At 42.2% G+C, this 71,917-nt stretch overlaps 2 protein-coding genes and 1 pseudogene across 8 annotated transcripts; 1 reads left to right on the plus strand and 2 right to left on the minus strand.

Moving 5' to 3' along the window:
* Window positions 1-2,907: 2,907 nt before the first annotated feature.
* On the minus strand, window positions 2,908-42,145 carry Plag1 (PLAG1 zinc finger). Of its 6 annotated transcripts, XM_051159759.1 has the most exons (6): window positions 41,957-42,145; window positions 15,723-15,827; window positions 11,634-11,725; window positions 8,259-8,357; window positions 5,008-5,366; window positions 2,908-4,517 (listed from the first exon to the last, which is right to left on the minus strand). In XM_051159759.1, exons 5-6 carry the CDS (start codon window positions 5,247-5,249, stop codon window positions 3,260-3,262), a joined length of 1,500 nt encoding a protein of 499 aa, XP_051015716.1. In that variant the 5' UTR covers window positions 5,250-5,366; window positions 8,259-8,357; window positions 11,634-11,725; window positions 15,723-15,827; window positions 41,957-42,145; the 3' UTR covers window positions 2,908-3,259. The 6 variants fall into 6 exon arrangements, with proteins under 6 accessions (XP_051015716.1, XP_051015743.1, XP_051015706.1 ...); XM_051159786.1 differs by lacking the exon at window positions 11,634-11,725 and having other exon boundaries at window positions 5,217-5,366; XM_051159749.1 differs by lacking the exon at window positions 11,634-11,725.
* On the minus strand, window positions 26,853-27,977 carry LOC127206218 (forkhead box protein H1-like; annotated as a pseudogene).
* A 2,884-nt stretch (window positions 42,146-45,029) lies between the features above and the next one.
* Chchd7 (coiled-coil-helix-coiled-coil-helix domain containing 7) lies at window positions 45,030-47,668 on the plus strand. Of its 2 annotated transcripts, XM_051166049.1 has the most exons (3): window positions 45,030-45,169; window positions 46,684-46,782; window positions 47,505-47,668. In XM_051166049.1, the coding sequence occupies exons 1-3, from the start codon at window positions 45,116-45,118 to the stop codon at window positions 47,607-47,609; spliced, it is 258 nt and encodes an 85-aa protein (XP_051022006.1). In that variant the 5' UTR covers window positions 45,030-45,115; the 3' UTR covers window positions 47,610-47,668. The 2 variants fall into 2 exon arrangements, with proteins under 2 accessions (XP_051022006.1, XP_051022012.1); XM_051166055.1 differs by lacking the exon at window positions 47,505-47,668 and having other exon boundaries at window positions 45,030-45,177; window positions 46,642-47,156.
* The last annotated feature ends 24,249 nt before the right edge of the window (window positions 47,669-71,917 follow it).

The raw sequence follows: 71,917 nt of genomic DNA on the forward strand, positions 1-71,917 counted from the left end.
ATCTGCTCTGGCTCATGTTTCAGTCAGTATATGGTTTTAAAAAACCGTCACTGTCCAAATTAACACAATATATCACTATATTCCACAAATAACTAGAAAAATAAAGCACAAGCCACAAATAGGCAAAAAACCCCACACAGCTTGAAAGAAATGCTGACTGAAATTAAAAAAAAGTTGTATACAGAATGGTGCATGATTTGCCAAGACAACTTATGTTTTAGAAAACTGAACTAGGTAATAGGATTTTATACAAAAGCTTAAGCAGTGACCAATAACTACGCAGGTGACACTGTTAAAAAGCAATGGGTTATATTGCTGACAGTGCCTCGGTCCTTCCATGCTCACACTCTTGTGGCTGCTGACACAGTTTGCACACATATGTGGAAGTCACGCTGAATGAGGCTCAGTGTCTTGTCTGAGGTCCAAATGCTACACTATACTATTTTAGTTAATGTTAATCCCTTTCTTTCAGCCAAGCTAAGGCACTATCAGAAATTCCAAGGGCCATGAGTCTGGCCACTGGAGAATGAAGACAGCATTGGCAAGACCCATCTCTAGTCAATCCTACCTCAAATAAAAGCAAGTGACAATATTTTCTAGCTGCAGGGGGTGGGGGGAGAGCTAATTCTGTGTTACATCCTTGTTAAAATATTGTGCAATTAAAATAAAAAAGCTGCCTGATCTTTAATAGAAAATCTATCACAAAGGGTTTAGTGACCACTGCAGTCAAAAAGAAAGAAAGAAAGAAAAAGACAGACAGACAGACAGAAAGAAAGAAATTTGCTGAATTCCCTCTTACTTTGAAGTATTATTCAAGTCTGTGGGGGCAGCAATAAGCAAAGAAGTGTATATGCGAAGAAAATTAAGACTCTACATTTTAACACTGGTACCCTGGAAGATGTATATTAGAGTTTTGTGCAGGGCAAGAATTAGGATAAAAATATATTTATATATATATACATATATGGCGCCATTCCCATTTCAAAATGCTTTATTTAATATATCCTGGTACTCCCTTTTTTCAATTAGCAGTGAAATACAGCCTATGAAGGCCAACGTCTCAGGTCATTAATGTGACTTCTTAAGCAAATTTTAGATAGAATAAACTAGTGCTTTCATATGTGGTGTTTGTGACCTCTACATAAAAATAGGTTTTCTATTTACTTGTGCTCTCTCACCAAATGTCTTTTCCTTTTTAAATGGTGATTAAAGCAATATTGAACACTAATCATTCAACTAGAGCATTAGGGAAGTGATCTGTTTCATAGAAACTAAGGAAGCAGCTGTGAGGCAAAGAAAAAAAGCCCACTTTCAGAGCAGGAATACCCCAGCCACAGCTCAGGAGCCGCTTGAAGAGTTAAACATGTATTTCTTAATAACATATATAATTTTAATGCCTTTGGAACACTTTTTTTAATAAAATGTAATTTTTCATAATAAAATTTAAATACATAAGTATAAAAACTACTGCTCTACGGTTAAAACCAAGAGCTAGAGCCCTCCAAAGAGCAGCTCGGATTCTACGAAGTGCGCTAGGCGTGTGTGTATCCTATAGTGAAAGCCCCATTCACATGACAATTTACAACTCTCCTCAATTTCTACTACTCCCAGGTATTTTAAATAATGTATAATATTCAGCAATCTGTAATTATGCTTAGAATTATGGGTAAACAATGCAATGTGCAGTGATAGCTTCCCCATACAGGGCAAACGAGTGCTCAGAAATTCAAAAATATTTTCTTCTTCTTCTCCTTTTTTTTTTTTTTTTTTTTTTTTTTTTTTAAAGAGATACATACTCTTCTATAAATCTCCCCTTACCCCTGTCCCAAAAAAAGGAGTCCCAAAGTAAGGTGTTAACAAGTGCTTAATAGATAAGTGTCCCAGGCTGATGCCACAAATGTTTAGGAAAATACACAAGGGACCTTTGATGAAATCAATGGTGGCTGCCTAGCAACAGGAAGCCCATCGCTCCCATGCGCATTGAGTACCACGTCCTTGGTGTTTCATAGTCATTTGGTGTTTGCTTTATTTTCCTTTGTTTCCTCTACAAATTCAACTTATTTGTAATTATTCCTTCCATTTCCCAGAGATGCATGAAAGTGGGATTTTACTGTTTTTGGTTGTTTAAAACTGTGGAAACTCCTCAAACAGCTTTTTAAAGTGTTTAATTTTAAGTTCTCCATCCAAGCACATCAGGGAAAGATGGATGTGCATAAGCAAGTGAGCACAGGGGCAAGGCTGCAGTTCTAGAAGTGACTTTGCCCTGAAAGAGTCCAGTTTCCAGCTCGGGCAACAGTGGATTTCTCTAAACAACCTGGCTTGGCTGTATGTTTTACATCCATCTTCCTGTTGAGGGCTCTATCACCCTGACAACTGAGGCAACCCACCCTGGGTCTCACTTATTTACCGTCTGTTGTCCCACAGTGGATCTAAGACTCTGGACTAACTGTGGACCAACACACAGAGTAAGAACGCTGGTATGCCGAAGCCATCCTGGGAATGGAAGGTGAAGGGCGTAACACAGAACACTTCTACACTGACCCTGAAGCCTCTGATGCCACACATTGCTAATGTAGAGACGACTGGAGTGTGGCAAAAACAGTGTAAGGGGCAGTGCTAACACGGAACAATACCCTGCAACCTCTCTAAGTTTCTTTTAGATACAGATACTAAAACTTTTTTTGTCATATGCTTATATTTTAGCCAGACTATAGCAGTCTTAAAAATATATTGATCTGAAATGATGGTATATTTAAGAAAATACTATTATCTCCCCAAACTGGATTCTTAACTCATTTAAAACACACTTGATCATGAATCTATTTAGTGGCTAGTAAAAATGTAGGACACTTCAGTTATTCACACATATATCATAAGATTTACACTGTACTGCATAGCTGCAAAAAAAAGCCCCACATGTCCAATGCCCACTGCTATTAGACAAAAACGAAAATTTTAAGGTCTAATAGTCATTTGAACACAGGACTTGCAAAATTTAGTGATGATAATGGCGCTTCTATATGAAATAAAACTCCAAGACTATAACTGGCAGTGAATCAGGAGAAACAGCAAACATAATTAAACATGAATGGGTTTAAAGTTTATCAAAGAGGCTAGTTCCTATCACTCACTGGCTTCATAAAAACCCGATATTATACAAAGCAGAAGTTTTTGTATTGTCTTAAAGTAGGCACTAAGATAGAAATGGTCACCGCAGGTGGAGCTACACAAACACCTGATAAAACCCTCAACCCAGACCTTACTGAAATGCCTGGTGGAAACGGGGCAGGGTGGTGCTCGTGCTTAGGCTGCTGGGGAAAGCTGCTGACAGTGAGTGCAGAGAACCAAGACCCACAGTGTTCGCAGGATCCTGAAGATCCTGTGTTTGTGTGGGCAGCTGGGAGACAGAAGGATGTGCCTCATCTTGGGAGTAGCTCATCCCCAGGCTTCCCACTGACAGAGGATTGTAAGGAGGACCATTTAATGGTATGAAATTGAACAACTGAGAGAAATCCAATGCTGGTGTGTTGAGGGGGTCACTGATAGAAACAGAGCTCTTTGACAGGGAGAGGTCCCCTGCACCATCGTCTGGGGACCCACTCTGAGGATCTAACCCTAACTTAGATGACGATGCTTGAGAATCCTGGGATGAAGAGGGTGCGCCACCTTGTAATTCCATCAGGTAACTCTCAATTTCCCCCTTTAACGGCTGTTCTTTTTCAGGAATAGAGATTGCATATGAGGTAGAACTGAACGGGCATTTGAAAGCAAGATGGTGGGAGGGGTGAACAGCATCCATGTCTAGGGGGCAGGTCATTCCCAAAGGTAAAGTTGTTATCATTTGGTGAGCAGACCCAGAGCTCTGCATGGACTGAAATGGAGTGTTATAGAGGTTTAATTGCAAAGTGTTTGTGAATGGCTTTGACAAGAGTTCACCGGAAGGTAAGGACATGACCGGCAGGAGCTCATCTTTTATAGGCACAGACATGTTGCAGGTAAATGGGTCCAGGAAATCTACCGGTTCAGTTTTGACCTTCAGAAGCTCCTGATTATGACTCTTCTTCATATGTCGAGTGAGGTGATCCTTTCGTCCAAACCTCTGTGCACAGTACTGACAGAGGAAGTCCTTTCTTCCTGTGTGCACCACCATGTGTCTCCGGACATCCTTCCGGGTGTAGAACCTGCGCTCGCAGTGCTCGCACTGGTGCCTTTTCTCTTTCACACCCCCGGACGACTTGCCTGCATGAGATTTCAGATGCTCCAGCAGCACACCTGTGCTTTCAAAAGTCTGCAAACACACCTTGCAGGTGAGGTCACCACTGGTTGCAGCGTGCAAGGCCAAGTGTCGCTTAAACCCAAGCTTGGTGTTGTAGCTCTTGCCGCACTCCTCACATTTAAAGGTCTCTTTGTTGGGGTCGTGTGTATGGAGGTGATTCTTCAGATGGTCTTTCCGGTGAAACATTTTCTCACAATAATTACACTTGTGGGTTTTCTCAGGAGAGTGAGTAGCCATGTGCCTTTAAACATAGATATATTCTGTGAGTGATTATCTTAGCAAAATGGTATGCATTCACTTTTCAATGGGCAGCTAAACTACTACGCTAACACACACTCTCTTAATAAAGGATCTACTTAACTACCACATACCACAGGACAGTTAACACACTGCAAAACTTGAGCCATCTAAGTTGCCACTTGAGTGTTGACTGGTTTTTAGCTCTCATTACAGAAGTAAACAAGCAAGACTGAACACATTCATGTAATGTCCATATCCTTCTCATGTAGAACTTTCTGGAAACTCTACTCTCATTAAGCATTTTACTTAAAAAAAAAATCCAAAGACACTAACACAAAAGACTATTTCAAGCTAGCCAATGTCTAATCTACTTAACATTTCCTGTCTGCAAATCAGCTGAGAAATGTGTATACAGATACACACACTTACAATGGCTTCAGACAGCCAACACAAGCGAAAGTATAATCTGAAAGACAAATAGAGTGTAGTACCTTTGTAATTTGTACTTAGAAACAAAGGCCTTGGTGCAGTCTTGTTGTGTGCACTTGTAGGGCCTCTCTCCTGTGTGAGAGTAGGAGTGAACCTTTAATTTCTCAACACTGTTAAAGGCCTTGTCACACAGTTGGCAAGGGAAGTTTTTTCTTGGTTTGGTTTCACCACGCTTACGTTTCCCTGAAGGGGCTTTCTGGGTATCTCTTACTTCTGACAAATCACCAGGAATGACAGTGGCCATCGCAGCCTAAACCAGGCCTTCTTGTTGGACACCTGGGAACTGCCCAACTCCACTAAGTGATATAGCTTTAGGTGGCTTCTCAAGTTTCATGTGGTCGTAAAAGAAAGCAAAAAGGGACTGGAAAAAAAAATAAGAAACAACTAGTTTGTAACTAAACTCAATTTAAAAAATTACTTGCTTTGCGATGCTTTTGAATTAAAAGAGAAACCATAAAATGGATTCAGCTGGTCCAATGTAATATCTGTAGGTTTCTTTGTATTTTCCAAAACAGATATACACGCATTGCTCAGAATGAACAGTTCATACATACCCCGAAATTCCACCTGACAAATGCGGTACTTAGGCATAATAGTAGTGAATTCAGGAACTCTCAAAGCATGACTCTAAAGGTGGCACCAGAGACTTGTTCTTAGAAGGGATCAGAAAACACATCTTAAAGCATGTCTATGCACGGCAGTCTGTGCACATGGATCACATGAACAAACAGGCATGTAGAGCACTTGGCAAAGCCCAGAGTCCACAGAGGAAGCTGAAGCCCAGATACTACAGTGCAGTGAGTGCTCACCGGCCCCAGTGAGACCTGACCCTTTAAACCAGCACTACAGCACTAAGTGATGCCTGGTCAGGGGCGCGAATGACTTATGTTCGTAGCAGGTAATCTTGAAATGGTAACGCCTTTGGACAGCACAAGGTGAAAAAATGCAGATCCTTGTCATTTGGGGGAAGTACTGTTAGTTTTTACATCACAGAGAAGATTATTCCTACTGGGGGCGCTGTTAATAAGCCAGAGCCATTAGGCCTCCTCAAGAGCTGCAGAGACCAGCCTGTGACACATCTGAACCCAAGTGTGGCGCACCTGTTCAGATTTCTTTCTCATAGTGCACAACACTTGTGCAAGAATGCATCGTCACAGAGGTGTCTCAGGCTGGGCGAAGGTGTGTCAGGGTTTAATTCACTACCGATGCTGTGAGAAAAAATGAAAGGTGCATACTGTACAATGAAGCATATGTTGTTAAAGCGGAATAAGTAAACTTAAATAGAAACCTCCATAGATAAGGAAGAGTAAACACAATTAACTCTATTTCTCAGAGTAAGAAAATGAACTCCTTGAACACTCTACTATTAATAAATTAAATCAGTGGCTCTCAACCTTCCTAATGCTGTGATCCTTTCATACGGTTCCTCATGTTGTGTTGATCCTCAACCATACAATTATTCATTGCAACTTCATAACTATAATTTTGTTACTGTTATGAACCGCAGTATAAATATCTGCTATATGACCCTGGTGCGGGTTGTGACTCATAGGCTGAAAACCACTGAGTTAAATGTTTCCTCAAGGTTTCTTAAGGTAATTTTGAGGGGCTCTTCCAATAGACCACAGAAGTGATAGCACTCATAACCCCTTTTAAAAGGATCTGATCATTAAATATAGTTAAATGACTTATCAACTAATGAGTCCAGACGCTAGTGGGCAGAGCAGACATATCTGCCATCCTATTGTATATATTTAAAGAAAACAACCAATGTCCTTATCTCACCTGTGTTTTGGTGTTAGATTGACACATGCCTTTACACAATTAGGTCTTTTACACTCACTCTCACAGATTACAGTTAAAAATTTTCATGAGGGGCTGGAGATGGTTCAGCAGTTAAGGGCACTGGTTGCTCTCCCAGAGGTTCTGAGTTCAGTTCCTAGAAACTACAGGGTGGCTTACAACCATATGTAATGGGATCTGATGTCTTCTTCTACTAGGCAAGCATGCAAGCAAATAGAGCACTCATGCGCATAAATTATATAAAGAAATAAATTTTTAAATCCCCCCACCCCCCAGAATTCTAAGTACCTACATTTTGGTAACACTTAAGTGTGTTACACCTTTTTTGTCCTTAGCACGGAGGCTGCCACTAAGTAGAAAGAACAATAGTAAGCCACTATTCTGATTAAAGCAGTGCAGCATTCAGCTAAGCTGAAGATACACAGGTTCTTCTCTTAAGACAGAGGCAGTCCTTTGCACTGTTCTAAGTATCAGGAAGTTTCTCTTGCACTTTACAAATGATATTAATATGATGCAACCAGTTTCACAGCACTGATGCAGCTGTTAGCTCTGACCTCACAGCACTGATGCAGCTGTTAGCTCTGACCTCACAGCACTGATGCAGCTGTTAGCTCTGACCTCACAGCACTGATGCAGCTGTTAGCTCTGACCTCATAGCACTGATGCAGCTGTTAGCTCTAGGTGTGGATTTTCTGAAGCTAAAAGATTTGTTCTTTTCCTGTTATGAGCTCATTCAAAATGAGATGCTTTGCCCCCTCCAAGTTAGAGATAAATGGCCACTCTTCAGACAAGTCATGACAGTAAATTAGTCAAAAGCTTTAATTTAATTTTTAGTGTGATTTCCTCACTTGATGCTTTCACAGACCCATTTAGACTGTGCACAAGTTAATCATTCTCCAACTGCAGAATCAAAAGGGAATGCAAAAAAAAAAAAAAAAAAAAAAAAAAAAAAAAAAAAAAAAAAAGGGGGAATGCAAAGTGTCTAAATAACTAGGTTTGAAAACTGGTCATAATCACCACTGTAACAACACAGTTGTGGTGCTGAGGACCCCAGAGAACGAAAGCAACTTTAATGAAACCACTCCCCATCAAGATATTAAAAGGGCACCACAAAGGAACACACAGTGTTTGACCACATTAACTTGGCGACACTCAATACGAAGCAGCAAATGGATTAACTCTGGATGTACAGACTGAGCAATGAGGGATTGCGCTGATATCAAATATTACACTTTTCTAAGACCAGCTGAAAATTTTCATGGCTGATAATGCTTTCATATTTTAATCCATTATAAAATTCAAATTACTTATCATAGGTACATTTACAATTTTAGGATCAATATAAAGTTGTGAATTTAACATCTTATAAAAATTGTATTCATAATATGTTTATTGACCAAATACTTTAAAGGCACATGCATAGAATGAGTGATTTTTGTTCAATGAATACCTGATTAAGGGTGGAAAAAGCTTCAAATTTTGCTCTTAGCCAGTCCCATTAACTCTTCGTGGAAGAGAGCAGAATCCAGCCCTTCCCATTTTGGCCAATCTATGAAGAAGTACAAAAAAGAATGGACCATAATATAAATGGAACTAGAGTGTAAATGACAGAAAATCAAGCATGGACAAACTGCAATTTCATAGCGCATGCTCACATTCCACTCTGCTGACAAGTCGTGCATTAATTCCCACCAAAAGCTTGTTTTCATTAGTTGTAAGCACACTTTACATGACCAAATTAATGCACAAATAAAAAGAAAAAGAGTATACCTAGAAAAAGAAAAGCCAAATTGTGATGCTGAATGATTCCCCACTTGTTAATTAAAAAAAAAAAAATTAACCAAGAGAAATGGCTATTAAGTTCCTGCCTGTAAACAAAGCTGACACAAATCCATTAAGGTTCATACCAAGGAAGACACATTCAGTTTCCTCGTGATCTGCTCTGCCACCCACACTGCCCACCCTTGTGACTGGGCCTTCTTAGAACCACCCTTTTGCTACTTGCAGAACTGCCAATTTACACCAAAGAATGCTGTATGGAGGGTTGGCATGTAGCAACTACTCTGCTGTTCAGATTCCAGGCACATGTGAGGGAAGTTAAATATAGGTTTGCTACAGGATGCAGGTGTCAGGGAAAAAGCAGTATCTGTTGAGTGGGAAAAATCTTAAGGTATCTTCAGGATGCATGTTAGTAGCAAGGTCTTTAGCAGATTGACAGTACACATAGAGACGGTGTTAGTATTTATGAATGAAAGAAGAGGCAAGAACAACAATGGTATAAAGTAAAAAAACTATAATTGTCACAAAGAATACAAGGAAAACGGTGGTTAGTAATCTGTGATTATTTTAATTAAGTAGTCAGAAGTATTAATTAGGAAAACTTGAGAGAGATGATAAAAATCAAATAATTAAAAATCAGTAATGAAAGGATATCTCAGTGACAGGTTAGGTTAAAAAACTTTTAAAGTTGTACAACAATCTAATATTTCTTGAAATAACACCTTCAAATATTTTCAGAATTTGATAAAATATAAAGATAATATGCAAAGAAAATATTTAATAGAGGACATTCAAGCATCATTACAAAATTACTGAGGGTATATAAGAAACCACTATTATTCTCATTATTTAAAAGAAAATAAAATTTTAGATGAAGATATCTTTAAAAGTTCAAGCAAAAGCCCCATTTTTATAGAGCATAGGACATGCATAAGTGGAAGAACATCAAAATTGCAAAATAGCAAAATTAGCTTGGTAAATACTTACTTGCCCAGGACACACACTGAATATTTGGTGTGGTAATTATGAATATGAAAGGTCATTTTACATACTGTTATCTGAATAATGTAAATACTTTACAAATAGAGTATTTTATCTTTATCTTATCTCTGTAGTCAATGACCCGAGATGGCTGCATAGATCATCATTGCTACTGAGCTGTATGACAGCATCTGTGTGGTGGAGATGGGGCTTGTATCTTATATTGTGACGTAGTCAATGACAAGGGCAGGTTAGCAAACCAGCCTGCATGTGAGTAAATCCTGTCATTACACCCAAGGGATCAGAAGAAGGTTCAGTGATATCTTTTTTTCTATGAGAACTGCCAAATAAAATCTCCAAAGGAAGTAAGAATTAAAAAAAAAAAAAGTTTAAAAGACAAATTGCAACATAAACTTTAAATAACTTAATTAAACATTAAAATAATTGGCAATTTTGAGTAGATGATTTGAGCAGAAGTAAATCTAAGACCAAAGTTTACTAGCAAATAATAAACTTGTGCATTTTTGTTATAAATTGTACTGCTTGCCAAACATGTTCATAAAATTCTATTTACCCCTAATTGTACTGTGGCATTTTACAACAGAAATGCTTTAGTAGTTATGTATCTAAAATAATCCATAAATATAATTGTCTACAAATTACCCCCATTGTATATTTTATAGCCAGGAATAAAATTATAAATAGAGCCATCATATTTAGTTTATCTTAAAATATAACTCCCAAATTATGGTTAATTTTTCTAAATTTTACTCTACTTTGAATTTTTATTAGTTGCCAAATAATTTCAAAGAACCACTCATTATTTCCCAAGACAAAGGAAATCAGGAGTTGATGAGAATTATTTGTATTCTAGAATAAACATAAAAATAAATAATACAGATTTTATATGTAGGTAGTTCCTACTGGAATGTCAATTAAACTTATCTGTGTATTCTCTTTTGTGGCCTAGAGAGGGGCAGGGAGAGAAGTCTTATTACTCCTCTAAAAAGTCTGTAGCCAGGAAAATTTACATTGATGTTTTTCTTTTCTAGTTAAAATAATTTATCAAAGATTGGTTACATTTTTGGAGTGATGGAAATTCCTCTTTACCTTTGTCTAAGGAACTGTAAAAGAAGGCAGAAAATACACAGACCCATTCTATACAGCTCTACAGCGAAACGCTTCAGAACACACCCCAGCTTCTGATGATGCCCAAGCACACACACGTCCTCTACTCCTACTCCAAGGGTGATTCTGTAACCCATAGAAGCAGTAGTTAAGAGGAAGATTATAGACTTGGGCACAAAGGTTCATCTTCTTATGCTTTATTTTATTCTTAGGAAATAGTGGCTCATGAAGGAAAATAACAAGCAAACAAACTGCATGTCAGAGGGTCCACTGAAAGCAATTTCTATGAGATGTCAGCCAAGGGACAGGTCTACACAGAAATAGGTTTTTATTTCAAGTCTTATGGTTCTGAGAGTTGATTTGTTAACAGTTGTGAATTCTGAACAACACTTACCTGAATCAATAATTTTCTTATTTCTAAAAGTCAAACAGGTTTTGCTAAGACCAAATGCTAAGGTCACCAAAGATTGTTCTCCCTTATACTAATCATAACAAACCATTAGCTCACAATTCAGAAAAGTATCAACATGCACGTAAGACATTTCCAATAGTTTAAATCCTAGAAGGAAACTTAGTAGTGATAATGCTTTTTTATGTATGAAACACTATCAGAATCTTGAATACTACAAAGGAGATGAAATAGATTATGTAGCTGAATACAACTTTGAAGATGGCATACCACCATATTTGGAACATTGCTTTAAAATATCATTGATCCTAACTTGGAAATTCTTGTCAGTCAGCTCTCAGTCTATAGAGTCCCGTGCTAAAACAAAAACAAAACCCAAAACCCAAACTATCTTGTAATTAAAAAAAACCCGAAGAAACAATAATGGGGTGAGTATGATCAAAATGCATTCTATACATACATTAGACTGTCAAAAACTGAAAATTAAAAAGAGAAAACAAATGCAAAAATCAAGCAAACAAAAAAGACCTTCAGAGAATGAACAATCAGCTGCAGGCAGCTCAGGGCAGGGTCAGGCCAGTTTTATTCACTGCTGTTTCCCATAAGTGACAGTAAAGTAACTGTTGAATGAACAAGAAAGATTAAAACAGAGTAAGTGCTTACCACGGACACAATGACCTGCAAGCTTGCTCATCATCATAGCAGACAGAGACAACACATACATTTTCCAGTCCAAGATAAATGCTAGCACTTAGAGTAATTTAGCGACGCAAACTGTTCACTTTGCCAGCATGCTCTAACTGAGGGTATTCTTACAGAATTAGCTGGCATGAGCAGACAGCATCGACCCAGCCCCATTCTTAATAAAAATCCTTCCAGTGAAAACATGCCTGGTACCTGGGCTAGCTGGCCTGAAGCACGAAAGAAGGCGATACACCTGGGTGGAGTTAGTGATGGCTACAGAGAACGGAGGAGCAGCAGAAAGCCCACTGCGAAGCAGGAAGCACGGGCAAGGTGTGCAATTAACTCACCTGAATGTCGGGTCCTCAAGAACTCAGTACTGAGACTTGAGCAAGGCCACAGCACTTATTTTCCTACATTAGATGTCAGTTAATTAGTCAGTAAAACTAAGGGTGCCTTTTGAAATTTTTCAACATTTGTTATTTTCTACTTTTTGAATACCTGGTTAAAGTGTAGTTCTAGGATAATCTTTTCCAACTTTACCACAAAATTAGTCCTAATTATATCTAGAAGCATCTTATATTTAATATAGAGCAAAAACTTGGAGAAGTGAAGGCAATGGCCCATCTTTTTGTTTTCTAAGGACAGACAGGGAAACGTCCACAGATTTCAAAGTTGCCATCCCAAAGTTCCCAGGAAGTCTACCACTGGTCCTCCATTCTCCCTCTGGCCACAAATGCTCTAGATGGCCCTTAGAATCCCAGCCACCCAGGAGCATGGACAAGGCAAACAGATGTAATTCTCCCAATTCCCAATCCTTCCCTTGGTTATTTTTCCTACGGTGTAAGAAGGCCAGTGAGGTACAGAGGATTAGGGAGATGTAACTCAGGAGTCAGCACTCATGTCTTATGTGTATGCGAGAACCTCTATGATTGTGCATCTTTATGAAAATGAAAACCAAGACACACAGAGTATACCAGGCATTTCTCTATCTGTGTAGGGAAAGCAGTCCTTGCAAACAGGAAACAAAAGAGGAATTGTGAAAGGGGAAGTGATAATGGTGAGCAGGAGGTGCAGATAACAGACATTAGGACAGTGCAAAGTAAAAGTGTTTAATCAACACTATTAACTGGGATTTTCTGGGCCGCTAAAAATGCACAACGCATTCCCATATGTGCCATGCAGCTGCACTAGAGAGGAGGCAGCCCACGGGTCAGGTTCCCACCTTGTGGCGAACTCACTGTTACGAACATGAACTGTGTGAGTTGCTGGGGAAGCACAAGAGCATCTGACATCAACTACCCTAACACCCTGAAACCCCCAGACATTCAGAGTATGTCTTCCTTCTACAGGGAGCAATTACCTAACATAATTCAAATTGCAGAAACAGAATCCAGGTTTCGTATCTAACACTCAGACACTCACATCACACCTATGGATAAGCTCAGGAAAGGCAGACATGAGATGGAGTGTAAGAAAAGTGCTAAAGAAGCTGGGTGGTGGTGCACACCTTTAATCCCAGCACTCGGGAGGGAGAGGCAGGCGGATCTCTGAGTTCAAGGCTAGCCTGATCTACAAAGTGAGGCCAGGACAACCAGGGCCACAGAGAGAAACCATGTCTTTAAAAAACAAACAAAAAGAAAAGAAAAGAGCTAAAGAAAATCTTAGTTACACAAGTTCATGAGAAAATCAGTTCTCAGCTACCTTAAAGTAGTGAGCACTGTAGCCGTAGGTCATTGCAGTGTGAGGAGGGAGCAATACTGCCCACGCTGCATACTGATGCTCAAGGGCACAGTCCAGTCCTCAGGGAAGGCTCCGCACCTGCCGCCAGTCTGTCCACCTGTGCTACACTGTGTGGCTGTCAAGGATAAGGTCACAGCTAGAAATAAGACCTCTTTCTATCCTCACATCACTGAGATAAATAGGGTTAGTTTTGGGCATCATCACCATCACAAGACCTGATAGCTGTATTCCTTGACCAATCCACTTGAAAACCATCTTTCTGTCACCGAATCCTTTACCTTGGAGACTAATAGTTACCTTTGTATCCCCAGCACCTAGCCAGTGTTCTGCAATGCAGCAGCAATCTAATAAATAAATTTTATTTATTTATTTATTTGACTTTGACAGTGTTTCCCTGTGTAGCCCTGGATGTCCTAGAACTCAGAGAGACCCACCTGCCTCTGTCTCCTGAAAGCTGGGATTAGCTGATAAATATTTGTTAAGAAGAACTAGAGTAGGATTTCAGGGATCACAGCCACGAGGGGAAACATGCTGTGAGCTCTGGAAATTCCAATGAGGTGTAGAGCAAGATCAGAAAGAAAAACAAAACAAAACAAAACAAAACAAAAAACCAGCACAGTTAAATGGTTAGTGCACTTTGGCAGAGGGGCAGGAACTGAGACACCAGTACAGCCATCTGACAGCCACGGTGCTTCTACACCCCAGCAAGCGGCCCTGCCTGGGCAGTACGAAAGCGGGGGACTCGCACATGCTATTCAGACCAGACAGGCCTGGACACTAGCTATGGGCATTCCAGAAACTGTCCTCACATGTTCTGTCCTAGAACCCCATAAGCATGTATGCCCTGTACTGATCACAATTCATTGTTTACAGAAAGAAAAAAAATCATACAAAGCAGAATTCCAAATCCTCTAATGAGAATATGCTTCACATAAGATTAAGATAGGAGGAAGACATGGAAAATACCAGAGAAAAAGATTAATTGATTACACAATATAGGGGAGTCAAAATCAGTCATATTTGTATAAACAGAGTATGGTTCAGAAAAGTTACTTTTTCTGTTTTAGCTACTAAAAATAGCTTCACAGTGATTGGACTCAGTGGGTTAAAATAACAATTCTAAAAGGAGAACCTGAAGAAGGGAGGGAGATATAATTCAAAGTCCTGGGGTGACCTGGAATCAGGGGGTGGTAGGCGAATGTGACACACTGTGCACATGTATAAAAATTCCAAAATATAAACAAAACCCAAAAGCCCCTGTAATTAAACAAGATCCATTAATAACAGTTTAAAAGATAAACTACAAAACTAAAACAACTACTAACAATTCTATTACAAATATTCTAAGTATAGAGATGGCTAAAATATGCTAACTTGATTTTGTTTATTCTCCATAGAATGCTGTACTTATTAAGATTAATTTTTGTCCCTTTAATTGTTACGCTCTCTTCATGTTTCTCATGCTTAGTTCTCAGCTCAAGGCCTAGTTTCCCCAGGGGCCCTGTCTGTCAAAGCTTAGGAGTTTGAGCCCATTGATACCTTTTCCGGGGGCTCCTTATCCTGGCGTATGTGGCCCTGGCCTCTAAACTCCAATCCTGTCCTTGCCGTCCCACTAACAGACTTACCTGGCTCAAATCCACGTATGCTTGGGGTTCCCAAAGATTTCTATATCTCGAGTTCGAGTCTGTGCCATTGAGGTCTAACCACAGGTGGGATATCTAGATGCATTTGTGTGCCCTCTTCTCATCAAGGGTAGGAAGCTGCTCTGCTCACACTGGGCTCTATCCTTGCCCACAGTTAGTAAGATCCTCTTAACACACACCACACACACACACACACACACACACACACACACACACACACACACAGATTCCATGCGATAGTTTACCACCCAGTGATACCCAGAGTAGCAAGAGTTTGTGAGCTCACCCGTGGGCTCTGTCACAGGAGAAACAAACAAGCTTTACAGAAGCTATGCATTCTGAGGCAGGGCAGCTGCTCTTTGTCTATTGACCAAACATTTTACTGAAGTCCTGCAGATCAGTGCACACTGGCAAGCTCCAAGATCCTAAGTGGCATGCTTATTATGTGGCATGCTTTTCAAAGCCTTTACTATTATACCTTACATAATTAAGGACCTAGAATAAGTGGTCACTTTGAAAACCATGCCATATAATGATAAAAGCCACCTACCTGAGGCCCTGTTCCAAACTCTAGTAAGGCCACTTTATTAACAGACCATCACAGAATGAAGCATTCTGGGTGCCCAATACCACCAAAGCAGCACCGAGAGGCAACCTAGGAAGAGAAGAAGAATTAGTTTGAAATTCCAAAAGTCAGGTTCGATCTAGTTAATGGCATATGAGCCAGATAATTTTTCATTCATTATCAATTATCTTTGTACTTTATGGGGGGGGGGAATCGATCTTAAATCCTGTTAGAAACATAATATTTATAATATATTGGAAAGTAAAATGTAAATAAATTAACAAAGGACTTATATATTTCCTTTGAACCATGGTTATCTAGATTACTTGTATTTCATTTAGCTATTATTATAAGATTTCTGGTATTTTTTCAAAGTAATCATTTATTTTTTTTATATATTCTAAATATATTCAGTCTTCTCTATAGCATTTTCAAAAGTTATTTGTCACATCTTTCTTGTTCTGAGCAAACACTGTGCCGTGTGAGTGATCTCAGAAGGAGTGCAAACCACATGATGGCCAAGGGTAGAAGCAGGATAAAGAAACAAGCTCCTTCCTTAGCTTATCTCATGACTTTTATGTGCTTTAAGTGAGTTTCTTGAGGCAGACCCACCTTCAACAATATAGGAAGAAAAGTCAAAATGTATTCTGAAGTATACCATGTGTGCAGTAAGCCTTGGCATTCCATGGTTGCAAATGATGAGAGTAGGACATCCAGGAGCATAATCAAGACAGAGAAGGGAGGCCCCCAGGTCTACATTGAAAATCATCCACTTCCTGTCTGGAAATGAAAGCCAATGCCCAGTTCCTTGTGCTACTCCTCCACACAGTAACAGATGAGTACCTGACACCGACACAGTAAATATGACCAACACCCATTACATACAGGACTGACCTGAATCACCATAAGTACTGACAGATGTGCTCTCTGTTTTGTAGGAGTGTACAAACTAGTGGCTACCTTTTGGACAGTTAATAAACCCTGCCATGAGGCGGTGCTGGTGAGACCAGTGAGCAACAGTCTTATACAGGACAAGTGAAACAGGTAGTCCCAGACTACTATCATTTCTCAAGACTTGCCTTGAAGAATGTTCCCTTAAGAAAGACCCTCCCTTCAAAAAGTATTTTTCAGAGAGTGACACCTTGAGACCCCCAGCCATTGGGTTCTAAGATGACCTCTGATTGTAGTGTACTATTGTTTACACACTTTTTGAGGACTGAAACAGATACAGCACAGCTCCAATGCTGTCGATGTGTCCACGAAGGAATCAGGGACTCTGGAAAACACTGAGAACAACAAATACCTGGGGAGGCAGGAGGAGAGGAGAACATGTTCACTTACGTGAAAGATGTGACCAGAGGAGCAGGCCAAAGACAAGGTGACAACCAGTAAAGGGAACACTTCCCAGAAATAAGACGGCTTCTATGTTAGCATTCCCAAAGCAGTAAGAGTAGGCGGGCCACAGGCAGTGAAGCCCTGCTTGCAGGCACAGTCCAAACAAACGGACACCAACAGCTACCACTAGGAGATAAAACTACAGAGTTTCCCAAGGAAGGGAAGGAAAAGTGGCAAAACTGAAAAATAATGCTACTAAGAGCCACTCCACCACCCACAAACATTGCCAAGCAATAGACATTTGGACAGAAAGACACTCACTTTAGCAATAAAAACTATAGGCAGCAGGGGATGGGGGAGTCATGAGAAGAGGGGCAGATAGGAACTATGAAAGAAGCCTGGCTGCTTGGCGGTAAAGGGCTTCCAGCAAGATGATGTTTTCTTTTCTTTTCTTTTCTTTTTTTCTTGGTGATAAGATGATGTTTTCTTTCAAAGCATCTAACAACAGAAGAGAAAGGAAAAGGGAAGGAGACAGGGAAGGAGGGGAGTGGGGAAGAGGAGAGAAGAGAGGGACAAGAAGGAAAAGGAAGGAGGAGGGGCAAGAAGGGAGGGGAAAAGGGGAGAACCAGAAGGGAGGAAAAGGGGGCAGATGGTTTAGTTACTTTCCTACTGCTCTGATAAAATACCTTGACAGTATGACTTAAGGGTGGTTTACTTTGCTTTCAGGGCACAGTCCATCCCACAGGGATGTCATGGCAGCATGAGCTGCGAACAGTTGGCCCATTGCACCTGGTCAGGTGGCAGCTAGCCATCAATGCTTGTACTCAGCACTCCTCCTTTTCATACACTCTAAGACCCAAGCCACAGAACGGTACTCCATCCACTTTTAGGATGCTCTTTCTACTGCAATTAGCCTATGCTTGGAGGGTAAATGCGCCCTCGCTGGCAGCGCCCAGGAGCTTATGTCCCCGGTGATTCCAGGTCTTGATAAACTACACTAACCATCCCAGAAGGGGAAGGGAGGGAGAGAAAGGAGGAAGATAGAGTGTGTCTGAGTGTGGCCAGAATGTAGGGAAGGAGCTGTGGAAAGCTGCGAGGCCTTCTAGACCAAAAATCAGAACAGGACCCAGAGAAGGCCATCAGGTGTCAGTTTGGAGGAAGAAAGTCACTTCTCAAGCTGCCATGGGGGTATGTATGTTCACCTGCTCATCTTTTCTTGCCCTAGAAAGAAATTCTGTTTCTTCACATTGACTAGGGCTGAACAGAAGGGTCCTGTTTGCAGCTTAAGAATAGGGAGCAACGGAGTAGACTGAGGAAAGACAGAGGAAGGAACCAGGACTTCCTCCAATTTTATGAAACAACAAACAACTTGCTACAAAGAACGCAATCTCTTAGTTACTGTTGGTGCATGAGTAAACTGCTGAATCTGTCCTGGAAAACACTGTAGACATACATAAAGTTCTTTAAAATCTAAATACACGGACTTGTTAATTTATTTTTAAAAGTTAAAGCAAGAGAGTGAGAGAGGACTTAAGCATAAAGTCAAATATATTTTAAGAATAAAATTGATGTTTCATAAAATTGATGGAAGTCAGTGTATATATAACAGCTATTAAAACCTACCAAGTTTTACCAGGTGGTGGTGACACACACCTTTATTCCCAGCATTTGGGAGGAAGAGGCAGGTGGATCTCTGTGAATTCGAGGTCAGCCTGGTCTACAAAGTGAGTTTGAGGTCAGCCAGGGCTACACAGAGAAACCCGGTCTCAAAAAAGCAAAGCAAAACAAAACTCTACCAAGTTTAGGATCATGAAATTACATGGAAAAAGCAGTGCAAGAATTGAACATATTAGGCCATATGGGAAACAATATTAATTTTACTTAATTAATTTTTGTTTTTTTGAGACAGGGTTTCTCTGTGTAGCCTTGGCTGTTCTGGACTGTTTGTAGACCAGACTGGCCTGGAACTCACAGAGATCCACCTGCCTCTGCCTCCCTGAGTGCTGGGATTACAGGCATGTGTGCAATATGTGCAGGTGTCCTTAGGCCAGAAGCACTGGGGGTTGTTAGCTGCCTATTGTGGGTGCTGGAAATTTAACTCAGGTCCTCTATAAGAGAAATAACTGCCAAGGCATCTCTCCAGCCACAATATGAGAATTTTTAACCAGTGGTACGAAGAATCAGTACAACTTTGGAAAGTATCCATTTAAACTTACCATCATCGCACTCAAACACTTTCATGTACTTAGGTAACTTCCAAAGATTGATAAGATGAAAACTGAATACTCTTCTTATATAATAATGTCTTATTTTTACAATTAGAAACTTCTATTTTTACCAAAAAGAATGTTTTCAACAGATGACACTGGAAAAGTTTGATGTCCATATACCAAGAAATGAACTCTGAGTCAAACTTCAAGCCATATACAGAACTTTAGTCTAAGATGGATCAGGCTTAAATGCAAGATCTTGTCTGTGTAAAACCCAAGCTCTAAACATTTTAGAAGAAAATGTTAGAGAGGAAAGTATCTGTGAGCTGTGCGAAATGTGTTCACAGCCATAAATGCACAACTCTTAAAACAGCAAACTGATAAAGTGGATTCCAGAAAAACTTAAAAATAATCTTCAAAAGACACCACTAAGAAAAGGAAAAGCTAGGACGCTGGAGGACAAAGAACCATTACAGAATCTCTACCCGATAAAGAACTTGTATCTAGAAAAAGAACTTCCAAAACTCAACAAAGTAACAATAATTCAATTAAAAATTATTTAAAAAAAGACACAAACAGGTATTTCCTCATGAAAATATATCAATAGGGGCTGGAGAGATGTTTCAGTCATTAAAGTATTTGCTGCTCTTGCAAAGACTTTGAGACTGGTTCCCAGCACCATATCAAGTGGCTCACAATTGCCTCTAACTTCACAGCTCCTGGCAATCTGGTGCCCTCTTCTGTGGCCACCTGTACTCACATGCACATCCTCCCACATAGATAAACACATATACAAATAGTTGAAAATAAAAAATATATTTTAAAAAAGAAAGTATACTAGTGGCAAGAATTAACCCTCCATGAATAGATACTTGGCATCGCTGGGTACAGGAGAAATGCAAATTAACAGCAGTGAGATCATTCCATGGGTCATAAGCGGCTGACTTGCTTTGGCAGCTATTGTGCAATAGGCCTCTCTGAAACTGTATTACACAGTGGGCACACCCATCAATGGGAAGAAGGTAACAATGATGCAATTCACTTTGAGAACAGTTGTGGCTTCTTAAAAAGTCAAACATGCGCCTGCCATGTGACAGCCATTTCATTTCTATTATGCAAGAGATGAAAACATACATCTTTACAAAGGCTTATGTATGGATATCCAAAGCAGCTTTGTTTTAATAGTTAAAGTCAGATATAGTCCAAATGTTTATCAATGTGCACACAATCCACTAGTGAGAGGCAATAAGGAATAAACAACAAATATGCATTTGTAGAAACATGCATAAATACCAAAATAGTTAATTACATTTGTTGAAATGAACCAGGCCAGAAAAGGTACCTGTGGTTCCACTTATAGTAACAGATGTCTGGGAATGAGAAATACACTACAGTGATAGAGCAGGAGGTAGTCAGGGGAGGACTGGTCACAAAGGCTGTGATAAGCCAGCAGGAATGGTAGACACATTTGCTATGTGATACAGTGATAGCCTCACAGGGCTCCCAATGGCGTGAGCTTCACATCTGTCTACTTTATAAATACCACCTACACCTCAAGAAGGCTGTGAGAAAACACAATGGCAGTTTTTGTACTGAAAATATCAGTGAAGAGACGAAACAAATCTTCAGATGAATTTGCTGAAATCTTAAGGATGGACAAGCTGCAACCTTTGCAAAGGCAACGGCTCAAGACTAAAATCTCTCCTTCTCACTCAGAGGGGGAGACGATGTGAGGAAACTGAGTGTAGCTATGAGGCCTTCAGCCCTGAGTAGGAAAGACACACATCTACTGGCTTTAGAGCCACATTCTCAGCTGTTGTACTTGGAGGATCCACAGCGGCTCACCTGTTGCTTAGGAACGGGCTTATCATACCACATGATTTAAAGGCTCCAGGAATACACTCTAACTGGAATTGAGACCGGTGGATAATAAATAGTTCTAGGATATGTTCCATTTATTAAATACCAAGGAAGTGTCTGCTGAAGTGTCTGGGTGCAGCTTCTATACTGCTGTGAGTACTGATGATCTTGGACTTCCATTTAATTTGATTAAAAAAATTTTTTTTAACTTCACACTCTACAAAGGTACACATATAACCCTTTTGACTGTACTTTCAGTATTTGGTCAATGACATGAGATGTTCAATACTTCATTATAAAACTAGCTTTCTGTTTGGCAATTCTGCTTGGTGTAGGATGATGTAACAGGCTTACGTGATGCTTGCTAGATAAGGCATAATACATACATTTTCTGGCCATAAAACCCATTACTTTGTATGCTAACTTAGAAAATAAATTTGAAGAAATACATTTTCAACCTGCAGCACTGAAGAACTTTAAGCTTACAGCAGGCTTTAAACTGTGGTCCATCTATTGCAGGACCCAAAGCATTTATGTGCTCATGAACAACAGCCTTCCAAGGAAAGACATGCCCTGGACACTGGTAGACATGTTCAGCCAGGAATATCTTCATCTAGTTTTAAAACAGACAGGCTGGGCGTGGTGGCGCACACCTTTAATCCCAGCACTCGGGAAGCAGAGGTAGGTGGATCTCTGTGAGTTCAGGGCCAGCCTGGTCTACAAAGCGAGTCTAGGACAGCCAAGGCTAACAGAGAGACCCTGTCCAGAAAAACCAAAAAACCAAAACAAACAAACAAACAAACAGACAGACAATATGTGACATTTTATGTTTCTGAATTATCCTTCTATTATTTATTTTGATTAACACCAGAGTAAGACAAGTAAGTATGACCCAAAGAACAAGTGTGAGCCATATATGGGTAGGTATTCCAGGTAGAGGGAATTAGAAACAGGGCTAGAAACGTGCAGGAAATACATTGTATTTTAAGCAAAATATAAAAGTTGGAGACAGGAGCTATGTGATTAGATGGGTGAAGGGGTTAAGTTACCAGACACTGAAAATTTGAAAATTATCATTACAAACTGCCCCAAACACAGGTGCCTGCCCAGCTTCCTCCTGAAACCTGCTCGTAGCCCCATGCTTAGAGTGCGCCAGTCTTTAGGTGCCTCTGCTGCTTTCTGAAACAGAATCCAGCAGTAGTCACTACCTTCTGGTTCCTAGCTAGCTTAGCATTTAAAAACAAAAAACAAAAAACAAAAAACAAAACAAAACAAAAAAACAACTTTCTTGGATTATAAAACCGTAAACTCACTTTGTTGTACTTGCTGAGGGGTGATAACCAAAACTCACCAGTAAGAAGCTTAGGGCCACAGCAGCTAAGGTAGCCCCTTTCCCACTGGTGTGCTCCATGCCTCTGGGCCCTTGTCCTACTGTGACATGGGAACCTGAGAATCATTTCATACTCTCAGACAGTGTGGGTACCAGACAGGGAACTTCTGGTATTTACCTTTGCACCTGGCTCCTTTAAAAGTTTACTTGGAAAAGGCCCCAACAAAGTCTCACTCTGACTCAGGCAAAAGCAGTGCAGGAGACAACCACAAAGATGAACTTCTACTGAGAATAAGGGCTGATCCAAAGCCTACCTGACCAGTATGACTTTGCACACTTTACTCTCTCTTAAAAATTGTATGTATGTATGTATGTATGTATGTATGTATGCATGCATGCATGCATGTATGTATGTGTGTGTATATGTATGTATGTGTGTGTGTATGTATGCATGCATGCATGCATGTATGTATGTGTGTGTATATGTATGTATGTGTGTGTGTATGTATGTATGTGTGTGTGTGTGTTGGCTGTTGTGGAGGTCAGAGGACAGCTGGTGAGAGTTGGCTCCTTCCTTTTACCATGTGCGTCCTGGGGATTGAACTCAGGCCATCAGGACTGGTGACAGCCATGGAAAGCTTGCTCGTCTTTAACATTCTCCTTTGAAGGACAGGAGTGAATACTTCGTCTACAGTGCTGTGCCAGCTAAACAAAGTAACACATATAGTGTTTAGGGTAGTCCCGAGGACTCCCTATAGAAGGCCACTGCACTGTGCTGCTCAGCAATTGGTGCTGTCCTACAATGTCCAATGTCCTGAGGTGTACAGGACTAGGGCTGGTGAGATGTCTCAGTAGCAACGGATGTTTGATGAGCAGTGACCTGAGCTCAGTCCCTGGAAACTAAGTGAAAGGTAGAAGCAGAGAATCAACTCTACATGTGTGTCATGGTATATGCATGTCCCTGCCATAGCATAGGTACACCCACACAGTAAGGATAATTTATAAAAACAAGGACTGATCCCTTCTCCCAGTACAGGCTCTTATACAGATGGCAGTCATTGGAGAAACAAAAAGAGCATTTCATAGGAAGAGCTTAAGCACTCAAACAAACAGTGAACTGGTATTGGTAAAGCAGTGTGCTTGTGGTCATGTCTGTGGACAGACAGGCAGGAGAGATCTTGGGTCTTACGGTAACTGTTAAACCCATATCACAACAACAACAACAACAAAACTCTGCTTTTGAGTGAAATGGAATGCCTATTCAGAGATGGACTTACCCTTGCTTGTAGTTTAACTGTGGTTGGTAGGACTATTACGCCCTTTAAAACACATACAACCCACATGCCTCTCTTTCACATAGCCCAGTGGTTCTCAACCTTCAGAAGCTTTAATATAGTTCCTCATGTTGTGGCATCCCCAACCATAAAATTACTTTTGTTGTTACTTCATAACTGTCACTTTGCTGCTATTAGAAATTATATGTGAATATCTGTGTTTTCCAATAGTTTTAGGCTACCCCTGTGAAAGGGTCATTCAGCCTCTAAAGGGGTCACATCCCACAGGTTGAGAACCACTGAAGAAGCCCCTCCCTCATCACCCATGGTATCCTCGAGGCTAAGGTAAAGGCTGGCCAGAGTTGTGTGGAACTTACTCCCATACAGCATGGCAAAGAGATGGAACATGGAGGGAAGCCACAGGGAGAAATGGGGGTCTAATCCTGGAAAAATGTGAATTTCCCACTAAGACTTCTACTATGAAGAGGGTTGTTCTACCTGGAAGCAATTTCGTTCATTTTTCATTAATTAATTTATTTAATCACTTTACAATCTGGGGGCAGCCCTCCTCTCCTCCTAGTCCCACCCTCACTCCCCTCATCCATCCCCCTTTTCCTTCTCCTTAGAGAAGGGGAGGCACCTCCTCCCCATTCCCACCCAACCCTCCCCACCCCCCCCCATGGGTGCCAACCCATCCTGGCATATCAAGTTGCATCAGGATTAAGTCAGACAAGGCAGCTCAGCTAGGGGAAAGGGATTCAAAGGCAGGAACAGAGTCAATGACAGCCTCTATTCCAGTTGTTAGGGGATCCATATGATGACCAAGCTGCACATCTGCTACATATGTGTGGGGGGCCTAGGTCCAGCCTATGCATGCTCTTTGGTTGAAGGTACAGTTTCTATGAGTCTCAATGGGCTCCTTGATTTTTCCTGCTCCCTCAATCCTCAGGAAGCAGTTTCTAGTTTTCAAACAGATGATGTGTGCCGTATGATGTTTCTAAGTAATACTTTTATTATTTTTACATTATTGTTTACTTCTTGCAAAAGACATTTCTAAACCAGACGCAATTTTAACTAGTAAATTTATATTAGGTTTACCTTGTCAAAACATCACTTTTAATACCAACAGCATATGTCAAATATTTAATCTCTCTACGGACTGGCCACATTATTGGCCTTCTTTATCATCTGAAATAGTTTTTCTGGCACTGTTCACAAAGAAATGCTATATGGACCTCAGCATATACATTTCTACGCATAATGTCTGTGCAATTGTGATGTAACTTTGGATGTTTCTAAAATTGTAAGGAACACACTACCAATTCTTGACTAGCCCGGGAAAATGAGAAGTAGAAAAAGACTCAGATAATCACGAATCAACCAAAATGAATCACTGACTGGCAGCTCTTTTGCATGATGAACAAACGCTGTTTTAGATAACATAAACCTACGGTTTGATTCGGCCAGGGGCAGACAGAAAACACTGGCTCCAGAAGTATCAAGGAACTGCAAGGAATCGCTGGGTCTATCTGTAATGCTCTCAACTGGCTCCAGGGATGGCCACAGAGTTCAAGCTCCATCAGAACCAGCGTTGTGGTTTACTCCCATTCTTCATGCTCAACATTCAGAACACAGTACACATAGAAGGAACTCAAGTATGTGCTGAACGGATAGAAAAGAGGAAGAGGAAGGGGAAGAGGAGGACCCTTTCCACGCTGTTGGCCCAACAGATGATGAAGAAAACAGTTGTCTCTACACATGACTGAGAACTGACAGATTTGGAAATTCTCTGGACTCTTCTATTGCGTATCTAACATTTAAGGAGATAAGGCCTTTTTCTTGACTTGGCCCATTCTTCATGGGTGCCAGGATGCTGTAGTCACTGTGCCACCTTGTGGTCATGACTGGAAAGTTCATCTTCCTTTATGGAACAGATAGTCCCCTCACCTGCACAGAGGTACCAGGAATGAGGAGGAACTTAGAGACAAACCAATGTCAACCATCCCACTTAAAGTGCCACCAGAAACACAAAGATCTATAGTCTATAGGGCGACGTGTGTCAACAGGGTACTGATGGCTTATCATTACTGACAACCAAACCTAGAAAGTAGAAACACCACAAAATAAACATAGGCTAGGTACAAAGAAAATTCACAGAAAGAACATATCTGGGGGAGGGGGTGTTTCAGAGAGGAGGTCCAGCAGAACAGGACCAGAGCAGGGGTGCGCAAGGACAGGAACTAGGCTCCTCTTGGTGGGAGCCATAGTGTCTTAGGAAAGGAGCATCAGGTGAGGTTGGGAGGGACAAAGCAGAAGCAGCTGCTAGACTTGGTGTGCATGTGAAAGCAAACTAACCCGGGAAAGACGGGCAATGTGGTCTGGGTAAAGGGCTTGGCTTTCTTCAGCTTCAGGTTCCTCAGCTATCAAGTGCGAGAGGTCAAAGGCTACTGGCCTGCTGTGGACGGACAGTGAATAGGGCACATCCCATATAATGGGAAGCAGTCAACTTTAGTGAACTTCACAGCAGCTGAGCAAATGTCAGTTGAGTGAAGTCACTGGCAGCTTATTTAATAGATCCTAGAAAACAAGCAGAGCTATTTTATTTTCTAAATGTTGTAAATTTCTTTACTGTTATTTCTCCCTAACTAACCCCTATCACCTCAAACTCATGTAGGGTCCAATCTTTCATTTCCCAAAAGGTCCTACCACCTTCCTAGGCAGTTGAGTGAAGACAAAACTTCATGCTGGCATCACTTTGGGCTCTTCCTCCTCCAGCACAGTCAGGAAGGCGTAGTGACAGGGGGATGAATACATGGATGGCATGAGGGCCTGAGAAGATCAAGAAAAGGACTACCCTACCCCGAGCCCTGCCTTTCCAGACCTAGTCCCTGTGTGTGGGAGAGGCGAAGGCATGACTGGCCAGTCCTATAAAACCTAGCAGAGCCACAACCCTTCCTAGAGTATCCCAGCTCAAGTTGTGGGTTTTTAGCACGGCTCTGCCTGGTGACTTAGAGCTGTTACTGTGGACATACTCCTAGGTCTGGTTCTCCATCAAGCTGGTATCCATAGGTGGGAGGGAGAACCAGTCCCTCCCTACCCTAAAGTATCACAGGCTGTACCAGGTGAGCAGCTAGCCAGAAGCAGGGGCATCCAGGACCCAAGGGTAGCTCACCCACACATCATAGATGCTCTTATTGAGTAGCACTCCCTGGAAGAGTCTAGATCACAGAAGAGGCCCTGGGACTCTTACAATTCAATACCTACCATCCAGTAGGCTGGAGTGGTTGAAGATGGGCACTGAGTAAGAGGTAGGATACTGTGCCAAGGACATTACTACATTGGGAATGCAGATAAGCAAGTAAGAGGTGGTGGGTAGCTGTCCCCACAGGAAGGCCCTGTACCCAGTACTGGACATTCTCATGAGATCTGGGGACCCCTGAAGTAAGAAAGACTGCTCTGGGGAAAAGGGGGAAGGCCTAATGACTTCCCCTTGGGAAGTCTCCCGCTCTACTCTTGGGTGCACTGGAAGGGAGCAGAGGGGTCACACAGGCTTCTCGGAGGAGTTAGGGGGTATAGTGCATATCCTCTGCTCTGCCTTGGACCAGGTGTCTGCCTGAGCTGGGCTGCTCTGTCTAATTAGTGCAGGCTGCTGGGGCAATGTTGATCCTTTCCCAGGGTCCGCTAGTAGAGACTTGATGTTGAAACCTTCCCTGGCTTGTTGTGGGATCCTGAGTGGCTCATAGGGCAGGGCATGGAGCATGTAGGGGCTCAGGTCCTTGGCGAAAGCTCTGTGTCTTCCCTGGGTCTGCCATTGCCAGACCAGGGCAGCGTTCTGAAGGTGTATTGCGCCTGCCAGGGTCAGACTCCCGACTGCTGCCCAGAAGTTGCCCTTGGCTTGGGGCTTCACATGCTCCTTGGGTACCTTAGGGAAGCAGGGGTTAGAGGAAAGATTGTGGTGGATAGCGTCCTTCCAGCCCTCAAAGTCATTCTTGAAGAAGGGGAACATCGCCTAGACCTGATGGATGATACTAGCCAACTTCAGGCTGTAGAAGGAAGATGCAACCTGAATTTCTAAGGCAACCATGGCTAATGTGGTGTAGGGGGTTATCGCTTCTTCCTCCTCTTGCGGGGGGGGGGGGCAGAGGGCTTGAGGGAGGCTCTGTTTACGCACAGGAGGCAGCCATGGGCTGTGGCCTGGCCTAACAGAGGGCTCAGGGCAGCCAGATGTCATGTGCTGAGGTGGAGTCCCAGCCTGGGCCCATGCTACCTTCGAGCGATTTAAAGAGCAGGGTGAGAGGGCTGGAATGCAGCTGAGGGGCAGCATGCTTGCCTAGCATAGACGAGGCCCTGCTTGCAATAGCTAGTGCCACAAAAAATATACAGAAAATAATAAAAATAAACAAAGCTCAGGGTGAGTATGGAGAAGGGCGGTGGCAGAGACACTTAAGACCTCACGAGCGTGGGAAGGAACCCAATGCTGGGAGTAAACAGAACAGAGAGACAGGCAAGAAGCTGCAAGGAGGCTTACTACACAGGTTGAAAACCCAAGAGTCTGTCCTGCCTCAGAGGAAATTGGGCACGTGTCAGGAAGGAACTGTTCAAGGCAGGTTCCCTTGGAGCTTGCTCACTCCTTGCCACCAAGCTGGCTCTGGCTACTGTTCCAGATGTTCCGGTAGCAGCATTCCTTATGCCTCCCCACCACAAAGATTCCTCTCTCCTGCTTTGCTTTTCTTGGCTCTCCAGAGCTTTTAGTAATCTTGGAAAGAGTTGTCTTTAGGGGAACAGTAGAGTCCAGAGTTGAGGGAGGGGAGAGAATGTTCTGGGGCAGAGCCAGGGAGTAACCCAGGCCCACATTCTGAGAGGCATTGAACTCACTCTCACTTTGCATTTGCTGCTTTTGCATCACCTAGTAATGTCCTTAGTCATCAGGGTGGCCAAGAAGAGCAAAGCAGGAGGGAGCAGTCTTCCAGGTAGGGAATAATGAGTGCTGCAGAGCATCATGGGAATGTGTGGTATGTCTGCAGGACTATAGCTTGAGAGCACCTTGATCATGACTTGAGAATAATTCTGATTTTTTAGATTCCTCAACTGAGGTCTTTCAGAAAGCTGTAACATCAATGTACAACAACAATAACAGTGATGGTCCTGAGCATGGCAAAGAAACATGGGTTCTGAGCAGCCAAGCAGATGCTGCCAATGCACACACATCCGATGATGCAGTACGAAAACATGCACCTTCTGCGTCAGTCTTTTGGGGAAAGTAGTTAAGTTGGACAATGAGATTTGGAGTCCAGGAAAGATTAGCAGTCCTAGATCAATGGCAAATGTAATGATACTGCCAAGGTGACTAGTTTTTTTTGTTTTCATTTTTGGTTTGTTTGTTTTGAGACAGAGTTTCTCTGTGGAGCTTTGTCTTTCCTGGACTCACTTTGTAGACCAGGCTGGCCTTGAACTCATAGAGACCCGCCTGCCTCTGCCTCCCTGAGTGCTGGGGTTACCTGGCTATCAAGGTGACTGTTAAAGGGAAACAATGGCAGACATAGGTGAGAAGGCAAAAGCATAAACAAATATTACAAGTGACAATATAGGGCTGAAGAGGTGAGAGCACTGCCTGACGTTCCAAAGGACTTGGGGTCCATTCCCAGCACCTACATGGCAGCTCACAACTGTCTGTAACTCCAGTTCCAATGGATCTGACACCCTCACACCAATGCACATAAAATAAAATAAATTTAAATAATAAAAAGAAGTTAAGATATAGACACTCTCATGTCCAAATGACCATGTGACTGACATGCCAAGGGAAACCCAGGCATTCATCTTTTTGCTCATTCATTTTATACCTAAGAACTTAGTTGAGGAGAATTAGCAGAGGTAAATGATGATATATGCAAAAGGGCTCTTAAAAACTATAAAGTGCAAGCCAACGGCGAGACAGCTGGCGTGCATTCACAAAGATCTAGCTGTTGAAAAACAGAGCAAGCAGCACACATGTAACTGGGAAGCTAACTTTATCCAATGTGAAATTTGATTTTTTTTTTAAGTGTATTCTACAGCAGAAGAGCCCAATCTGGTTGTAATAGCTATTATAGGCTCTAAAAAATGCAAAGGAAATATCCATTCATGTTTTCCATGGCCTTTATGATGGGACCCCCAATGCTGTGCTAAGAATAAGATCTCAGTCTCTGTTCATATTTATGGTATCCTGATGCTTATGACACTTAATTCAACATTACCTTTTAATTCAGTCTTTAAAACTTTTCCCCCCTGAAAGATTACTGGAAAGCGCAAAGCAGACTGAATTCTACTACCATAGAGGCAACCATTGCCGTGTGTTAGTGTAGGAAATGCCAACGTGCTGGTAAGCTGGGACGGGTGGAAGAACAGTGCCACCAAAGGGAAGTGCAAAGGAAGTGTCAGAACAGCAGAAGACAGGAAAGCAAGGGGGCTAGAACGTGTATAGTGATGACACTACAAAGCAGACCCATGATGAATAAAAACAGAATCCCTGGATTTGGGTCTTGGGGGAGTGGTGGTATTTTCTTTCATGATGGGCTAGATGGGGAAATAAAGGAAAGAGACCACACACACAAAAACAAACTGTTTTCTCAGGAGCCTGGCGCTGTTGAGGGAAAAGATACTTAAGGAGGGGTTGGGATGTAGGGAGAGAGGAAGAATAGGAAATCTCAGCATGGGAGGGGTAGCCTAAGCTGGGCTGGCATAACAGGTTGTCTCAGCAGCTATACATGCCATGCGTAGCCATGTATGGTACAGCAACTTCAGCTAGAGAGACTCTCCCCTGGGCTCTGAAGACCTGTCTGCAAACACTGCAGAAACCCAGAAGCAAGGGAATGCCAAGCAGGGTCTGTGTGGAAGGCACAACTTGCTTCGGAAAGAAGGCCGGGCACCTGCAGACAACAGTGCCAGCAGAAGGGAAGGGTGGAGACGGCAGGGAGAGGACTCAGCACAGTGAGGAGACTGCGAGTTTCCCAAGCAGGACAGAAACCCACAGTGTGGTGCTGAAGACCTGATATAGCACAGCCCTTGTCTTGTAGGCTAGCCTCCCTACTATGTACCTGCCCCCCTGTCCCCCCCCCCCCACATTATCCTGATCCTCAGCCACGGAGCTGTGCACTGTTGCCAGGCTACTCCTCTGTGAGCCCAGCTCTTTGTTCTTCTTCCACATGTCCACTGTTGATTATGTCCCTGCAACAGAAGTGCAAAACGGTAACTCTGATTCCAAGTGAGTGTTCGTGGGTAGTTTAATGATTAGAAGCCTCAGTCCTGGGACAATTACTGATGTCTAAGCTGCAAGCTGTAGGGGTGCTGAGAGCCAGGCACTATTGACAATAAATGCCTACATCTTTCTGGTGAACATGAGCCCACGGGGAACCCCTGAGCCTTCCACATAGCAGAGACTCCCATGTCAAAGGGGGAATGTGCCCCATATCTTCCTGCTCAGGTTATTCTGGATTAAGAGGAACCTCAAGTTTCCTAACTCCACATCTTCTGCTTGAACAGCACTGTATGGAGCAAACTGTGAGGCTGGCTATGAGGCTTGTCCTGGTCACAGCTCAGCATACCCATTTCCTCTTGCCGTGCACAGATCCCTGGGAAACACCCTCTCCAGTGTGACTATGCTGTTGTAGCAGACAGGTAGCACACTCTGACCCCCCTCAGCTCCCCCCGAAACAATTTCTTTTTACCTAGATGCCACTCCCTCTTTTTTCTTGCCTATTTCTAGCTCATGCCTTTCCCAAGGCTCATCTCAAGTTTTTCTTCTCCCTCCCATGGACACTATAGTGCTTGATATCTGTATTTTTCGGTGGACATTTAAAAACAGCACCTTTGTGTTCTTTTTGTACTTTCGCCCACCGTCTAAATGACATTTTTAAAGGCAAGAAAAAAAAAAAAGAAAGAAAGAAAGAAAGAAATGAATATGGGTATCCTAAAAGACATGGGTACCCCTCCTACTCTGGCTTTCACTTAGCACAAGAATAAAGTTTTAGTTATCAGGATGCACAGTGAAAACAAAGCTAAACCTGTCCCACTGCCAGGTAACAGCCATCATTCTAAGCAGTGGTATGGCATGGCTCTCCCCAGCCGAGTGAAGGCAAGAGCGTTAGAGTCTATATTTTAAAACAATGTAAATCTTGTGATTTTAGATATCTCTGTATAACTGCTTATATTGCTTTGTTAAAATAGGGTCAGCTGGTCCACTCTTATCGTGAGGTTGCCATGAAGATGAACAAGCTGAAACAAATAACTTATTTTTTTTAAAGTTTCTTTTAAAATGATAATACTCAATACTGATTCAAAATTTAACCACATTTTCATGTCTGTTATTTTTAAAATCAAAATGGTATTTATGGAGATGAAAGCAATTCCCATCCTTCCAAGATGGGGAGCATTACAAAGCGGAGCTCTTGAGTTTGGCCTTTAGTCAGAGAATGACACACACATTGCAGTGATTTCTTTTAAGGCTATATGTATGTCTTGGTCTTAGAAGCTCAATATCTAAAATTAACCAACCTCAGCAATACTTTCCACTGCTACCATACACAATTACATTATTTACTGAAGCAAAACCATTCAAAACTTCTGAAAGAAACAGTGACCATTCAGAATTCAGGTGGCTTGGCCACAAATCTGTCTTAAAGCAACTGAGTCTGATCCTTATTGTAAAACATAGTTTAGATTTATAATATTTTGAAATCTCCTTTAACTTACAGAGTGGATACATTATACATATGGAATTGGATGTATATATATATACATGTATGTATATATATACATATATATATCTTAAGTATTTATACAACACTTTCTAACTTGAGTTACTCAGTGCAAATTTTAAGCCTAAAATTTTACGTTTGCAACAAATCCATTACCTCATAAATACGTTAATATTGGTATTGACATAACTTATGTTTATACTAACAAATTAATTTAAAAATAGTTCTTATGGTCTGTCTATACTGAGGCTTTCTTGATGCTTGCTGTACACTGTGTCCATATGTCCTTACTCACAGACCACTCTGAAAGTGAAATGAGATAAGACAGGTAAAAGCAAGGAATAATCCCATGCTCCAGCCCAAGTGTTTATGGCTAAAGTGCAGCACCGATACTTACATGTGATGGTGATATCATTTAAAAGTCACGTTGGTCAGTGATTCAGAGAATAATTTAACCAATCAGGTTAAGTTTCCTTTCCTTTTAAGCAGAAACAGTCTCTTTGTGGGGGGGGGGGGAGAGGGAGAGAGGGGAGTGTGTGTGTGTGTGTGTGTGTGTGTGTGTGTGTGTGTGTGTGAGAGAGAGAGAGAGAGAGAGAGAGAGAGAGAGAGAGAGAGAGAGAGAGAGAGAGAGAGAGAGAGATTGATCATTTTTGGTTTTGCTTTTACTAGGAAGAACTTGTAATTCTAAGTTGGCTAACGTTAAAAATCCTATGACAGCTCTCATCTTTACACGCTCTGAACCTCTGTTTTCTTACTTGACCAGCTTCAAGACACAGCTGAACTAGTCCAACTCTGCTTTATTTTAGTGAAACGGCAGATTAGACAGACAACAGCATTTACCTTTAAAGTTTTTCCCAGTTTTCCTTTTTGGCAGCTGAATACAGTACTTCGGAGCTGCAGAGCTGGAGCACAGCACCACACACAGAGGCAGAGCATGCACAACAGCGTCCGCGCTCAGCTCAGCCTGCACGCTCCTCGTCCACGGGTGCTCCAGAACCCTACCACTTGATAACACGGCAACTGTGTGCCTGCCGCAGCAGCACTGCCATACACAGGGTGGCAGCACAGAGCAGAGCAGAGCCAAGCAGCAAACACACTTGGATGCCAATGGAAGGACACTAGTGTGTCTGAATCCTGATTAGGGAAAAAAGTTCGTAGACACACGGGCATTTTGGTTTTAATTAACAAGTTCCTTTTAATTCTGGCAGAGGAACCATGCACTGCAAGAAGACTCTTATGAGTCAGCCTCGGAACGGGATCCGTCATTCTTTTCTAAGCTGCTTTCTCCTCTTATTCCTGCAGTGACCAATCATGGGTGAATTGAGTGTAATTTCATTCAAGTATGACACTGGGCCAGTGTCGAGCAGAGCAGCTGAACCTGTAGTGCCTATGTTGAGACAACCTGAGCTGCAGCTAGCAGTGCTTCAGGGCAGCCCGCTCTTTTAAGAACAGCATGCTGTGCGAACAGGGGCATACTTAAGAAGTAAAAGTGGTACAAAAAAAGCTTTAATAAAGCCGAACAAACACTGATAATAGTAGTTTTTTAAAACCCTGAAGTAGCACTGTCCCAGTAAACACGTAATGATAAAAGCTCCGAACACAAGAGATGTGCAGTTGGGTACTAGGCTCTCCGCTACTACTTTTCTTTGAAAAACAATGAATTATTGAAGATACTAAGTTCTTTGATGTATATAGCCATTTAAAATATGTTTATTATCTATCAAAGGACAAATGCTCTGACCTCTTGCAGACCGCCAGACTTTTCAATTTTATTTTATTACTATTATTATTTTTAACAGTTACGTTGTTTACAAATTTCCAGGACTTTAAAAACAAATTCAGAAACAAAAATAGCTCTTTCAATTAAAATTCTGTCATTTCAACAGTAAATCAATTTATTCTGATAAATCTTTAAATCTTTCTTTTAGTCCAATTAAATTTATTATTTGATGGTTTGTTTTCATGTCAGCTTAGGTAAACAATTATGGTGATACACCTTCACATACAGTACTCCGAAACACAATGCAGAACAAATTATTTTTGAGGCATGCCTTACACCTTTTTTTCTAGAAGTCTGAAAGAAATCACCAGGAAGGCTGACACATGCACTGTCCAGAGAGCAGAATGAAATCACTGATCTGGGCAGCATCAGTGTGAGGCTGCGCAGGCTTTAAGAGAGAGCAGAGTATACTCTGTCACTGAGTCCTACAGATGCACACTGTACTCACCAGCACTTCTGTTCTTGGAGGACCTCTAAACTCCTGCAAGGGCTGCTTCCATCATTCTTGGGGTTACCTAGTGTATTGCACGTCCAAGTCTATCTTAATGTTGAAATCACATGCATTTACCAACACTTTTCAAATAAAATAGTAATTTTAGAAGAGAAACTCAACCAAGACAGAAATTTACTAAATTAATTACCTCAGACAATAACAAATTACCCAAAACACAGGAAGAACATTTCCTAACCTTTACTTAAGCAATTTTAAAGGTGCTAGGAGAGTGAACTGATGTCTGAGGCTGGGCTTGCAACAGTACTGGGCATAGCAGTGCTTATTTAAAGGATATGACACGTCTTACCCAAATACGTAAGGTAACAATTTTTTCATAAACTTAACAATTATGACAAATTTCATGTCAAAGTAACAGTGAGTGGTGAAGAGAAATTGTACTTAGAAAATACAAATGGCAACCTGAGAAAGGGGATGCACTCTTGCACAAATGCTCTTCTGTTTCACTGCCTTATGGTGATACAATAGAACCTTTTTAATCATCACTCCTTTGGGCATGATGAGAACTAATTTGGGCGCTGTAATTATAGCACTAAGACAATACAAGAAAATACAATTGATTTCCTGAGAAAACTGAGCAGACTAACAGCATTCAGTTGGTGCTGTTTTGAACCTGCAAAGCTAAGCAACCTGAAGCTGCCAGCTTTGGTTTCTTAGAATTCTCTCCATCAAGAACAATCACCTGATGCATCTTCAGAGAACCACAGCTGATGGTAGCACTTTCTAATTCTGCGTTTTAGACAAGGTCTACAGTCCTCATTTAAAAATTGATTTTTAGTTTTTTTTTTTAAAAAAGCACCTTAAAGATTCTAATGTACACTGATCAGACAATAGCTATTTTCTTAAAAAGCCAGATGGCAGCTCTCTTTAATTGTAGCATTTACTCTGAGAAGTAATACTTTCATACTTGAAAACTATAGCATAGGAAATCATAAACAGCCCACATGCAATGCACCAACACTGGTATGGGACAACAATTTAAATATTAACAAGTGAAAGGCTTAAAATGAGACTCTTATTCTCAAAGACAGATTTCAAGACTCTGCAGTGCCCTGTCACCCACCACTGCAAAGGACTCCTGCACTCTCAGAGAACTCTCCAGAGCACAAGGTAAATTCTGCTCTAGAGCTCATTGCAGCAGGGTTCAGTTCTCCTTCAGAGCATCAACTGCTTAGCAGTAAATGAGAAAGAGAAATATGCCTTTAATCAGCAGCACACACCTAAGATATTCTGAAATTAACAGGCTTACTGGTGAAATACACTTATCTTTATCTTGTAAAAGCTTTTAAAGTGTTATTAAGACTTAAGAAATTATTCAAATTTCTCTTAAAACGTGCACAGAGCAAAACTATTCTTAGCATGGGGCTTTAAATTTTATTTTACTAACCTAAAAAAGACATTTTAAGCTTTCAGATAAACAACAAAGAAAGTAATTTTCAGTGATCCCTAAGGCTCTCAGACCATTTCACACAAATACATATTTAAATTCTCTCTAAAATCTTATTAAAAATAGCAGAAAATGACTTTTTCCTTTTGCCTTTGTTAAAATATGAATTTCAAATCATTACTAAAAATCATTATTAGGATTTAGTTTAATCCACATCTAAAGGAAGAGAAAAGCCTTTGGAAATCTTGTTTTAAAAGGTGATTACAGATCTAGCAATTTGCACTAAAACCATTCTCTGATCAAATCCCTAAAGCACCACTCTGTTTTTTTTCCTTTCTTTCTTTCTGATAAATTTGTGATTTTTTTGCTTTGTAGCTGTTTATTCTTTATTCACACAAGTTGAATTTTAAATTTACCATAACTACTACTTTATTCTGAAATTCTCATTTCTCCAATTTCTCATCACTATATTTTAACATTTTAGTTTACACTGATGTGGTACACTGTTCAAAAGTCTGATTCATAAAAGGCATCAAAACCACATTTTTTGTTCTCAAACATCTTCATGTTTCTAGGTTTTATATGATTTTAAATTAGGAAAAGGTTTCACTTAAAAAACAGGGCAAAGGAATATTTTTAGCAAACTGCTTTTTCTATTAGCCTAGGCTATAAGTGCAGAAGCTCACTCACAACACGTGCACATACATTTCATAGGTAGTCATCTCAAATTCCCAACACACACTGTGGTTAGCTTTAATACCAGGACCCCGCAGTAACTTTGCTTACAGGACATACAGGGACCTTTAAACACTAACAATTTTACTGCAACATCACACTACTTCACTTTTAAAAACTGATATTATTTGTTTAGTAACATTTTTTGTATTTGATATGCATTTTTTTTTTAAAAAAAAAGGACAATCCTTAAGAACAACAAACACCAATACATATACAAAATCAGAACATAAAAGCATTCAGATGTCTTTAATAGGTCAACATCACCATATCCTGGTCAACTCTGCCCTGTAAGGAGGAGACACTAGGTAGGAGAACACACTAGGTAGACTGCAAACCTCAGGGAGATAGGCCAATACATTTAAAAGCAAAACTCAAACTACGTCTCTGTAATAATTTCCATTAGGCTTTTATACAGATATCTTTCTCAAAATGTCAAATGTTAATAACTACATACCAACCTTTCATAAAAATTTATAACCTGGAAATACTCATTTACTTTCTCAATTTCTATCTGAAATTAAATTTGCAAATGAGATATAAAAGCTGCCCTGATGTGAAGAAAAATCAGTAACACAGTAGATTTTCAGATTTGAGAATTTCAAAAAAGTTAGCAATGAAATGATCACAAGAAAGCAACAATAAATCACCTCTAAAGTGCCTGTGTGTTAGAGTGGAAAAGAGCTCTTCTTCATGGGTTCTGACATCACAATGAGCCTTGCAGTTCCTCAATCCGGTGTACCCTGCCCTTGCACTGAGCTTATTTGTAAATACTTTTCTAAGGGTACCTAAACATTTACTAATTGCTTAAATATGCCGCTTATATTAATTCCTGTTAGAACTAAGGGAATAAGGGTTCACCTTTGTTTTCAATCAATGAGTGACATGCTTTCCACATAGCCAGTGCTTCAGAAAAAAATGTTTATCAGGTCCCTAAACCACTTTAAGTGATGGCTCAGGGGACAGTTTCTCCCCTTCCACCTTCAACTGACCCACTTGCTTAGCTTTTTCTTGACAGAGACACTTTTCTCCTTCTGAAACTCTCCTCTCATGTGTAACAGGTTAATTTTTTACATGTTAAATTCTCAAAGAACAAAACTGCAAATAAATAATATTAAAGTGTTCCTAGAAGGATGAACATTTTGATTACACAACTTGAGAAAAAATGATTACTGAAGCAAACTTCAAAGACAGCCATGGATATAGGTTTTAGTTTACCTTTTAAAATCCCAAGAACATGACATTTAATTGAGAAAACAATAATTTAATTTTTAGGTAAATTTCCAGAATTCCATATGAAAATGTACGTGATAACAACCAGAATTATGATAATAATGAAAGAAAAGTCCCATGTTTGATTGATACTAAAACAAAAAACAGCATTCTTAAAATTTCAAACTATATTGATAAAGACAAGTTCACTACTTTAACTACAAAATGTCTATTTATTGAAATATCTTGATTATAATAAATACACAGATATGGAGTTCTATCAGTGTTCGCCCACAGTCACGGAATCATCTGGCACAGCAGAAATATTCTTTTTAGAATTTTGAATAGTGACACTGGGCATTTAAGTCTCAGATAAGGATCTTAGTCTGTGAGGTTTCTCTAACTTTAAGTGAAGTAAAAATTGTGAAGCACGAGCTACCCTTAGATTACTTTTGTAAACTGGTATAATTTAATAGGTTCCAAGCAAAGGGAGGTCAACAGGTAGGATTTCTAAGGCATCAAGAAACCGTGATACAGGCAAGTCAAACAAGCTCTTGTGGCACTCTGCATCTGAACAAGACACTAAGAGTCACAGGGCACACATTTGGGCATTCTGAATGCCTTTTCTAATTTCGAAAAGTAGCTGGTTTTTACAAAACCCAAACACTAAGTTTATGTCACTCTACATGAGAAAGACTACCCTTTAATAGATGAACTTCTGATGAGGTTGACAATGAAGGGTGGAATCCTATTTGAAGTGCCCAAACAACTTAAATAGCTCAATGAGCTAACAGAACTAAACGCACACCTTGCCTTGACTTTTACTGACATTGAATTTATTGGTATTAGTATTTGGTTTGTGGATCCAAACATCTCATGTATTTTAAGCATAACACATAATCCTGGACTACTTATAGACAAAGTAACTATCGAGCTAGAAACACAATGAAAATGCAAAATGAACTTCAGAGGTCTTATAAGTAATGACGGAATTCTGAAGCCTGTGGACAGAAGGTTCTGGTGGGGAGGGGTTATCTTCTTTATTGATATTTGTAATCTCTTTCCAACACACCATGATTTAATAGTGATTTGTGACACTGTGCTTTCTTTAGTGACTTCGTAGAAAGCTGTAGTTGTTTCCAAAGTGGGAAACCACAAGATGATGTGTTCACAGGACACTGATAGTGTTTTCGTGGAGGTATTTACAGAAAGGTGCTGAGAAAAGTTCAGTTAGAAACAGGAACTAACACACAATGGACTTCAAAATAATAATTTTTATGCAGTATGGCAAAAGAGAACACTGCCTAAGACGTCTAAAAATTCAGTTCTAACTTCAATCCATTTCTATAAATTGTAAAAACAAGGCAAAATAGAGATTTCCCAAGCTCCATGTGCCCGTGGAAACTGAATGCAAGCAGTTTCCATTCCAGATCAGTCTTAGTCTTACATACAGCCCAGTTAACAATGTACACATTTCACCTTTCGAAAATACTGTGGACGTCTAAGACACAAGAGCCGATAGCAGCGGACGATTAGGAAACATTCCTTGTTAAACAAACCACTTCAGCTGCAAAGATGCAAATCGACAAGTTTGTAGGATTTTCAGGCATTTCCATTTTCAAAGTGCAAAGTTATGACATATGCATAGGATGGGCTTTAAAAATGAATGTACATGTAAACTTTTCCATGGTCTTCATGAGAGCCACTCCTGCTTCCCCAGAAATGTCTACTGCTTACAATGTGAAGGAATCTTCACCACTTTGCCTTTAATTTTCAACCAGAAGTCCTCAGTGTACCTGAAGCCAATGAATAGTAGGCATTTTACAAAATGGCTGTAAAGCCCCATTATGGGCATACATGGGTCTTTGATCTCACTGCACAGAATTCATAACTGTTCAATAATGCTATACCATTACACCACACACCTTCAACTATTTCCATTTTTCCACAATTCCTTCCAAAATCAGCTTCCAGAGCAAAGCAACGTAACATGAAAAGGTTCTGGGAGGGCTTGTTACATAAAAGAACAACGTGGATGAAAACTAAGCCACACACACACACACACACACACATCCACCTTCTGCTGGGCTTGTTTATCCCTCCTCGCCCTCCATCACTCCTAAACGTGGGTGCACTTGCGTAATGGAAAGAGAAGGCGCTTCCATCACCACACACTTCCAGCACCTCTGCCTTTGGTCCTCAGATGGTAAGTCTGCATAGGTGATGAAAACCCTAAGAAAAGAGAAGCTGTCCCTTTAAAATGCCCTGCTCTGTCCCAGATCCCACGTGGAACCAGCATCAGCAGCACTTTCCCACTAACATCAATGTGATGCAAGAGGCACCATCCTTTTATATACATAAAACCAGAAAACCTCAGTCCAACACTCCTCAGTGAGGGCGAACAGGTGAAGCAAACGTGTCAGGAAGGGAGAAACTAAACAACTCCCCACCCCTCCCCAGAAGCTTCGCCAGTCTTGCCCTTCAGTCTCTCTGGGCAACAGCACCTTTCTACCCCTCCTCTGGAGAGCCCAGTTTAAAGAAAGGAGGGAGCCACTAACAAAACCTGAGACATAAATGCGACGAAAATGCAATCTAAAGCCGGAAAGGTTTATTCTTCCAATCACACATATTAACTCTATTAAGAAAATGGCATCACTTTTTTTTTTCTACTCAAAAAAGCAAGCCCCGCAAAGATCATTAAAAGGGAGTTATAAAATAGCAAATATAGTGTTTATCTCATCTCAGACCAGTCCACATTACCAATAAGTTTAGCAGTTTCTGCACTACCACCTCCCCCTCCCTCCCCTTGCTTCTCTTGCATTGGATTTTCACGTTTTCTCATTGTCGGTGGAGTTATAAAAGGCTTTTGCCCTTCGAAAGTTTTAAAAAATAAATAAATATTAACTCCTTGGTCCCTGCAAAGTCAAAATGGACTTCAGGGGAAAGGCGGTTCACACTTTTACCTTTAGCGAGAAAGGGGGGAGCATCCCGGATTTTTAGGGATTTTTTGCGATTTTTTAACAATTTTTATTTGGTTATATGCCTGAGTTCTCCCTCCATTTTGGTTGTTTATGATACTGACAACAAGCTGTCCCTGCTCCGTCCCGATCTCCTGCTTTCATTTAGCACCCCCTCCCCCTACGCCCCCACCGCCACCCGGCTGGGTCCGGCGCCCCGCGGACCCCGCACCCCGACTCGGCTCTCCCACCTGGGCAGGAGGGCAAAAACACATGCATTTCTCCAGAAAAGAAAAACCTCTTCGGAAAAGGGGGCAAAGTTACCCCAAGTCACTCCCAGTGCCCCCCAAATATTGCCGACCGCGGGTCTCCGCCAGGCCCTTTGGGAAGCGACCTTCCCCCGGGATGTTTTGGTGGAAAATGCGGAGAGTTTCCTCTCAAAACCGAATTTATATTAATTTTTCCCTTATTTTTCGGGTCTCTAATGTCTTCCGCTCTCGCTGCTGCCGCTGCCGCTGTCACAATATTCACAGCACCAGAGAGGAGGAGGAGGAGGAGGAGGAGGAAAACTTTTCAAACTTTCCAGACCCTGAATAAAAGGGTTTTTTTTTTTCCCACCGACCTCACCTTCGGGTCCCCAGCCGCGTCGCCCCCTGCCCTGTCAGCAGCGACCTCGGGAGTCCTCGTAGCCCCGCCGCATGATTTTATTTGATTTTTTTATTATTATTTTTCTCTCTGGGGTCCTGAGCAGGGGCTGGGAGTAGCACAAACTTTTCCTCCTCCTGCCGCCGCCGCGGCTCCTCTGCCCCCTCGGCTAGTCCCATAATTTAAATAACCCTGATATTCCTCCCGCTAAACGCCTCCCCGCCGCCCCGGACCCCGGGAGAACTCACCGCGGGGCTTTAACATCCTCCCTCCGGCCCGTCCGCCGCCTTTACACCGCCCGCGGAATTTCTAATAATTTTTTTCTCATATTTCGGGCTGGACGCGGCGGGCCTGGAAATTGTTTCCTTACGCCTCTTTCCAGCAGCCATTGTAGTGTATGCGCTGCCCCTGCAGCTCAACTTGCAGCTGCCGCCGCCGCCGCCGCCGCCGCCGCCGCAGCCGCCGACGTCGCGCCCACCGCCGCCTCCCCCCGCCCGCTCGGCCGCCGCCCCCGCCCCGCGCCCGCCCGCCGGCCCGCCCTGGCCCCCGCCCGCCGCGGTGCCCGCCCCTCTCACGCTCCGCCCCGGGCCCGGCCAGTCCGTGCGGCCGCCGCAGGATCCCTGCGGCCCCATTGGTTGGCACGCCTGCCCGTTAGGCCCAAGTGTTAAGAGCGAGCCTGCAGGGAGGGGGGCGCGGTGGGGCGGGGAGAGGGCGGGGTCTCTCAGAGCCCCACCCACTCCTCCAACCTGAGCCCTCCTCCCGCTTCCCGGGGGCGGAGCGAACAGTGCCCGCCCCCACCTCGCAGAGTCCCGCGCGCCTGTCAATCCGGCAGCGGCGCGCGCGGATTGGACGGTCTGAAACGGGGGGCGCGGGGGCAGCACGTTGGGGTGCGCGCTACTTAAGGTCCTGCTGCGTGAGCCACTGACGTGTTTGGAGCCGGAGCCGGCTAGGGTGTTGGTGGTGTAGTTGCCCTTGGTGAGTGGTCTCCGGCCCCTCCCTCCTTCCATGGCAAGTCCCGGACAGCACTCAGCCCAGCCGAGGGCCGACCCTAGTTCGTGGCTCCAAACCGTCCGCGGCATGCTCCTGCCGCTGCTCGCGCCACGCGATTCGTCCGGCCGGGGCAGCGGAAGGTGACCCAATGCAGGTCTGGGCATCCCGGATTGTGTCACTCCCCGCCCTGTCCTCCCTGGGTCCCCTCACTGTGGTTTCTCCCCTCACCCTCCCTAGCCCCAATGTCGTGCTCTCCTGTGCCAGCTGTCCACCGTTGGATACTGCGGAGCGGCACCCCGGAAGGCAGTGCGGTCCCGGAGTCGCATCCTTTGGGATTCTTCTCGGACTTCCCAGTTCCCGGTGGTGTGTACCTTGACTTTTTGCCCCTGGTCCCTCTACACCCAGGTTTACGGCGGCGTGGTGTGTTTCTGCTTCCGGATTTAACAACTTACAGACCAGACTTTGAGCAGCTTGGGGGCCTGGACTTGTTCAGGAACGTGCCCTTCCCCCCCACTACGGATCGAAGCTACGAGGAGAGTGGGAATCAGGAACTCCTTTGGTAAGCAGTTTTGCCTTTTAGAGTAGATTTAAGAGTTGTACTGTAGGTTTGCAGCCTTCCCTCAGACCTCTGGTTTTTCTTTCTGAATGTCATCTTGGAAGTGGTAGGGCGTTGTAACAGTTGTTCACTCCTGCCCCGTCAAAAAGCAAGCAGATAAGGCCTCTTTTGCAGGGCACTCCATCTTGCCCTTCAGCCCCACTCCTCCATGTAAATTGACATTTCCTCTTCCAGTGCTGTTAACACAGGAGTTTACACGGAAGAGGTGACATTCGGGAATCCATGTTTAGAGTGACTTGTATATAGGCTCCAGAATAAAAAGCAATAAAACGAGGATAGCCCGAAGCAGCAAACTTGATACCTGTGTCGTGTAGGTATTTGTAAAGAATTTCTGACTGATGATAAATAGAACAGAATTCTCTCATGATTAGGGCGCAGCTTGAGTCATGTCTGGATCGGATTATTGTTGAGATTACTATATGTATGGTGTATGAACAATCAAGTGGAACTTTGTGAAGATATGACAGTACAGACATGGAAGAGGAGACTGTAGATTTCCTTAGCCCCATTATTCTCTTAGGAATAGGCAGCCCCGTAAAGTCCCTTCTTCCGAAGAGGAAGGCCTTCTAGTTATAGCAGCGTTCTGTCCTGAGTTTCCTTCCTGTCAAGGTGGTTCTGCTGGCTGGATATTTTCAATGAAGGCCATGGAAGAGATAATTATTTGGTGAACAGTGAAAGTTAAAGAACTGCCGAGTAATCACATTCCTGATCTTTCTCAGAATTGAAGACGTTGGCCTGGGTGACCATTGATTGATTCAGAATACATTCACCATCAGGAAGGAGTTTATGGACTTGCGTTACTTTTCTTGAATATGTATTATTTCATTTAACGTGTGTGTGTGTGTGTGTGTGTGTGTGTGAGATTCCACATAAAAACTCAGACTTCTAAAACTGCCCGTGCATGCTTGTTTTGGTTTTTTTTAACTCAGGAGATTTGTGTACACCATACTGTCTTCCTTTTCTGAAACCTACTTTGATTTTTAGGTAGATAAAAGATTATAAACCAGAGCAGGGTTTGGGCATGTAAGCCAGATCAGTCCCTTAAGCTCAGTACAGGGATTTTTCAAAGATGGTGGGTGGCTCATCAATGTCCTATCAACATAGTGAGTCTAATAAATACCATTCTGAAATAATTGCCACTAGCCCTTGAAGAGAATTGTCGTACCAGTTTCACTTGAACTGGATTTTGACGAGCAGTTGTCCTTGACCATGGCTGGTAGACCGATTTCATGATTTGATTTGGGAATAACTAACTGGCTCTTATGGTAATGTGGTGTCTTTAATCGAAAAAAAAAAAAAACTTTTTGTAACGCTGTAATTTTAAGACTTGAATTGGAAAATTATAGAACCACAGTAGCATTCCCTGACTTCCTGCAACCCAGGGAAGTATTATTTAAATAGGAGGTAGTGCTAGAAGAAAATATTTCATTGTTGGCTGGGCAGTGGTGGCACACGCCTTTAATCCCAGCACTTGGGAGGCAGAGGCAGGTGGATCGCTGTGAGTTCAAGGCCAGCCTCGTCTAGAAAATGAGTCCAGGACAGTCAGGGCTACACAGAGAAACCCTGTCTCAAAAAACAAAAAACAAACAAACAAAATTTTTTTCATTGTTTTTAAAACTATGGCTTTTTAGAATGTTAGCTAAGCAGTTAACTTGGCTTTTTATATATTCACCGTATTTCCTTGTTTACTGCCCTCTACTTTGAGAATGAGATTTGTAAGTGTGCGTGAGACTGAGGACATTTTCTGGTCATTTCCTTCTGATCTGTTTTTTTTCCCACCTACCTTCGGTGAGAAGACAAGATGCCCTTGGTCACGCGGCGGCTGAGAGACCCTGACGTAAATCCTTGCTTGTTGGTATGCTGGTTTGTTTCTCATTGTCATGAGTGTTAACTTGGGAAAACCAATCTTAATTTTGTGGGCATCTGTCTTATGCAGTTATTGAATAAAGTGTTATTCTGTGAAAAGAGATTCCTGGCCAGCGTATTTTATTTCACTGTAATGTTTAAAAATGACCAAACTATAGCTAACAAAGACCCTTCTTTTCACTTAATTGTGAAATAAACAGTGCTTGGTTGTTACTGTAAAACTTGACAAGCGTAGTAACACGAAAGAAACTCTTTAGTCTGAACAGGGGACACAATAAAGCAAATTCAAAAGCAATGGTTTTAACCACAGCAATTATTTAATCTGTCTTTGAGATAACCTGCCTGAGTCACAGGTTGACAGTAGGACTAGCTTATTTTAAGCTTAATGGTTTTCACAAAGGTATCTTATAAACAACATTGTGTTGGAATAATACGTTTTTATTTGCATTAATTAGGTATAGCTTGTAATACTTTGTTGTGGACTTGCCAGTCTTGAGAAATGCAGTGCAACAGTCATAGTGTTGCTATGAGGAGCACTAATCCACCTTCCTGTATGGGTTTTTCAAAAATCACATTTTACAGTATACATCCATTGGTCTGTATATTCTCTTTTCATCCGCTGTATTAAGTATTGTTTAGGTAATGTATGTTTCTTAGATTGTGAAGCACAGTCCCTGTCCATTTGAAACTTTATTTTAGATAGCTTCTCATAGTCATACCTTTCACTTTGAAGCTTGTTGTCCAATCTGCTTCTAGGTTAGACAGCTTAAGTTTAATTACCAGTGGTACCTACTTCATTTTAAACTCATAGCCCTAACTTTCTTTTTGAAGTCATATTAATGATAACTATTAAAGTTGCATAGGTAATAGTATGCTTGCATAACGGACTGAACGATAGCCAAAATTGCATCTAGATGAATGCTGCTAATTTAGGCTGCCTTGATGTAGATCATTTACTTGTGTAATTTTCTCGGAATCTCAAAACAAGCATTAAGATCAAACATCAAGTCAGAATGAGAATTGAGGCAAGCCAGGAGAGCTGCACTTAGAGTTGGAAGGCTGGTCTCTGTTGATCCTGCACACTCTTGGGCCTGGAAAGAGGTTTAGCATGAGCACAGACTGCTGGGGCTGTTCCAAGGTGGTGCTTCTCAGGAAAGGAAATGATGAAAGCAAGGCAAAGAGAGTTGGGAGGGTGCTAACTGTGTAGTTCTTGCTGATGCTAAGAGCACCTTATACCTTACTTCAGCCTCCCATCAGTCTTTAGCTCAAACTCATGGGATCAGTTACTTAGAAAACTGGCCCAGGCTGGGGGAAAAAAAATGTCTTTTTAAGTTGAGTGATTTCTGGAATAGCTGGCTGTATTATTTGAGTTTTATAAGTCTACCTACTAAAATGAACACAAACCATTTTACATCTGTTCAGGGGGGAAGCAACTTCAGAAGTCTTTGTGTTTGGTTGGAGCACATTCCACATTTTAAATGATTACTCTTTTACATCTTTAAGGAATCTGATGCTTCTACCAGATGTATGGATGAAAACAACTATGACAGGGACAGGTGTTCCAATTACTTCCTGAAGTACAAAAACTGCCGACGATTCTGGGTAAGCCCAGCATGTCAAGCTTTTTCTAAGACTCTGCTCTTAGGCTTGTGACTAAAGCTGATATCAATCAATAACCAATCAATCAATAACAGTCTTCCCAGTGATGGCTGTAGGGAAACTTAACGTTTGACCTTATTTTCTGTGTGGTATATCAACTCTATGGTGTCCTTGAGAGAGTGTTTCCTTCTATTCCAACGTTTAAGACTCCCATTTTAATACAAGTAAGTCTTCCTGGATAAATATATTTAGTCATAGCCTTTTTATAAATTTGGATTTCCTGAAGAGGAAGAGAAAGTACAGTTTACCCTGATGTCTTCCGTCTCATTAGGCTTACGTTTCTGCCTGCTTTCTAACAGCCAATCACAGTTGTTAAAATGGTCTCATTTTCCTTAATATGTTGATTCCTCTTCCTTTTCTGATAGACTATTAGTTTCACTGAATAATTATGCACAGCATTTGTAGGGGGACTGTGTACACGCTTGTGTGTGTATTCAGTGGCATGCTCCTATCCCATCTCTTGCCAGTAGTGTTTTCTGCAGAGATAATCACTTCCGTGTAAATAGTAATAGACTGAAACATCTGGAGTTCCGGTAGTAGGTTTTTGAGTTTTAAAACTTAGGTTTTAGTATTTTCCTTTTGGAGAAACAGTAGAAAATTACTGGCAAATTATTGCCATTTAATACGTGACTGATTTTGATGTTTTCTTTTATGCCTATACACAGAATTCTGTCATGGTCCAAAGAAGACAAAATGGAGTTAAGCCGTCTATGCCTACAGCAGCAGAGAGAGATGAAATTTTGGGAGCAATGCAAAAGATGCCTTACTGAGTGTTTGCATTAAAGTTGTTTCTAGAACTTTGAAGCAGATGAATTTTTATTGTAAATTCATGATTACTGAAATCTTAAGACTTTATTGGTTTTTGTCCCAGACAATTTTGAGTTGTACACAGTGAGATAGAATTCAGTTAACCTCAAGTCTGTGGTGTCTGCTCTCAGAGCTGTGACGAGAACATGTTATTACCATGCTGTCCTTTGTAGAAGGACAAGAGTGTTAGGCGGGGCTGTGGGAACTGAACTCTCTTGGGTCTGGAAAGAGATTTAGCATGAGCACAGACTGCTGAGGCTTTACAAAGGAAATGGTGAAAGCAACACAATGATGGAAGGAACAGACGTCATGAGTTTAAAGGAGGAATGAGGTGGAGAGATGATTGGCAAGCTAAGCTGTAGGTAGATATGTGATGGGCCACAGGCCTGGGAGTCGTCCCTGTAGCTGCACACAGCACATTTATGGGTAGTACCTTCACTAGGAGGTAAATGGACACAGGAAGACTGCTGAGTAAACGGCATGCACAGAACTGTTACTTCTTTAAGCAAAGGCTTAATTCCAGGGTTCTGGCACCAGTTCTTGAACCACAGTGATAGGTCAAAAAAGAGAAATGGACTAGAAGTGGGATCTCAGGGTGAGGAGCACAGGAAACATATAGGGCTCATCAGATGAATCAGCGTCGGTGAGATTAGAGTTTACTTCACTTAATGATAGCAAACAACGGGAGTATTCGCTGTGGCTACTGGATAGTTCAGGCGCCCCCTTATTCCCACTACTTTTTCACAGCTTGTTGTGTATTTAATAATAACATGTTCTGTGAAGACAAAGCAAACTGTTATGTCCCTTTCCATCACCTGGTCCTTAATCAAGAACATCATTTCAGTGGCTGTTGACAATGAATTGTCCAGTTCAAAACCTAGCTCAAATTTTTAGGCCAGATGATGTTTATTTTTCTATTTTATTTTTGAGACAAGCTCTCAAAATCAATGTAATCCAGCCTGGCCTGGATCGTGGGGGTGGGGTGGGGTCCTCACACTTGAGTCTCATGAACACTGGGATAACATGACAGCCACCACATGTGGCTTGACTTGATTGTTGGATGTGATTCTGTTAGAATGAAAAATGGATTGAAAACGTTTTGTGGTGAAGAACTTGTGTGAGTGGCCAACCAATGTTTGATTTCACTTGAGGCTCATGCCAGGAAAGGGAGCCTGTCTTGTACACAGCCGGGATGGCCAAGAACCAGAGACTGGATAGCCCAGAGACCTAAGATTGGTGCCTTGGCCAGTCATCAGGGAAAACTTCTTGGGATACAGCAGATGGGAGCAGATGCAGAGACCCATAGCCAGACATTATGCCGAAGGTCTCTGGTCCTTCCTCTCAGAGATGTAGATCTGGGAACCCTGTGGTTACATACTTGTTAGGTCTCAAAAGGGACTGAGCAGGCTGAGGTACCTACTTCACATATCAAAGCAGACATGGCTGCCAGGTTCTCCCAGCAAACCTCAGTTACAGGGTCTTCCCGGCTGGCCTCCCCTGTTCTCTTCCTTAAACTTCTTCAGCCCAGGTATTGGTGTGGGCTTTCCTTCCCATATGCCCTTCCCTACATAATCGAATCATTTTGGTTATGTTGTCCTTTTGTCTATTTCCCTCTCCCCCCACACACCCTCTTCCTCCCCTCCCCCACACACACCTGGCTCCCTCCTCCCCCACCTCTCCTCCCATGGCCTGGCTCAGTCCAGCCATGTTCACTCTGTCCCTGCCTCTGGCTATGCTCTCTCTTTTATCTATACTAGACTTTCTCCTCCCTCATACCTAGGAGCAGTCATGGTCTTCCTTTTTCATTCGATTCAAAATGAATGAATATAATCATTAGTTTTACAGTTATTTGCCTTGTCATAACCCTTTAAAGTTTTTCATTTATTTATTTTTACCATTTCGGCTTTATAACTCCCCTTATTACCTCTTACTCACCAGTGTCCTTGTCTGAGCATTTCTCCCTGGCACCAAGCTGAATTGTTGAGTTAAGTTGTGCCTGTTAACTTCTAAAGTCTCTGATAGGCTTTTCAGTCCGAGCATCAGCGTTCCAGTTTCCACATTTCTAACACCTTTGACCCTCACAGCAGCCATGTTGATGGCTGTGAAGGAATGGTTTGCTGTCCCTGGAGTTGGAATGTGTCTTTCTTTGATGGTAAACATTTCTTACATGCCTTCTCATATAGACACTGTGTACCCAAGATGTTGAGTGGAGCTCTGGTGTGGTTACCAGGCCACCTGTTGCCTAATGCAGGAGTGAAGCTTCCGGATGCAGACAAGCTGCTGGGCGCTGGGGCCTCTAGTTGTGCTTGAGGGTGATGAGCTCTTGCTGGAAGAGATGCTTGCCACACAGAGCCTCGGGGTCCACCAGCCTGTGAAGTTGTCAAGCGATGACACATCTTGACGAGCTTCATCTCAACTGAAAAGTTGTTCTTTAAGAGCTCACAGAGACGGAAGGCTGTCCAAACAGAACCAGCACAAACATCAGAAAGGACCTGGTCCAGGTTTTCAGTTTTCCAGAGCCTCAAGACAGTCCCTTTGGCCTCCAGGGTTTTATCCCATTTATCTTGTCGTCTTGAAAAGGCTTCTTGATTTGGGAGAGGGAGCAGCTCCTGCTCTGTGTCCTGGACATGGGACTAAGCTTGGAAGTAGGACAGGAGGATGAAGAGAATGACAAAATGAGAGAGATTTCCATGCAGAAGTGATAGAAAGTAGAGAAAAGAATATGCCCTCTCCTTCTGTCTCACTCTCTCTGAGACAAGGTCTTGTGCAGCCAGGTTGGCCTTGAACTCATGATGGAGCTCAGCATAGTCGTGAGCTTCTGATTCTCCTGCTTCTATTACCCAAATGGAATGTCAGGCCTGAGTGGCAACCATGACAGCTGCTGTTGCATTTTCCTGAGCGTGGCACTCTGGCACTACTCAGTCAACACATAGAAGTTGTCCTGGTGAAATGACTTTGACAAATTCTGCCTGAGTGTTAATAGAGATGCAACTGCAAAACAAACCACAAGAAAAAATATACCGGTATTGGTTGGTCATAGCAACCAAAACGACTGAGAAAATGGGTCCCTCCTTTTTATAACATTGTTTCATTGTCTAGCCCCGGTGTGCCTTCAAATTCCTGGGAAAGATGGGTGAGGTAGAATGAAAAAGAGAGGGTGGGGGGGGGGCGGAAGGAGAGGCGTGGAGGTAACAGTTTTCAGAAGGTCTTTCCTGAAAGAGGAAATGAACTGCAAAACAAACCACAAACAAACAAACAAACAATAAACAACAACAACAAACAAACCAGTATTAGTTGGTCATGGCAACCAAAGCTACTGAGAAAATGGGTCTCAGAGGTTGCCACTGGACGGGAGATTAGAAGTCTGAATAAGGAGCCCTAAGGTTTGTTCCAAAAAAGTGTTGTCAACACCAGATACAATTCTACAAGACCACAGGACACTCTTGCCAGAGTTCTTTCCATATATTCCATGAAAGACACTAGATAGAAGGGTTTGCAGTTTTCCCCCATCTGTGGGTTGATTTTCACTTATAGTATGTTTTTTAATCATACTTTTTCATTTTTAACTTTGGTGAATGTAAGCTAAAGAACATTAACCATTTATGTTAGAGTAATAACCCATGAAGTGCCTTTGTTCGCTTTTGGTACCATATCTAAGAAAGCTTGTCAGATGTTAGGGTCAGTCATGAAGACTTACATGTCCATTCCTGTTTTCTTCTAAGAGGTCTATGGTTTTAACGCAAAAGCACCATTCCACTTTGGATTACTTTTTCTGTATGGTCTTAGGTAAGTGTTTACTGTCATCTTCTACCTGTGGCTATCTAGTTTTCTCAGCACTATTATAAAAGACTATTCTTTGTCCCATTGAATTAGCATATTAATTGCAAATCAATGATTATACATGTGAGTAAATGGTTTGTATACTATACTATTCTGGGGATGGATATATTTCTATCCTTGGGCCAACACATTGTCTTGATTATTTTAGTTTTGTATCAGTGGCATTGTTTCTTGTTGACTAGTGTTTGATGAGTTTATACTCTATGAAGTGCTTTGATGACAAACTTACTAGGAGTTGTGTGTGTGTGTGTGTGTGTGTGTGTGTGTGTGTGTGTGTGTGTGTGCACCTGTGCATGTATGTGGAAGCCAGAGGCCTATGATGGTGCCTTCTTCAGTTGCTCTCCACGTTATTTTTTGAGACAGGATATTTCACTGGGATCTGAGGTTTTTCCTTTAGGCTAAGCTGGCTGGCCAACAGGCTCCAGGATCCCCCTTCTGTCTCCCCAGTGCTGGTGTTACAAGTATGTGCCACCATATCCTGATGTGGTGGTTTGAGTGAGAAGTGTCTCCCATAGGCTCACATGGTCCCCGGTTGAAGCCGCTGCTTGGGAGTTATGCAGCCTTTAAAGGACAGGGACTTGACAGAGGAGGTACATCACTGGGGGAGGGCTGTGAGAACTTACTGCTCTACCCCACTTCCAGCTTTCTCTTTCAGATTCATTTTGAAGATGTGATCTCTCAATTTCTTGTTCCAACTGCCTGCTGCCATGTCTACCCCCAACATTACGGACTGTCCTGGAACCATAAGCCTAAGTAAACTTCTCTGGAAGTCTCTTTTGGTCATGGTATTTTATGACAGCAACAGAAAAGCAACTGATACACCTGGATTTATTTTTTTACAAGAGTCCTGGGGGGTGCGTGCTGAACTTGCATCATAAGCATTTTACCAATTCAGACATCTCCCCAGAGCCTCCTACTTATAAGTTTGGAGCACCAAACCCTGAATATATATTTGAACCCAGTGGTTCCACTCAAGCAAACTGTTCAATTCTACATTTGTCTTCAGTAATTCCCTACTTATTTCTTTGCAGTTTTATAAATACACTGATAATTTCAATATAGTTGTTTAAGTTCATATTGAATTGTTTGTTTATTTTTGGGTTATCAAGACAGGGTTTTTCTGTGTAGCCTTGGCTGTCCTGGACTCACTTTGTAGACCAGCCTGGCCTCAACAATCACAGTGATCCGCCTGCCTCTAACTCCTGAGTGCTGGGACCACAGGCTTGTGCCACCATGCCTGGCTCCTGTTTAGTTCTTTTGCATCGAGACTGGCTGTGACAGGCTGGCTGTGACAAGCTGGCCTTGAGCGGATTCTCCTACTTCAGCATCTTGAGTGATGGGATTACAGATGTGTACTGGCGTGGCAGGCTTCGTGGAACCACCTGGCGTGGCAGGCTTCGTGGAACCACCTGAGGAGAACTATAGAATCTCTAGATTTTTTTTTTTTTTTTTTTTTTTTTTTTTTTTTTTTGTCACTACTGTCAGTAATAGTTTTATTCTAACTGGGAAACCCTTTTTTTTTTTTTTTTTTTTAAATGGGGCCTCCCCCCTCCCCCTGCCTCATATTTGTCCTTCATTTCTCTATTTTTGGTAGTATGTTAATTTTATCTTATTTTCTTCTAAGTTGCATGCTCTCATTCTTAAAATACTTTTTCTTAATCCTTGGAGGATTTCATACCATGTATTTTGAACACGTTCACCGCCCCCTTAACTGCTTCCCTTACCACCCTTTTAACCCTCCCATCTCTTCCTAGCCAATTTTGGGGATTATTTTATTCTTTCCCTAGTAGCCTAGTTTTTCTTGCACAGTCTTGGCCTGCTCTGGCATGTGGTCAGCCCGCTAGTAGGTATCGTCATTTAGAAGAAGTGACTACCTGTTTCTCAGTATCTGCGATGCTGATAGCTTCTCAGCTAGGGATGGGATTACACCTCCTTTGCCTTTAATCCTGGGTTTTTGTTTGGCTGGGCTCCTGCAGGTCTTGTGTTTGTTGAGGGTTCACATGAGCATCTGACCTTTTGAGTCTGGAAAATACTGTTTCCCTGAAGCTATCGACTACCTGCCCCCCTCTTCCAGTAATATTCCCCCTGAGTCTAGGGATGAGATATGTATGTCTAATTTGGGGCTGAGCACCCCACCATCATTACTGCAGAGGAAGCTGCTACTGCTAATGTTTAAGAGATGGTCTGACTTATGGGGATAACGATAACAAAAAAATCAGGAATCATTTTAACATGTCCATTTTTTATTCCTCCTTTATTTAATTGTGCTTTTGAACTTTTTTATTACTAGGATTTTTTGTTGTCATTTTGCTTTATTTTTTTGATCTTCTCTGTTCAGCTCCATGATCTTGTTCTCTTCTCCTCTTATTTTTTCTTTCCTTTCCTCCTTCCTTAGGCTTCCTCTCATTTAGTCTTCTTTCTCTTATTTCTTAATTTTATTAATTTATTATTTCTATATTCCAAATAATTAAAACATTTTTTTTCTGCATTCGTTTTACCATTTCTAGTTTCGTGGTCATTGTTTATGTATCAGAGAGCTTTAATTGATTAAATGGTTTTAGATCTTGCAAAATTTCATGTTGTGTTTTTTTTTCTCTTTTGTAAGTGGTACAAGGGATTGACCTGTGAAGATGTTGACCTGCTCAATTAAAAGATTTCTAAATAAAAATTGAAGAGATATCAAAACCAACAGACTAGTGGGTTGATGAACAAATTAGAGAAGACATGTAAAAGTTCCTAGACACATGAAGATAAAAGCAAAATGTGCCAGAACCTTTGTACCATAGCTAAGCTGGTTATAGGAGGGTGGTTACAGCTCCAAGTGCTTACACTTTAAAAATAATGACACCATCTCGCGCATAACCTGATGCCTCATCTCAAAGTCTTAGAAAAACAGGAGCGATCCAAACTCCAAAGCAGTTGGCAGCAAGAAATAACAAAGGTCAGGCCAGAGATTGATGACGGAGACTATTGAAGAGAATACCTCAATTAATAAAATGAGAGATGATGCAACAGAGTCCAATACATTCTAGGGGACCTCTAGGGAACACTTTGATAAGTTTTCCCAAGGAGCTGGAAAATCTAGAAGAAATTAATATATTCCTAGACACAGAGGAACTACCAACATTAGGAAGATGTAAACAGCATAAACAGAGCCATAGGAAGTACCGAGAGTAAAGCAGCATTTTGAAAAGCCTCACTACAGAAAATCGCAGGACTGACAGATGTATCCAGTTGTACCAAACCTCTCAGGAAGAGCTGATGCCAACACTCCCCGTGCTGTTTCACAAACACAGGGAAGGAGGCATGTCATCAGCACTGTAGAACTTGCCACTGTTACATTCCTCTAAGATCCTGCTTTGTGAGAAGACGGGCTGGTTAAGCTCATAATTAAATGTGTCAGAATGTTTGTGAATACTTCAAGAAATTTCTATATAAGAAAAGGTATCAAAAAAAAAAAAAAGAAAAGGTATCAACTATTCAAAAGCAATATGTATGCATATGTACGTGTATATGTATATATGCCATTTTGTCACGCTCCTGTTCGTCTAATATAGAAGCATTATATTACAGGTTCTCAATGCGTCGGGAAGGATGTTGTTCTCTGTAACATATAAAAATCATTTTGAGAAATCACTGTGTTTGCAAAACCTTGGATGCCATAAATGATATAACTCATGGTTATACCCATAATGTCTGATATCTTTCTAGTATATAATAAATGACCAACAAATGTTTGTGTTCAGGGTAGGTTATAGCTTTTAGAATTGAAAAATGTACACTCCAAACAATGTCAAAGGGCTGACAACTCAGTGCAAGAAGTCTTTCCAGAAGCAATGTACGGTTTCTCAAGCTTTCTCATTGCATACAGGCATTATCAGTGCGTTTTCTTTTCATTAAAGGAATGCTCCATTGTTGTTTGCTTTATTGCTTTTAACAGGCACAGTTTGGAATGATTTGAAACAAGGTGGTAGCAGCCATTGGGGGCCCCATTATATTTTACCTGTAAGATAATTTCTAGGAGCTGAAATTTTAGATGGAAGCTTTCTGTGTTTTAAATTTTGGAGATACTGATAAATTAATTTGCTTCTAAAGAGAAGCACGTCAATTTACTCCTAAAAATAAAGACTGTGAGTGTTTTTTCCTGGCATCTTGTGTCCCATCTTTGAAACTTTTTATATTTACCAATCTGATGAGTGAAAGCAGAATAAATACATTTATTTCTTTTTTTCCATTTCTTTTAAGATTGTTGTTGTAAATGAATTAGAAGTCTCTGAGTATCTTTAGGAAATCATCTCTTTGTCATATTTGTTCCATATATCTTTTTGCTTTTTGGGTTTTAAATAATTTTCTGTACAGTTTTTTATGTTGCCATGTATTTAAGCAGATCATTTTACTTCTGGTTTTTGAAATTTGAAAATACTGCTGGGTGGTGGTGGCGCACCCTTTAATCCCAACACTTGGAAAACAGAGGCAGGCAGAGCTCTGTGAGTTTGATGCCAGCCTGGTCTACAGAATGAGTTCCAGTACAGCCAGGGCTACACAGAGAAACCCTGTTTGGGAAGAAAATTTACTAAGTGACAAGTACAAATACTGCTCTCAGTTCAATTATCCTCAGCAAATACCAGTCAAGTGCCTATGCTAGGCTAACAGTGAAGGAGCACACGGGTGAAGAAGTTCCTCAAGGCACTTCACTGTGAGGATGGAGGGTACAACCTAGCACTGCTGTGGAAATAATAGGAAAGCAAGGGGGAGACAGCCTGAATAAGCACCGAGGGGCACCTGTCTATGTCACTTTGGGGAATCCCTTCCTACTGGGAGCCACAGCACATGAAGAAAATTAGCACAGGAGCAAGAAAGGTAGAATGTGTTCAGATACAGAAGAGCCTTAAGTGCTGTATTTGGTGCTCCATGGCCTTCTTTATACTAAGGGGAAAGCTACATAGTGTTTTGAGACAAGAATTCAAATGCAGTTTGTGTATAAAGGATAATTCTGGAGGCAGAGAGATCATGATAGCACCCCAGATGCCTGTGACGGTTTTACCTGTCTCACAACGCTCATCTTCCTGGTTTCCTTCCTCTCACTGCAGCAGGTGACTCCTTCTAAAATGCAGACATTCCTTCATTTAAAATCCGTAGGACCTACCCACCCTCTCAGCCTGCAGCCCCAATTCCTTCCCATGGTTCACAGAACTCTGCCATCTGTAACATGAAGGGAGCAGTTTGGAAGAAGTTACCCAGTGCTTGTGCCCAATGACCTTAGATTTTAGGAATGAGGCATGAAATTATTGAAATCCCTCGCACAGTGACTTCTTGCTATTTTCACCTACTCCTGCCAAGCACACCCTGCTTTCTGATCTTGAGTGTCTGCTCTCAGCTCTGCTGTCTCCTCAGGCCCAGCTCTCAGGTGTACCCTGAGTCTATGGTATCGCCAGTCAGATTTGCTGTGCTTCCCCTTCACTTGTTTACCTGTACTGTGGCATTTATACTCCACCCTGCATAGCTGGGGGACCCAGATGCATTTGCTAAAATCAGGCAGAGGAGGACCTCCAAATGTGCTCTTTAATATCCTTCCTTCTGTCTTTCAGAGGAAGAGCAAGAGCATTCAATGCTTTACACCAAAAGGGAGAGAGGCGAGGTGCTTTGATTTTTATTTATGAACATAAAGGCAGCTCCCAGTGATAATGTTCAGTTTCAGGAGCTGTTTCTACTGTTGTCACTGTGTCCAAGAGCAGATGAGCATCCTGCACTGTACACAGTGGTGTTGGTGAGCTTATCGTCAGACCCAGACATATATAGGATTTCTCGTCAAGTGGCTGGCTTTCCTTGCAAGAACTGGATGGCGCGGTGAGATGCCAGGTATGCACTAGAGACCCACCTTCTTCAGCAAAACTCTGAAATCGCATTAAAGAGAAACTATTTGGATACTGAGAGGGTGGCTTCAGTGTTGGGGGTGTTTGTTTAGGACACACTAACCCCTTCCACGGGTTGGGTGGTAGATAATTGATACTTGACAGGTGTGTATAGATAGTGGCTTATTCTTTTTTCACACCTTTTCTTTTATTGTGCCATTGTTTGGTCCAGATTACTCTCTCCTCACAGTTTTACTCCTAAACTGGCCCTCTCCTAGTTCCCTCGTCCCCATCTGAAAACATCAGTAAGCAAGAGAAGTATATAAACTCCACTAGGCAGCAACTAGAGGGTTTCAAAAGGAGCTGGGCGTATTTACCATGTAGCTGAGAATAAATGGTGCTCCTCATCACTATTTAGGGCACAGTTTACATAATGCAGCTGACTGGTGCTTTGACTCCTACCACCAACTAGAATTCTCCTTACCCTCTCCTTCCACCTCTTTCTTTCTTTCCCCTCTTGTCCACTCCATTCTACTTTTCAATCTATCCTCTTGAACTTTACACATAACTCCCCCGACTCCCATGATTTAGCCTGGAGTACTGGTCTCCTGGACTCTGGGATTCTGCGATGGTACAGTTTGTTTTGTCCTCGCGCGGCATGTGGGAACTGTGTCCTGCTGGAAAGTGTAAAGGCAGAGAGCATTGTGGTACTTCATGTTTGCATTTTCATTTCATGAACTGTTCTAGAGACATAATTATATTGAAAACTGAATACAGCTCTGTGAAGTCAGTGGTCTTGATTTGCAGATGCAAGACTGAGCAAGACTCTGTGCATTCAAGTGACCTGCCCAAGAGACGATGTTGCCAGGCCTCTTTCTCTTTGTTCCAGGTTGACTATCTTAGTATTTATCCTATTTTTCAGGTTGACTCTATTTCTTAGTGTTTATCCTATTTTTCATAGCTTCTGATCATGGCTGTTATCCAAATTCTCATGTATTTTACCTCGTAGTACTTACTGAGTTTGTAAATTAGGGCATGTTAAAGTGAATGAGAGCAGTGTACTCTGGGAAAAAACTGCACATTAAGAATACTGACTTGGCTGTGAACATAGTTGAGCAAGTGTCCTTTCTGGGTATATGCCTAGCCGTGATGTACCTGGGTCTTTTTTTTTTTTTTTTTTCCTTCGAGACAGGGTCTCTCTGTGTAGCTTTTGGCAATCCTGGACTCATTTTGTAGACCAGGCTGGCCTCAAACTCAAGGTGATCCTTCTGCCTCTGCCTCCCAAGTGCTGGGATTAAAGGCATGTGCCACCATGCCCGGCTCTATACCTGGGTCTTGCGGTAGAACTATCCTCAATTTTCTGAGAAAGTGCCAGATTGATTTCCAAAGTGATTGTACAAGTTTGCACTCCCAACAGCAATAGAAGAGTGTGCCCCCTTTTCCATATACTTTCCAGCATGAGCTGTCACTTGAGCTTTTGGTCTTAGTCACTCTGATGGGTGTAAGATGGACTCTCAGAGCCATTTTGATTCGCATTTCCCTGATGACCATGGATGTTGAACATTTCTTTAAGTGATTCTCAGCCATTCAAGATTCCTACAGAGTAAATTAATCTGAGCCCACTGGAGCTCACAGAGACTGAAGCACCAATCAAAGAGGATGCATGGACTGGTCCTAGGCCCCCTACACATATGTAGCAGATGTGCATCTTGGTCATCATGTGGGTCTCCTAATGATTGGAGCTGGGGTGGGGGGGGAGGTTGTCTCTGACTCTGTTACCTGCTTTTGCATCACTTTCCCGTTGCTGGGCTGCCTTGTCAGGCCTCAGTGGGAGAGGATGTGCTTAGTCCTGCTGCAACTTGATGTGCCAGGGTGGGTTGATACCTCCTCAGACAAGAATGGGGCGGGGGCGGAAGGGGGAACTGGGAGGAGAGGAGAGAGGGAGCTTCAATCAGGCTGTAAAGTGATTAAATAAATAAATTAAAATGAGAAAGAAAGAAAGAAAAAGGAATAGTGGCTTGGAAGTTGGTTCTCTACCAAACCTTTTACCCACTCTAGGAAATCGTTCCAAAATGTTCAGTACTCGGCACCTTTCACCGCTGGCTCACCCTCTGCTTCTGAAGAAGTTGTGAGAGGTGACATTAGTGGGAGATGACAACACACAGAACACCATAGAATAGCAAGAAAGAATAAGGCAAGAAGGCTGGATCGTGGCCAAGTAGAATGTATTTTTTTTTTTTTCCTGGATAAATGTGTTGGTTTGTCTTTTTCTTGTAGTAATGACTTCCTGAAGAAGAACTTCCTTGGGAAGCTGCAAATCCTGGAGGGGTGTTTTCAGTTTACAGGCTACGCTTGGCAACCAGTGTCATCTCTGTCTGTTTCATTCATTTCAAATGTACATGTCCTCGTGGAACAGCATTCCAATCCCATGATGACTCCTGCCGAGCATTCCCCACTTTGAAGAATATCTTTCACAACCCCAACAGACCACATTTCTCTACCTCTTGGGGAAAACAAACGACGTTATTATCACGCACCAAAACCTCACACCAGCTTTCTTTTGCCACTGTGCGAGCCGTGGTCTGTTCATTTCCAGTCCTGTGTAGGCTTGTGGCATTCCATAGGTTGAGGACATTCTCCAAGATGAGTGCGTGGATGAGCGCTTCATTCAGTTACCTCTTATGTCTTTAATTTTATGTCTTGCTCATTTTGCACTGAAGGATGAAAGAGAAGGTGTGGAAAGCTGAGGAGGGAAGGAATGTTCTCAAGGGAAGTATCCCATCAGTGGTTGGGGTGTGGCTAAGTTTATACTCCTGTTTTACTTCTAGCTGTGTGTGTGTGTGTGTGTGTGTGTGTGTGTGTGTGTGTGTGTGTAGGCCAGGCCAGCCTCAGATAGACCACTATCTACCTTCCGTCTCTCATTGTCCTGAAGCTCACCAGTTAGCTATACTGGCTGGTTAATGACCCTCAGAGATCCTCTTGTTTCTGCCTCCCTAGTGGGCCGCCACACTTAGCATTTTATATGATTCTGGGGAATCAAACTCAAGTCTTCATGCTTTTGAGGCAAGATCTAGTTTAACTGAGCTATCTCCCCAGCCTTGGATACTTTTTTTTAAAGCTTAGAATTCTTGTGTTCTGCATCTATAAAATGACAGCCCTGTGTATGGAGTAAGACAAGGTGTATGAAAAGCTTGGCATGGTGACTGGGCCATAGACGATACCAAGAACTATTCGCTATTGTCCTCTATTCCTCTCTTTTGAATACAGGTAAAGTGAACAAAGGCTCCTGGAATTCCATTCAAGTAATAGGGTTTAAACCTGGAAAATGGGAGGCTTACATTTGGAATTTCCTCACTGGAATAGTATAGATCATAACTCCTCCATGTTGTTGGCCTTCAAGCTAGCATCCTAATCTTGAGTAAGAATTCTTTGCTGCTAAGTGATTATACGACTATTATACTTACTGTAGTGTCTGGTTATGTCAAAGGGAGAGGGCTGGCTGGATGTGTATGGCTTAGCAACTCAGAAGTTTTCAAGAGGGCACAGGAGCATGTTTATAAGGATAATCAGAACATTATGGCAGTAAGTTCGAATAGGAGATTTCCTCTCAAAACATTTGCAGTGTTCAGATTCTTAACACATCTCTACAATATAAATTTATGAATGGAATGGGTTTACTTAGAAGAAGTGAGTAACAAAAGGGAATGCTTATCCGGGGAGCTTTGGAACACTGGCAAGGATGTGATTATGATGGCCAAGGGAACAAGTATGTTTAAACTAAAGGGACTGAAAAATGGGGAAGGTGACATGGAAATCAGAAGGCAAAGAAAAAGAGCAGAATGGGCAATGTTTAACTTAAAACACAGCCATGGTTTGACCTGAGAAGTGGGAGAGCCATCCAGAAAAAAGTTCAAGGTCAGCAGGGTCTCAGATATATCTCATATGAATGCTAGCACATTCTTTTATTTATGTAATACATCTTTTCTGCATCTCTTCTATGTGCTACATAGTCCTCTGAAATTTAGATTCATTTAAAAACAAAGTAGACAAAAATCTTTGTCCACGCAAACTTATATGATGGTAGAAAGAGATACATAGTTGACAACCAACACAAGAAATCTAGGCATCATATTAAAACTTTATCAGCTTTATGAATAAAAGGATCCACAAGGTAGAGTAAGAGGGATGCCTGCGGTGCCTGAGGGGTAAGGGGCAAGTGATAAAGAGATATTGGGGATACGGAAGTATTGAGTGTGGTAACAGTCAGGGAAGCAGAGCTCACTTCTCCTTGACAGAATTCCTTGGGGCTGCAACCCAATGGGGAGAATTGGCTTCTAGTTACTGTCTGACTTTGCTTTTCTAGTGAGTGTGTGTTGGGTTTCAGAATATGGAAGTAAAAGAGGCCATGCGTGTGTCTCTGTGAGAGCAGAGAGTAGGCTTTCACTGAATGTATTTACTGAAGCCATGAAAACACACCAGTGGCCAGCCATATCAGAGCTTTGTCTGGCCCAGCCAGCAAAGGACATCAGAGAGTAAATACAATGAATTTTGAAGGCACACAGAAAAGGCATATTGCCATGTATATATAAACTGGGCATGGAGTTTGAAAACATTCTTAAAGTTGAATCTGTAGAATGGCAAAGATCTTTGAAGAAAAGTCCCCACAGAGAAGGCTAATATCCCAACTGATCTGCTGAAACGATGCCGATTTCTTCCATGACTAAGCTTCTGGTTGGCTCTCTGCGATGCTACACTGAGTGCTCGTGGTCCAGTTTGGAACTGCAGCTGTGTACACACTAATCTAGGTGTTAGTTTGAGTTTGGAGTAATATGCTTTCATATAGAAAAGAACACATCCCCCATTCTAGGAAACCAACTGTCCGTTATCCTACCAACTAGAGGCCATGCTTTGCTAGCCAAATTGTTCAAAGACCTTTATTGCTGACAGAGGCAACCACACCAAATAAGCCCTTGTCTCAAAACATGGAGGACCCATCTAAGCCACAGGTAGAATTTTTCCACACTCTGCTCTTCTATGGGTTTAACACGGTGGAAGGGTCCTGCTCTCTCTGTCTCACCTATGGACTGGAGAATCAATCCAAAAGAATGGGAGGAGGTCTTGTGGTAAATTTAGGAATCATATGAGTTTCACTAACTGTGCAGGTTGGAAGTCATGAGATGGAGAAAGAGATCTAGTTATTCATTTGTTTCTCCTTCTTCTTCTTCTTCTTCTTCTTCTTCTTCTTCTTCTTCTTCTTCTTCTTCTTCTTCTTCTTCTTCTTCTTCTTTTCAATTTCAAATGCCCCAAGATGGTGGTTGAAAGTGTAAAATATAAAAATACTGTCCCCCAGCATCTACACAGAGAGACTGATTCCTGAAACCCTTGCAAGTGACAAACCCACGGTGCTTAAGTCCCATGTCATAAATGTTATGTGCTCATGTTCTCTCATATCCTTTGACTCCTTCAGTTGCTTACAGAAATGAAGATCCTGCACATGCAGTGTAAACCGCTGTGAGACTGCTGACAAGAAAAAACCTGTCTATGTTTAGTTCAGACATAGTTTTAAAAATCTTTTCTATTTATGTTGATGAGGCTGCCTGTTTGTGTATTACTTTTCTGCACATGTTGGAGGCAGTAATGTCTGAATGAATGGAATGACTGAGGCCCACCCCTCCCCCCCCCCCAAAAAAAATCACATCTACTCTCAGGACAGTAGAGCTCACCTAAATAGCTCACTTGCAGGAGATGCTCATATCACAACATGCTACACAAATTCAAACAGTGGTGACAACTGGAGGGCGTAATCGGAACTGTGTGCAACTAAAGGAGCAGAGAGTCTGTATCTAAAGACAGACAGGCAAAGACAGACTAAGTAAGTGGAAAATAGACAGTCTAGAGGACTGGACCAAGCTAGACATGCGCTCTATCACAGGGCCACATTCCCAACCTTTGCCCTCTGCTACAGCTCACCTCGGCCTAGAACACAGAATGCTGCATCTACTCTCTGAGTGCTGGAATTGCAGATAGTGCCACCATGTCCAATTGGTGAATGATTTTTTTTTCCCGTTTGGTAAATTCTTTCACAGCACATTTTCTGGGCCCTAGACATGGTATTGCAGGAGACGTAAAACAATACAGAACAAGGGCAAGTGTAAAACAGAGAACGGGACAAGGCCAGGGGAGTACGAAACTTTGAGCCTAGACATTTTTACAGACTCCGTTGGAGTTTGTTGGCTTGGCTGTCCGACTCTGCTACTGATTGCAATTGTTCCATAGTGCAGAAACAAGGAGATATCTCACAGAATTGCGTCCCCCTCTTTGGTTTTCCTTGCACCAGTGTTAAATGTTAAAAAGAAAAGGTTTACATCATAGTCCATGCCGAATAAGGCCCAAGTCTGCACGCAGGTAGGACTGCCCAATCAGCCAACGTGAAGTACTTATTTTTGAAAGTGTATTTTTGACTTTAAACACTTAAATCCATTGTGGTTTATCATGTCAATATGTGTTTTGGCAACCGTACAGCTCTAAGGAGGCCTGTTAAAATTCCTTCAGGAGGTCTGTGGAAGGTCCTTGCTTAAGTAGCCCAGGCCTCAGTGCTCAGAAGACTCAGAAGTATATTCCCGAACATGTACTATCCCTCCTGTGGGGTAGCTGATGCCAAGCCGGACAGGCCAGTGGACCCCCAGCCAAATCATTTGTGTTTCACTAAGTGAGAACATAATCCAAGAACTAGAGTTTGTGTGGGTGACTGAACTCATACTGTGAAATAGGAATAAACTAAACTCCTACAACGTCAATTAACCATCAACCAGGGATCTTTACATCTAAGCTTCAAGAACAACTTTGGGTTCTACCCGCCCTGAGGTGGGGTTACAGAAAGGTCCATACTTTTGTAGATGAGGAAAGCTGAACCTAATGTGTACTGAGCGATGGCCAGGTCACAAGATGGTAGATTGGGAAGTGTGCAACATATAATTTGTTTTAATTTTCAGTTCAGGGCACATCTGTTACATCCTAATGCCGGGAGAACAAATCAGCTTTACACAACTACTTTAAATTATTATATTAGAAACATGGACAGGAATTCTTGCTTTTATTATCCCAATTATTAAAATAGCACCGGAAAGTCTTTTAAAAATCGACTGGAATTGCTCCTGAGGGAAAACATTGCACGAGCCCTGTTTGGTTCCTGTACTTTTCAGAAAAGATGTGTTTTTGTTACATGCTCCAGTTAGGCACGGGAGCATTATTTCTGCCAAAAACACTTTTCGGAAGTAGTCTACACATAATAATTATGAGTTGTCTCCCAAACAGAGACGCTGCTGTAAATACTACATGACTGCTACGAACAATAACTGTTGTTCTTTAAAGGCTTCCTATGCACCATGCACAGGACCACATACTAGATGGATGTGCTGTCTAACAGTGCTCACCCTTACACCACAGAAGAAAATTCTGCAACTGGAGCTTAAAGAATCATGCTACTTAATTACATTTTATGCATTTATTTTGTATGTGGTGTATACATATGTGCGTGCGTGCGTGCGTGTGTGTGCGTGAGTGCGTGTGCGTGTGCGTGTGTGTGTGTGTGTGTGTGTGTCCAGGTGGGGGAATTGTGTGTGTCTGTATGTGCATGGGGAGGCCAGAATCAGATGTCTTGTTCAGTGACCTTCCATATTTTGAGGCAGGGTCTCTCTTCAAACCTGGAGCTCACTGTGTTGACTATACTGTCTGACCATCAACATTTGGGGTCTCTTCCTGACCCCTGTGCTAGGGTGATAGGCACTTGACACCATACCTAATTTTTTCCATGTGCACTAGGGATTTGAACTCAGGCTCTACTGCTTGCACAAGCACCTTGTCCACTGAGCCACGCCCAAAGTTGTAACGAGGTAATGTGTGTGAAATGGAATGAGGATTTTAACTGCAAAACACAATTCCATAACTTACAAGCTTAAATGTCAAGTGATATCGCTGAGCATCATACTTCTGCCACTGCTGCCGCTGCCGCTGCCGCTGCCGCTGCCACGGTGGCTGCTGCTGTTACAGAACTGGTCATATAGGCGTAGCTTAAGGTTCTAGGGGCTGGGACATCCAGATTTAAGGGATCCACCTGCTGCTTATCATACTGACGGTGAGAGGAGAGGGGAGGAAAGAGGGAGAGAAAGGACCCTATTAGTGAATCCACTCTTGTGGTAAGGTGAATCCATTTGTAACATCCACGTATTGTGATCGCATCATTTTTAAATTCTCCTGCTTCTTAATGTTGTTACACTGGGGATTACGATTCAAATTCCAGACCAGTATCAATGCAGACACCAGTATCAATGCGAAGAAAGGTGATCTGGAGCTGTCATTTTCTTTGACTTCTTTGAACTCACTGGGATTGAAAGGCGGTCACGTCGGCATTTATCTAGGAAAACAATATTGCATCATCTCCTCTTGGTTTAATGCAGACATTAAGGAACTCGTAGGGGGGAGCTGGGGGAGGGAGGGGTGGTGGCATAAAAGGAGGGGGAGGGGGAGGAGAATGAAAGGGAGATGAGAAGGGGCGTGGCTTGCAAGAAGGTGCCTGGAGAGATTTGGATAGAGAATTTAGAAGACAGCTTTTCATCCGACAGGCCTCTGAGGAGAATCCCAGTGATGACTTTGATCCTTTTCCAGGGCACCAGCAGGCACTTGGGCGAGCCTTCGTAACCACGAGCAAGCAGTGCAGCCAGAGTGTTCAAGTAAAATCACTGGCTTGCTTCTGGAATTCTCCTCAGCTCTACAGCTTCTTTTAGGCAGCAAGGATTCTCCGAGAATACGAGTGATGCAGCCCTGGAAGCTCACTGGGCATGCGGAAGGGGGAGACGGAGATGATTGGATCTTGGAGTGCTATACTTCCAGAAAAGTTGCTGGGACAGTCCAGACATGCTCTTCCCAAAGTGAGGTAGATATGGACTGGGATGGTATAGACGGAGGGAGGTACTGACAGCACCCTTTTGTTTTATGAACGCAGAAGAAGGATGTTGTATACCAAGGCCTGGCAACAACATAGACGTAAAGCTTGGTCCCCTTGAGAACATTGTCATGACGCTTGACTCACGACTGTTGCGAAGAACCATGTCCTGTCGCATTTCATAGAAACGGCGCTAGAGTGTTGCTTACAGGGAAATCAAACGGCGTGATGTCCTTGCTCTGAGGCCTTGCAGCCACTCGGTCTGCCTTGCTTCTCAGAGTTCAGCTGCTCGCACTCTCTTCTCAGCAACGCATTTGGTATTTGAGATGGATATTTGTAAAGAGGAGGGTGTGGCCAGGTTGAACTCATTCCCAGTGGCCTACATATGCCTGTCACTCCCCAGAACGTATGTGGATATGGGAGCAAATACACGAAGCACAACGTGCTGGCATGAGAGCAAATACACAAAGCACAACGTGCTGACAGTCACGCAGTTTCAGAACAGCCATTACGTGGGATGAGGAAAGCTCTGCAGGGATGTGTTTTTACAAAAACAAACCGAAAGCCAATACCTCACCGCCCCCCTAAAACAAAACAAAATAAAAAACAAAACAGAAACCAAACCAAACCAAAAAACAACCCTCAAAAACTTCATTAGAAGATTCAGCATATTTTCTGCTTTTGGTATAGGGTGGTGGTGAAGTCAACCTGCAAATTCTGGTTCATTTTCACATCTTACAGAGATGTAGGGAGAAAACGCAGAGAGGCTCCTGCAGTGCAAGTGTAAGTTCTGCTCAGTACTAGAGAAGAGGAGGAGGAGGAGGAGGAGAGGGAGGAGGAGGAGGAGGAATGGGGAGAAGAGGATGAGGATGAGGAGGAGGAGGAGGAGGAGGAGGAGGAGGAGGAGGAGGAGGGGGACACAGTCACAAAAGCTCATTTACTTTTGAAGAACAAGCCCTTTGTTGCCAACCTGCAAAGGACTTCAGCCTGTGTCTACATCATCAGTATGATTGCCCAGTGATCAGCATCTTCCTACTGTAAATAAGCACGCCTCTACAGTGTGCCCTACTCTGCTTCTCTTACTTCTACTTACTATTAGAAGTAAGAAGTTTTGAGCTCAGATGTAGCTCAGTTGGTGAAGTTTGGCTTGCATACATAAGGCCTTGGGGTTGATCCTGAGTACTATACAAAACCAGGCATGGTGGCAAATAATCCCAGCACACAGGAGGCGGAGTCGGGAGGATCCAACGGCCAAGATGATGCTTGGCTTCATTAGTGAGTTCAAAGTCCACCGACTTGAGAAACAAAACAAAGCAAAAAAAAAACAAAGAACAGCAAGAAGTTTGGTTTTGTATACAGTATTAAAACTAGCGTGTTGATCATTGTGCAACGTTACTAGCTAATTCTGTGGATTTGCCCCTGTTCGTTTATAAAAATTCACCTGTGGCATCTTTAAAAAGTTAACTGTGAACATGCTCTGCTGACTTTGTAGCCTAACGGCTGGGGAAATACCAACGACATTTCAGCTAGAAGGATTTGCTAGTCCACAGCTTTTAGATTTAACCTCAGCCAAAGATGACAGCAGAACAGTGTAATTTAACTGCAGCTTATTATTATTTTTTAAAGTTAGTTGTTAAGCAATCAGATGGCTCTGTGTGTGCATGTTTGTGCTTACACATGTACATGCACGTGCGTGTGAGTGTGTGTGTGTGTGTGTGTGTGTGTGTGTGTGTCTGTATGTAAAAGCCAGAGGGCAACCTCGGGTGTCATTTCACAGGTGTTGCTGGCCCTCTTTTGAGACGGGGTCTGTCAGTGGTCAGAGCTCCCTAAGTAGGCTAGGCTGCTTGCCTCTCCCTAGACACTGAGTTATAGACTGCTGCTCCTGGCTTTTTCCAGGTAAGCTTTGGGGATTGAACAAAGCCATCACTCATGATTACTGGAAATACATTTTGGAAAAATTTAGATGTTTGTGAATTTCTTATCTAACCTTTAACCTTTAAAAATTTCTTGCTAAATAAAGTACCGAGGACAGAGAGAAAAGAAATTGGAACACACGAGCTTTGAGGGGTGTGTGAAAACCATGACACCTACACTGAAGAGGTCAATTGATGTGACCGAACTCACGCGACTAGTGAGTTAATGACTATGGACTCAGATTCAGCCTGAGTCTTCCCTTTCCTGTGAATGAGCTCAGACATTAAGTTATAAGTCTTCAATCTCTTCAGCAAGAGCCTCAGTCCCTTTTGAATACAAATCCCCATCCAAAGGGTAAAACTGAACTACTAAGGAAAGATTTTCATTAGGATCCCACAGATGAACAAGAGCTTGAAAGACTTGCCAGAGCCTCGAGCTTGTAGTGATCATGGTGGAGCAGTAAGAGTTTGCTTGTCCTGGATCCCTGATCTCAAAAGAGTGTTGAGCTATTTTCCTAAGTTCTCACTAAGCATCTCTGGCATCCATGTTTCTTGTTGTCTCTCAGTGCAGAGGCTTTGGGGATAGGGGTCTCTGCACAGAGTAGGCACGTTTCAAAAGCTTAGATCTCACCTAGCTTTGGCAGGAGCTCAGGGGTTACCCACAGGTGCTGAGGAGGGCTCGCCGTTGTGCTAAAATGGAAACCACCATCACCCTTACGTGGGACAAAGGCTGCCTTTATTATTATCAGTAACTACAATGACAAATGTTGCATTTGACCACAGGCCCTCCCTTAACTCTTGTCTTCTTTATCTGGAAAAATTCAGAGTAGGGATATGCTGAGGGGGTTGTGTTCCTGTGAGGATCACCCCTTTTTCTTTGGCGTGTTGTTGAGTCCAAAAGATGTAAAGGTCATGGCTTTCTAACCTTCCAAATAATGCTTTTGTGGAGATACAAATGCTCAGAGGACTACCTAGCAGTGACCCACTGGCACTGCAAGTAAACAAAAAACACAGCACACTAATAGCTGTGTCTGAAGAGCTTCCTGGCAAGGGCCTGCTGTAGAGAGGAGCCTCACTTCAGTCAGGGAGGTAGATGTCTGTTCTGATCATGTTCTGGGGGGGGGGGGGAGAACTCCAGTTCTGTCTTCAGTAGACAGGGAGTCCCAGCACATGAACAGACGTGAAATATGACCGTTCTTCATGAAGAAGACTGGAAACCAGCCCTCTAGCCTCTGGTTCAGAAGTGTCTTATGGGTGAGCTTAATGAGGCTGAGATACCCAACCACGCGCCCTGGTAAGGAGTCAACTGCACTTCGTGATGATTGACAAGTCCCTCAACTAACCTGGTGCCCACCGTCTTCAGGCTGCCCTCCAGCGTCAGTTCTTCCCTGCTCGCTCGGGGCGGCTTTGATCTCTGGTCTAGACTTACAGACCACGCTTTTAGAATCATTGATCTGGTAACCTAAAAACCCGACTCTACTTGACTTCCCAAGCTACTGAAAAGTATAAAGGAAGGGCAGCTTACTCACTGTGAGGAATGTCCCAGAGACATTTAATTACAGCATTTGGAGCTGTGTCACTCATCCATATCTGGTTCAAGTTGTGGCCAGCTGTTTTATTAAGTCATTTGTCATCTTTGTAACTATCCAGGCTGTTATTATCTCAGTCTACCCCACTAGTTTGTGTGAGGGAGTCTTCCTCTGACCTCTGAGTGTAAACCCTAAGATAAACCTGCACCTTCCTAAGCGCTATGCTCATATTCTCTTGCATTTAAAAATGTTTCTGCTCATGGTATTTTGCTACCTGGTTATTTCTACTTCTTAATTTTAGAATCACAGCCTTTGAGAACTGCGGGTGACTTTAGAGATTGTCTAATGCCATCTCTGTTTTAACTTAAAGTTTTAAAACAGGAAAGCTAGGCATTTTGCAAGATCTCCAGCAGCTTGAAAACACTGTCATGCTATGACATCAAGTGTGTAACCCTTGACTTAGAGATTTTCATGACCTCCCAACCACACTGAGGTCAGGAGGCTCCGGGTTAACCAGAAGGCAGATCTTAGTAGAGATTCGGGCATAGTCACCCGGGGCAGCCAGCTAAAGACAGTCATAGGAAAGGAAAAACAAGGGCAGAGTTGGGGGGGCGCCAACTCTCTTACAGTTTGATAGAAGATAGAGTCTAAGATGAGCTAAAGCAGCAGGGTTTTAGCTGGATTAAACAATGTCTGAATGTTTTCAAATGCAAACATGCTAGATTCTACATGATGTATTTTGTCAAAGTCGGTACCTTGATTTTTTTTTTTTTCTCTAAACGTGGACAAGTTTCTAAGTTTGCTGCACATAAAGAAGGGAAAGGCAGAATGGTGTTCTTACTGTTCTGCATTCTGCCAGCTCTCCATCACTCAGCTCAGCTTTGCTGAGTAACAGGTGCAAAGATCAGGTGCTCTGGGGAGACCTGATGCAGAGGGGACCAGGAGGAGTGTGAGCCTGGTCGGCTATCGATGACTTGATGGAGGCTTGGAGCAGAGGTCAATGAGATGCAGAGACTACAGAGGCCACACGGTGCCAAGCCAGGAGGGCACCCGCAGACCACGTGACACGGTGCAAGAAGGTGCATTGTGGATGGTTTTCTTTTCTTTTTTTCTCAGCACATCATTTTATTAAGAAAATAATGAAGTGGAAAAAAAAACCTTTTAACTGGAACTTAGTCTGGAACATCTTGTTTTTAATAAATTGCTTGGCATCTTGAAATAATGATAAATGAACAGAAGTAATAACAGCACAGAGGACTTTTCATATCCGGTTCACCCTGACCCATCGGTGTTAAGAGTTTGTAATAACCTCCCTCCACCTTTCTTCTCCTACACATATATTTTTATATATACAATTTTTTCAGAATGACTAAATGTTTTAAGTGTATGTATGGCCCCTATGAGCAAGAATACTCACTTGTGTAATAAGTACAGTGACCAAAAATCAAGAATTCTACATTGATAGTTATTATCCAATCTATATCGCATATGAACTTGGCAACTACCTCAGTAACATCTTATGTAGCAGCTTTTGTTTTATGGTGAAAATCCTGGGTTTCCATGAATCTTTAGTTTTCTTTTGTATAGGTGAGTTGCACTTTTTTTTTTTTTTTTTTGCCTTTCATGTCTAATATTTTTATTTTTATTTTTTTCTGATATTCTTAAGACGTTCTTTTTGTTGTTGTTGTTGTTGTTGTTTTTTTCAAGACAAATTTTCTCTGTGTAGCCTTGGCTGTCCTAGACTTGCTTTGTAGAGCAGGCTGGCCTCGATCTCACAGTGAATCACCTGCCTCTGCCTCCTGAGTGCTGGGATTAAAGGCGTTTGCCACCACTGCCCAGCTTTTTCAGACGTTCTTAATTTGGCTATCCTGTGACTGCCTCACTGTGGTAAGGGTTATGTTGCATGGCGAGGAGCTCTGGCTAAGGCTGCGGTGTCCTCTGCGTGTCATGCCTGGAGGCACATGGTACTTGCTAATGATTCTGATGAATGTAATTGCCAGTACCATACACCTCAGTAAGTAGGTGATGGGTACTTTGGTGTCAAAGTCGAATCCCCTTTAAAAGCTCCGTGGACTTGCATTTGGTCCACATTAAAACCTAGGGTACCTTAGGAGGAGAGGACCGTGTGCGTAGAGGCGTACTGTGTTGGGTTATATCACATTAAACACACCCTAGGGGAAATTAAACTACAGTCAA

Source organism: Acomys russatus, chromosome 2, assembly GCF_903995435.1.
Source record: "Acomys russatus chromosome 2, mAcoRus1.1, whole genome shotgun sequence".
Taxonomy (NCBI): domain Eukaryota; kingdom Metazoa; phylum Chordata; class Mammalia; order Rodentia; family Muridae; genus Acomys; species Acomys russatus.

Coding starts and splice junctions, on each gene's coding strand:
- Plag1 (XM_051159749.1), bottom strand. CDS start 5,249: ATGGCCACTGTCATTCCTGGTGATTTGTCAGAAGTAAGAGATACCCAG. Junction 4,518..5,007: donor TCTAAGTACAAATTACAAAG/GTACTACACTCT, acceptor CTATGTTTAAAG/GCACATGGCTACTCACTCTC.
- Chchd7 (XM_051166049.1), top strand. CDS start 45,116: ATGCCCTTGGTCACGCGGCGGCTGAGAGACCCTGACGTAAATCCTTGC. Junction 45,170..46,683: donor ACGTAAATCCTTGCTTGTTG/GTATGCTGGTTT, acceptor TACATCTTTAAG/GAATCTGATGCTTCTACCAG. Junction 46,783..47,504: donor AAAACTGCCGACGATTCTGG/GTAAGCCCAGCA, acceptor GCCTATACACAG/AATTCTGTCATGGTCCAAAG.